The sequence below is a fragment of the Mercurialis annua genome, linkage group LG6 (assembly GCF_937616625.2).
Source record: "Mercurialis annua linkage group LG6, ddMerAnnu1.2, whole genome shotgun sequence".
Taxonomy (NCBI): Eukaryota; Viridiplantae; Streptophyta; class Magnoliopsida; order Malpighiales; family Euphorbiaceae; genus Mercurialis; species Mercurialis annua.
Window position 1 is genome coordinate 46,492,473 of NC_065575.1, and position 61,756 is coordinate 46,554,228.

The window sequence follows — 61,756 nt, forward strand, 5'->3', positions numbered from 1 at the left end:
ACATGACTAACGCTAATTATTTTGTTGCACGAATAATATGGCGTAGCAATTGCATTAAATAATTTTCTTTCCAATAAAATTACATGAGCTCATCTTGTACCAAACAACGTGCATTCTTTTAAATAATATTTTTTTCATATCCATGATTTTAATTTCAGGATTTAAATTTAAAACTAATTGGACTTTGATACTACTTATTGTTACTAGATTGATATGCTCAATAAAAAAACACGTATTAGATATTTTATTTATAAAAACCGGGACGCAAGCTCCCGAAGAGGGAAGTCTAATGAAAGTCAAATGCAAATATCAAATCTTTTATAAGACATATTATAAGACATACTAAATAAATAATGTGAAATGTAATTTGATGATAAATTTTTAGATAAACTCAATCCACTACGTTATCTATTGACTAAACTTATCATATTATGACACGTGATTAAAATAATGGCACTATCGTAATATTATTATTTAAAAGTGTAAAATAACAATAAATAGAATTTCGATAGTGTCACTATTTTAATGACGTGTCATAATATGATAAGTTAGTCCGCGGATGACGTGATATAATGAGTCTATATAAAAATCTCTCATAGTTTGACAATTATATCTACATCCACTGATAAAAAAATCAGAATTATCCACTAATTAAAAATGAACATAATATCGGTAGAGGAACACTCTTAGAAAATATCTTTAGAAAATAAACCGTTCATTCTTTATTTTACTTTCTCAATAACTCAAAATTTGGGAATAATTATTTTGTCTCGCATCTCACGCACTAACTTTAATTTCCACATGGATGAATACTTATAAAAAAACGTATATGTTCCTATAAAATAACAATTTCGTGTGCATGATGACTTGAACCCGGGTTGGGGGATATGCTCCACCAACACCTGAAAGGGTCACACGAAAACACCGTTATAAGGGTGCCGGAAGATGATTCTGGCATACCTCTTCCACTGACAAATTAATATAAGTAAGAGAAAGAAAAAAGAAGTGAAATAGTGTAGGAGTTAAGAAAAAAAAATTAACCCTTATCTATTTTGTGCTTGTATCTTTTATAACTGAGGGTTCGATGTAGCCTATGGTTGGTAGGAGACCGGGTTGACCGATTCTGACATATGTTCTCTTTGTCTTTGTCTTCTACAGTTTTTTCAGCGTCTAGTCTGGGTAATATTGTACTTTCTTGTCAGATTCTGTCTTTTGGCACATTTAAGTCTTATCTCAGTGAGATTCTGCTCGGTCTGTTCTTACGCCTGTAGGCTTATGCGGGGATGACTTGTTCGATTCTCATCTCGACATACTGTCTCTGTGGCTTAGTTGGTCAGGTAGTTATGGTCCTGGTCGGTCATTGACCGAAGAAGGTCTGTTTGGTTAACGGTTGGTAGGCTCTGTCTAGTTTTGGGTTTTTAGTGGACTTATAGTTTAGTTTGCGGTTGTTCCGTATATCTTGTTTCTTGCTACATTCTTGATCCACGACTATTAGAATTTCTCACTTAATTACTTTTTTTACCATTGTTGTGATACTTTTTGTGATGAGAATTCGATCATTTCTTCAAAAAAATTTATATTATAAATCATCAAAAAAAACTATCTACAATTTTAGGCATAACAGCCAACCCTCTAATAATTAATATATATGCTAGATCAAAAATTTATAATTATTAAAACTATTAATTTATTAAATTTATATAAAATATAAAATATATTTTGAAGCATCTGCATTCGTAGACCTAATATTAATATTATGTTATAAAAAATGTCAACTAAATACACTTCACAATCACTCAATTTAAAAAAAAAATACTTTGTATTCAATTAAAAAATATCAACTTAATATTAAATTAAAAAATAATTATCAAGAAGTAGTATTCATGAAATAAAATAATTTTTTAAATCTTTTTAACTATGGATGCCTCACTATCTTTTACTCGCTTATCTAATGATTTCTCTTGAAATTTTTTCAAATGAGCGAGAAAGTCATAATTTGATGATATTTCAGCTTCCACATTACAGATTAAAGTATTGTCTCAAATAAATCATCAATTGTCGTATATTTTTTTTTTAAAAAAATTTCTCTAATAATTAATATTCGTATAAAATATATTTTAAATTTTATTAATTATTAAATAGTAGAATTATTAACAATCCAACATGAAATGAAGTTGGATTTTTCAGTTTTCTATTAATTATTTAAATCATTAATTTATTAAATTTTAACTACTAAAGAGTTTATTGTATATATCAATATAAAACAAAATACTTTAGCTTGGGATTAGTATGGACAATTGATCAAAGTTAGGAGCTTTCTTCACACAGTTTGTGGTTAAAAGAAAAATCATCAGGCGGAAGTTTCTTGGAAATGTTCTATTAGCAAAACTCAAATTTGGATTCACTCTATTAATCTATAGTCAAATATATTTTTTACTCTAAATTTATCACGTAGTCATTATATAATTTCATCTTAAACAAATTGCAGGCTGCATATAATTTCTTGGAGTATGTGTTAATTTATTTTTAATTGAGAAATTTGCAGAAAATACTCCGTTTTTTGAAAAATTATTTGTCTACCTTTTTTTTCGAAAAATTTATTTTTTTACTCCGAAATTTATTTTTTTACTCTGAAAAAATTTATAAAAATACTCCGTTTTTTTTAAACTGTTTGAAACTGTATTATAAACGGTTTCAAAGATGTTAAAGTTTTTTAAAAATACTCTGTTATAAACCATTTGAAACTCTATTAGAAACTGTATTTGAAACCGTTTGACTCTATTTTTATGAAACCGTTGTAAACCGTTTGAAACTCTATTAGAAACTCTATTTGAAACCGTTTAAAACTCTTTTAGAAACTCTATTTGAAACGTTTTTATAAAACAGTTTCAAATTGGGTTTTTTGAAACTGTATTCGAAACCGTTTGAAACTCTATTTTTATGAAACCGTTATAAACCGTTTGAAACTCTATTATAAACTGTATTTGAAACCGTTTAAAACTGCGGAGTAAAAAAATAAATTGCGGAGTAAAAAATTAAATTTTTTTTTTAGGTACGCTTATAAACTTTCAGTTTTTGAGGTAAATTTACAAATATTTTAGTTTTTTAGGTATTCTCCTAATTAGCCCTTTTTAATTCTCAATTTTTCCAAAACCTTTTCAATTGTTTCTTACTTATAAATTGATTCCGACATAACTCAAACTCTTGCTATTATAATTTACACTTATTTTGAATGAGTTATACATAATTGATGCCTTTTGAAGTAAAGATCTAAACTTTTACTTATTTATATACTTCACTTATTTATTGTTGCTTGAGATAGTAAACTAATAGTTTTTTTTGTCAAAAAGTAAAACTTCATTAGATGAAATAGAAACTGTACAGAAAGTATGATTTCTTAATAATAACGAGTGAGTACTCATTTAAAAAAGGCTCAATACATCTGCGTGTCCCTGCACTTTTCTGTTTTTGCATATAAGGTCCCTGCACTAAAATATTCATCATTAAATCCCTACACTTTAACTTTCATCATCCCGTGGTCCCTCTGTTAAGGCGAGTGTTGACGCCGTTAATGCATTTTCAGTTTTCTTAACTTTAGATCCCTGCACTTTTAATTTTTTAATGTTACGTCCCTGCACTTTTAAATATTGAGATTATGTATAAATATGCATTAATTTTTAGTTTAATAAAACTAAATTTAAGTATTAAATATTAAAACTAATATTTTTTAAAGAGTATGAATTTAACATATTTAAATAATAATAATGTCAAAAATTATATCTTTTAGCTATTATTTTATTGAAAATTTTATTCATTCTTACTGAATGTTTAATGTATTATTCATCTATAAATAAAAAAAAATATAATTTATTTATTTATTTTATTACGTTGAAGATAAAAGTGAATTTTATTTTTATTATAACAAATAAACATTAACTTAGAGAAATAAAATGAATTTTAATATTTTTTATTAAATAATTAAAATAATATTCTATACCGATAAATTTTATTTTTTAAATAATATGATAACATTGCATTTAGAGGTGTAAACGGACGTTGATCTTGATATATGTCAATTTCAAAATTGAGTATGTTATATAATCTTACAAGTTCGAGCTGTCTACTTCCATTTTTAAAGTAGACATATCAAGCGAAAGTCTGAATGAATTTCTAATTTCTTAATAATTTTTTATGTTACCTTTAATTTTTTTTAAACTAACTTTGAATATTTCTTGAATAAGGGCCTCATTCACGAAATGTACTCTAATACTTAAATCATATTTATTTTGATAAAATGATCGTTAATATAATTTTAGATAATCTTTAAATTATAAATTACTTAGCTTTAAATAAAAAATAAAATTAATTAATTTTTAATTATATTAAAAAATAAAAGTGAAATAGATTTTTTATTTTTAAAAGTAAATACTAACTAACCTAAATAAAATTAATTTTAATATTTTTTATTAAATTATTAAAATGATATTTTATACCAATGATTTTTTTTTAAATAATACATAACAACATCGCATTTACAGAAGTAAACTGACGTTTTTTGAAGAAAAAAAAAAGTAAACAGATGTCGATCCTCATATATGTCAATTTCAAATTTGAGTATGTTATATAAACTTACAAGACAAAGCTGACTGCTCCATTTCTAATAAAAAACTAAGAAAATAATAACATTTTTATTAATTTAAAAATATCTTTATTGTTAATTTAAACATTATAAAAAGTTAATTAAATTGCACTAACATCTTATATTATTAATTAAAATTATATATTTTTTAAAATATATATATTAAAATAAATTTTTATATGAAAACAATTAAAAGGACTTTGTTTATATAAAATTAAAGTGTAGGGACCTTATTTGTATAAATTAAAAGTGCAGGGATCTTATTTATATATATCAAACTACAAAACTGAATACTAGTCTCATTAACGGTGTGTGTACTGCACGCGCTAACAGAACCTTAACAGAGGGACCTTGGGATGATGGAAGTTAAAGTGTAGGGATTTAATAATGGGGTACTTTAGTGCAGGGATCTTATATGCAAAAACAAAAAAGTGCAGGGATACGCAGATGTATTAAGCCTTTAAAAAAATATGACAATACTACAAAACAGGTATCTATAAGAACTTTTTTATCTACAAAATGAGCCACCCATTTAGAATAATATGAAATCTAATCGCCAAAATTTTAAAACCATCTAAAGGATATCGTCCAAGACTATGAATTTTTTATTTGCATTTATAAAACTCTAGCAATTCTCTTTGAAGGTTAAATATTGATAGTTTGTGAGTTATAATATTTCTATCGATGTTCGAAGTTTTAATGTTTTTACCACAATTGGCTCTATCACTCCGAAATTCATTGAACCCGGCCAAATGATATAAACTGTAAAATCACAGATCACAAAAATCTAACAGCCCAAAAGTCGGACATCAAATATTAGCAACATCAAAAATCATCGTAACACCCTGATTTGGAGAATTTTGGATAAAAACTCTCTTTGTTGTATAAAAGTTAGGCAAACTTTGATTTCGACCGATTCAATAAACTTTACTTGTACGCTAAAAGTGAAATTGATTTTGAAACTTAAGATAATTTTTGAATGACATTCTAAGGGGCCGTTTGGTTCAAGGTTGGGAATGGGAATCAGAATGGGAATCGGAATGAGAAGCAATGGGAATGGGAATGATTGTTTTCATTTTTTGTTTGGTTCAAAATTAGTGTAGGAATGGGAATGGATAAAATTTAATAAAAAAATTATTTATTATTTATTAATTTTTTTTAAAAAAAATTCTTGAATATTTTTTTATCTATAAAAAATAAAATTATTTTAAAAAAAATTAAAAAAATTATTTTGAAAAAATTAAAAAATTATTTAAAAAATATTAGAAATTATTTTCGAAAAAATTAAAAAAATTCTTTTCGAAAAAATTATAAAAAATTATTTTAAAAAAATATTAAAAAAAGTTTTTTTTTATTATTTTAAGTATATTTTTTAAAATAAATATTTTAAAATAGTTTTTTTCAATAATTATATGTTTATTATTTATTATTAAAATATTTTGTAAAATTTTAATTCATATTCTCAAAAGTCCATTCCAATGGGGTAAGGGGGAATGGGTGATTCCCATTGAAGGGTAATCACATTCCCATTTCCTAATACAATATGACAAAACAAACACAAATAATGAGAACTATTCTCATTTCCATTCCCATTCTCCTCTTTTTGTGGCGAACCAAACGGCCCCTAAATTAATAGCCGTATTTTACTTTTTTTTTTACAATATAGCCGTATTTTACTTAATAGCTGTAGTTTAACTATTTTATTTACTGTTAACATAAATTAGCAACATATAATATCAGAGTCTTTATAAAAGAATTTACTATAAGTGCTTGTGCCTAAGATTTCAATTCTTGTTTGCTTGTCTGTCTTGTCCTTTTCAGATATATGCATTTTGATTAATGAAAGGTTGATGAATAAACATGCATGTAAAACAACCAAAAACAAAACATTTTTTTCTTAAAAGGATTCAATAACTAGTCGTAAACCCGCGCATTTGCGCGAAATCAAATTAATATTCAATTTAAATATTGATTTATTAAAAAAAATACGGAAAATGTAAAAAATCATAATTTATAAACTAATAAAATAAATATATAAATACATATTATAATATTCTAGCAATGATTTTTTTATTTGATATATGATATATTTGATATTCATTTTATATTATAAAATATTTGCTCAATAATAAAGGATTGCATATTTATTCTTTTTTTTGTAAGACTCTTTCAGATTATAAAATACTTGCACTAATTATGCGAAAATATATTCAAAAAACTTTATTCACTTCAAAAAACTTTATAACACTTCATCGATTTAGCTTATGAAACATGAAAACTTTAAATAAACTAATAATATATTTATAAAGTCTTTTATTTAACAATTATAACTTAAATATGATAGCTAATTGATTCAAATTTTAACGACTGATTGTTAAGTCTTTTATATGATAACAATAACTTAAAATGTGTTTCCTTACTAAAAATTCGACTTATTTGATTTTTTATTATTAAAAATTAAACTTCTATTAATATTATTTTTTAATATCAATTATAATAAAATTTACTATCATAATTTTTTACGTGCTATGCACGTGAGCGATATCCACATGACCCTTTATATATAAACATTATGATACTTGATAATTTATGAAACTTTTATTGTAATTAACCCATAGTTTAGGTTCTACAGCTCTAATAAACCGATGACTATGGAATTACACACTGTATGGATAATATATGAAGAATCTTTCAGACATTATAATTAGTTGTCTAATTCTAATTGTTATATTTATAATATGACTATATGATAATTTCCGAGATACTATTAGCGTGCAATTTGAGAGTCCAATTCCACTTAATGTTATAGACTTCCAATTCAGGTGTTATACTTGAAAAATATAACCGCTATTTAATTTCTCAAACACTATAAATTTGCAATTAGAGAGTCCAATTCCATTCAATTTAAGTGTTTCAATCCAATCCCACCACTTGATATTTAGATATCTTAATAATTACGATTTATGGCATTCTGTTAGTTATAGATCTATAACATCTTTATATTAAATAAAATAGTTAGTTGTTAATAATTTGTTATATATATATATATATATATATATATATATATATATATATATATATATATATATATATATATATAGTAATAATAATTATATCCAAGATATTCCAGCTTTTCTTGTATATGTATCAGGCAGTATATTTTTAGAGTTAAAAAATTTATGTTGAACTGACAATTCTTTTTTCATAAATTTATAATTTTTTATAAATATTTTTTACATAGCCTGTATTTGACCCGTTAATAAATATAAATTAAAAAAATAATTTTATTTAATAAATTATAAATTTATAGTAATAAGCTAGTAATATTACCCGTTATTGGTTAAAAAAAGATAAATTGAATAAATCTATGAATTAAAAAATTAAAAAATTAATTTATAAAATTTAAATATAAATATTATAAAAATCAACGGAGATCTTTTATAAATTCTTATTTTTTTAAACTATCTATTTTAATATTATTTAAACTACTAATTATATAGAATAACGATTCTACTTCAACTAAAATATCAATAAAACCAACAACTATACAACAAACTTAACCACATTAAAAAGTTAAATAAGTTTACTACTAAAGCATAAATTTCAAAAAATATGACTCGGGCTCTTGAATAATTGAATAGTAAGCAGTTTAAAAATTATTATATCATAATTAACATCTAATTTTCATACAATAAATAACAATTACAAAAATATAATTTAACATGAGCTTATCATAAAAAGGAAAATTCTGCATTTGCCTCGTAGCATTAGAACTTGACCGATCATTCTCAAAAAAAAAAAACAAACTTGAACTTTATGCTTCGGCGTCTTAAAAGCCAAAATCTCTACTATCCTCCCAAATTGCAAGAACACCGCGTACAATGATTTTTTCAATTCTATAACCGAACAATTATCAAATCAAAAGTTAGCTCACATCACAAATTGCAAAAATTAAAAACAAAAAAATAATGGATCAAAATCCTCTCAAGTTGATTAAACATTACCTATCATTTTCAATCAATTTACACCGTTCATTATAAATTGAATGGTGTAGATTAACTTGAAAAATTTTATACTTTTTAATTTATACCATTCATTTTATAATGAATGGCGTAGATGCATTGAACATAATAGATCATGTTCAATCAATTTGAGAGGATCTTAATTCAAAAATGACAATCATATAAAAAATAGAGAGGAATAATGTTTAACACCGTCGATTTTGATTTTCTCGTTGAGATTGTTGGTGTAAATGGTCGCGTTAGTAGAGACTTTATTGCTATTATTCAGATCTGGTGCATTCTTTTGCTCTAGTAATGTCAAAGAATCAAATAATTTAATTTGAATACGGATTAAAAGAATTTGACTTCAATAATATAAATAAAACTTAACAACGTATAGCATCATCATGAATTCCATAACAGCATATGCGCAAGAGGTTTCTCCAAGCGAGATTATTTGATCCGGAGCTTCTTTTTTCTCCAATGAATACCTAATGATGTCTAACTATAAAATATATATACATACTTCTATTAATTTATTATTAATTTTTGTATAACTCAAACTACTCAAACTCATAGTAAATTATTAAATTTTAATGAAATCAAACTGGCAGCAACTGGAGTATTATGGAGAGCTGAATAGAATTTCTACATTTGCTGCAATTTCTAGAAAAAAAATCTATCAAATTTATAAAAGCTGAATTTCAACTCTGCACCAAATTGAGTTAGAAACAGTGAGAGATATTTATTAAAAAAAACAATGAAAAAAGAACTCACTGGAATGTCACGTTATCGAAATACAATGCTAAAATGGCCACAATTCAATCACTCAATCAAAGAATAATATACGTCCCGCTGATGCTTGAATACCAAATGAATAGCTCAATTGGTATTTCATTATGATCGAATAAAAAGAGTTATAAATCTTAACAAAGACTTATTTAAATTAGAAGTGTTAAATTAAAAGAATTAAAAAAATTAATTAAAATAAGCATTTTAACAAAGGTGGGAACTAACAGGAATTCTCTATTTGGTGAGAATGAATGAGAGGGCTCCGTTGGTCCTCTCAATTATATAATATATAGATTCAATTTCTTGGAAGTTGCATGGAAGGCGTCTAAATTATCACATGATTTGATAATAGGGTTAATTCCCATACAATAGCAAACGTTACCTTTCAAAATCGGCTAGTTTAGCCCATTTTGTGACATTTAAATTTTTTCTAGTCATTCATGAATTAAATCAAAAACATTTATCGTTTGCAAATGGACTAAACTAGCCGATTTTAATTGATACTACCAGAATACTAGTGATTGGTGACATAAATTTCCGTCGCTAATCACCTATAATTCGTCGCTAATCCGTGTTAGCGACGGATTAGCAACGGACACGATCCCTCACCACCGAAATGGTCACAAACAGAAATTGCGACGCAAGATCGTCTCCATCGCCGATTTAGCGACGGACTGTATAAAATAAGAGCACAAAGGCGTTGGTGAGTGGCTTCACCACTGATAGTACCCTCTCCTTCTGCAAACCAACACTCTATGAAACACCTAAATCAGCTCTTACACCAACTGAAACAGCCCAAATGAACATCTAAATCTAGCCAATGTGGGCCTAGCTTGAATGGCTAAGGCACCTCTAAGTGCATCAAGAAGTTGTGGGTTCGAACCACGCCTCGGTAACTAACAACTAACAAATGAGACTCGAAAGAGTCGATTCCCACCTTTGATAAAAAAAAAAAACATCTAAATCTAAATTTCTAGTTCAAAATATATTCAAAACAATACGTTCTCACATGTACGTGATTAAACCAAACATGAGATTTCACCATCAGTCACAATTGCTAGCCTACATGAATGTGAGATGTTCGATTTGAAATTAGTCTACGCCCTTGCTATGTTTTGGAATACAATTCTCATTTAATTCAAAAGAAAAAATTGACCAAGTAAAATCATTTCTTTAGGAATTTCAACTTAAAATATTATTGGCTACAATACGGTGCAGGAGATCATGATTAGCACTAAAATTTGGCATTATTTGTTCCCAGAAACATAGGGACCGAAAACTCTGCTGCTAAGTATTGTCGTTTTCACGTTGATTGTCTTTGTAATACGAAGTGGCACCTTGAGACTTTTAAATTCAGATTAATTTTTATTTGAGCTAATTTTTTTTTTTTTGGAAAATAGATTTTAGCTCTAACTCTAATTATTAAACAGCTAAATATATGTATATATAATTGGGTTAATGTCACCATATAACACAATTTGTAGCGTTTTTTTTTATTTAAACCCAACTTTTAAAACGTCTCAACTAATAGCACATCCCATTATGTGTCATATATCAGCATAAATGTTTAAAACGACGTCGTTTTGGTCGTCCGTATGAACAAAAACGACGTCATTTTAACCAAAAACAAATCATAAAATGCATATCGGGCTATAAAATGAAAAGATTGGACTAATCGATGAGACATTTTAAAGGTTGGGCTTAAATTGAAAAAAACGCTAAAGTTGGTACTATTTGATGAGGTTAATCCTATATAATTTGAATCCGCAATCTCATTTAAATGTAAAAAGAGCTACTTATATATTTATATGCGCTTTGAAAACATATATTTGAATATTTTATATAAATGGAGGTATATACTTATTAAATATACCAATATTGTTATATGAGAAATTATTAGGTATAATTAGTCTATCACATTATCCACGCGCTATTAGAAAACAGCGATTTAGCGACGGATTTTTCCGTCGCCAAATGACCAAAATCCGTTGCTAAACACTTTTTTGTACACATATACAATATATATTTTCTATTTAATACGATGATAACATTATGTATTTTCCTGCTGCATATTACACATATGTGCAATAAATTAATAAAATGTGTAAATTTTATAATCTTTTACTTACAAGTATTAGATGCATACGAATAAATTATTAAAATGTGTAAATTTTATAATCTTATACTTAAAATTCTAAATATGTTTAATTATTTGGAGGTTGCTAGAAAGCTGTAGAGAAGGCATTCTCTGCAGCAATTTTCACAGCTTCTGCCCTCACTTTCTGAATAAAGCAAAACGACAAATAGTAATGACGTTTGATTGATTTTGTTGATAATGACTATGCTTATTAGTACAGCTTCCATGTAGGAGACAGCTACACATATCCTCTCATAAAACTAAATAGTATTAAATCCTCATTAATCATTATTATGTTCCATTAATTAACCTGACAAAATGCTAATAATGCAATGCCCTAACTGATAATAATCCTCCACTCCCGTGCCTATCATACCTATTTCTGAACCCCCAACAGTCTCTTCTATTGAAAAACTCCAATCTAATTTCCACTTTTATTATTAAACCTCTCCTTAAACATTATGTTAAACATAGGTAAATAATGAACATCATTAAATTGCATATATAAGTAGAATAATAAATATTTATGTTGGTACTCCATTTGATGTTATAATTAACACCAATTTAATAATTAAGGGTAAACATTAATTAGAAAATTAGATGTAACACTATGTTACTGCTAAAAAGTTTTTTTTTTCAGTGACATAATTACCCACTTGAGAAAAACAGTGAGCTTGATGATGCTGAAGAAGAAGAAATTGTTGCCTGGTGATATGGTCTTTGCTTGAAACAATCCAAAAACATTCGAGGTGGTGATACCGCCATTGTCACGGACGACGGTGAGTTTTGAGTTCCGGAATCCGGTGGAGACCCTAATTAAAATAATATCAATTCAGGCAGCAAGAAAATTACGCATACTCTAAAAAAAGTTAATTCAGTTGAGATGTTTAAGTGTGTTTTTTTGAATTTTATAAATGTACAGTAAACGCGCTAAACCGAAATAATGAATAAAATAAATAACTAAATGAACTCACTTGTGAGATTTTCAGAAGAAGAATTGAGGGCAGTTTCAGGTTGTGACTTGTTAGCTTCTTGGTTATTATTAATCTGGTGAGATTTTCGCCGGCGGCGGTTGTGATCGGCCAACCTCTTCCGGCAACTGCGTTTTCCGTTGTCGAATTCTGAAAGAAGATGGAATCTGGGACACAATTTTTTCAACAAACATATTACATTTTAGGAAATTTTAAACAAATTACATAAAATTTTGGAGGCATCAGAAATTGAACAGAACGTACAAAAATAGAAAGGAAATGATGGATTTATGCGGTACATGTGAAAATCATAATCTATTCCAGTATACGGACGAAAATGCCCTCGGGATTTCCACATGTACGGCATACCAATCATTGCCACCAAAAGCCTAGCTCTCAAGGGTACTATCGGCAGGTTATTTCATTTTCCGACCAATTTCCGGAGTTGAAGGCGGCAAAATCACTGGTTTTGCTTTTACTTTTCGCCGCACAGTGTAAATATTTATGCATGATGTGGGTAGTTTCGTCATTTTTAGCTAAAAAGTTGAGGTAAGTTACTAAACTCAGTTAAAACCTGCACGTACGTAAACGGAAATCTGAGAAGTGAAGTTTACGGACACTAATGCCCTAGGGATTGCTCACTTGTACGGGGGCCAATCATTGAGCTAACAAGGGCAATTCGGCCATTTAGATAATATTCATTCTCAAATTATCCTCAGAATTGCCCTTTTATACAAATAAAAAATAAAAGAAAAACGTGAATATGGGAATGCATGGGGAGGGCGTTAATGTAATTTCAAACAGAAAATAAACAACCTGCTACACTGCTGGCAGAATCGCTGAGTCAACCCGGCTGCAATAACAGTAGAAGCTTTAGAATGAAACTCACAGACCTTATGGCGCCGGTGGTAATGCTTAGCATGAGTTAGATCAGCATTACACCCTTCAGCTTGACACCTTGGTGCATTAGAAGAACCCGGTTCAACCGGCCGGGCCCTGCGATAAAGGCGGTTCACAAAATCATCCTCAGTCGAAGAAAAATAGGTCCGACCGCCCAAATTAAGGCCAATTCTCGCCGTATAATCTTGATGAGGTCTAGAAACTTCTTCAGCTTTAGGGACAAGAAAATACGACGGACCGGGTCCAGTCTGGGTTGGAATTGGGTCTAGGGAAAGAAGGGAGTTATGAGGAGAAGTGTAGGAAGACGCGCCGGCGTAGGCGCGTGGGTCATAGAGTGAGTTTACTTGGTGATGATGTTGAGCGTTTGGCTGGTGGAAAAAGGAAGTAGCTGCCGGCGGTTGTTGAAGGAGGTTATCGTGGAGAGATTGAGCGGTGTAATGGTCGAAAATATGGCGGTTTTGGTTTTGGTTTTGGTCTTGGTCTTGGTCTTGAGTTTGATCTTCGGCTCCGAGCAAAATATTGGATGGATTTCCCCATTCATACTCCAGCATTTCTTTTTTACTTAATAATCTGTAAAAAAATATGTTAGTAAAATGCAAAAATGTCAGCTTCAAATACTTCAGCAAAAAAAAGAGCTAAAAAAGCTTAAAATTTCGGTGTTAGTTGGTGTTGTAGCTGCTTTGAAATGAAATAATTATGGAGAATTTTGCTTTTGGAGACATGTCGGTGTTTTATAAACAATATATATATAGATATAGAGAGAGAGTTAACAAGATAAACATTTCAAAAATAACAAAAGAAAAACTCACCTATTTGCAGTATGTTGAACTGAGTGCGAGTTTGAAAAACCCTAAAAAACTTGCAAAATCTGCAGAGTTTCAACTGTTGCTTTCTCCTCCTCTGTGGTGGCGTGCACATTAAGTTGTTATGACCATAAGGCTTTAATTTCTTGATTTAGCTTCTGGGTCTATGAGTTTATGTTTAAGCTAAGGCTAGTGAGTGAGTGAGTGAGTGAGAAACTGAGTTATGAGGCGGCTTTTGCAGAGAGTGAGTGAATAAATACTAGTGTTGATAGTTACTGGTGCTACATAACTGTTGGTAAAGCTATTTACTGCTGCAATTTCCTATGAGTTTCTGTGTAACTCTTTTTTACTTTCTTTGTTTCCCAAGTTGTTAGGACTTATAAAGAAGGAAGGATTGTTTTGGTTTGGAGTAAATGCTGTAAGCCGTGTTGTTTTTTGGTTTTGAAGGTTGGGTTATATTTTGCCACGCGCTTCTTTTGGGCCCCATTTACTGTTTTTTCATCTAGGATAAGGGTATTGTGAGGAAATTGGATTTTGTTTTAAAAATTCTTTTTTTTACTAGTTTTATTTAAGGCTAATATCTAAAAAAAAAACTTCGATCTTTTAGCTTTTTTTCAATTTCATCATGACGCTATAAAATCACCAAATCTATTCAAATTACATCTTTCACTTTTAATTATATCCATAAATATTAAATTAATATTTTTTCATTAAAAAAAGAATTAAATAAGTCATTCGTTTAGATTTTTTAAATGTAAAAGGGTTCAGATAAGTCATTTATAAAAGTTTTTTTTGAAATTGTTTTTGATGGAAAAGTGTTCAATTTATAAAATTAAGTACAATTAAAATATAAAAGTGTAAATTTAAAAACAATTGACGATTTTAAAACATCAGGATGAAATTAAAAAAAATCTAAAAAATTGAGATTTTTTGTGACATTAAACCTTTATTTTATCGTTTTAAGTGAAATAGGAAAGAGATCAAGCCGTTGATGGGATTTTTTTTCATATATGTTTTTTATTATTGGAGTTTAAAAGAAGAGAGGGTGTGGAAAAAATTAACTCACCCCCTTAACAAAATATTGGCCTACAATTTTACCGACTCATTAGTGATTATATTTTTTATATAGTTGGGTTTTCAAACTAGATTCTTTTTTTTAGTTCAAACTATATAACATATGCGCATTAATTAACCCCAACTTAACCTTCCTCTAGTTATAATTTTATTGTAGATTTTATCTTATTTCTTTTAAATTTTCAACGATAATCCGAATTAGAGTTTATTTCAGACTGTATATGGTCTCACCCCCTGGTTGCTAGATTTTCTTAAAGAGAATAGTTTGAGTAAATTCTAAATTAAGGTAGACATATGAAAGATGTATGAAGAAAATCATTTAAATAATATAAAAAAAATTCTCTTAAATTTATATTTAATTAAATAAAGTTACGGATCCAAACCGTACTCATATATATAACCATTTAAAATTTAGAGTCGGAGTTCGCTTTCTGTAAAAAGCTCACACGGCTCAAGTAAAGATTAGTTTGAACATAAAAATGTAAAGTATTATCTTCCTATAATTGATTTAACACAGCTAATGTACCCTATATCAAAATTAAATCTACTAATCCAGAACATTCGTTGTTGTATGACAATGATAAATATCAGGGGCTATTCACCATTAATCATCTTTTTTTTATAAGCCCATCCGGTTTTCAAGGCTTCGCCCTGACTAATTCGGATCCGACCCGCGTCGCGCACCTGGCATGGTGGGTGAGTCTGCCAGTGAGAATTTTCTACATTCATAAGGACTCGAATCCGAAACCTTGTTTAAGCGATATCAAGCCGCTTATCACTTGGACCAACCTTCATTGGTATTAATCATCTTTAGTATCTGAATATGTGGTGTAGCGATTTTGGTATATAACAAAAAAAAGGTATGTTGATGGAACAATAAATATATATGAATCCATCAAAAGTCCCCATGCATAGTCGCCGACATATTGCCCCATGGATCTTATATTTATTAGGCACAATGCATATATTTAGATTCTTACACTTATTTTGTTTTTGAAATTGAATTTTTATATTTTTATTTATTAATAGGCTTAACCACCAAAAACTCCCCCACCTTTTAGCCCTTTTTCAAATACACCCTGACGTTGCAATTTTGTCAGTTGCACCCTAATTCGCACCTTTGGTTTTCAATTCCACCCTCAAGTATTAAATTGATCTTTTTTTCATCTGAAAAAAATTAAAATAAGTCATCAATTTTTAATTTTTTATGTGGAAAAGAGTTCAAACGAGTACTTTATAAGGGTTTTTACGAATTTTTCTCGAGTGAAAAAAGTCCAATTTGATTTTGAGGGTGTAATTGAAATCTAAAGGTGCGAATTAGGGTGCAACTGACAAAATTGCAACGTCAGGGTGCAACTGAAAAGGGGCTAAAAGGTGAGGATTTATTTGGTGATTAAGCCTTATTAATATTACATTTTTACATTTTTTTATATAGAAAAAATTCAATTCAGACGACAGAATAACATTGGTTTAGAGACTTAATATCAATAATAACACAAATATAAAGATTACATTAATTTCCTTAATTCGTTTTTAGCATAATTCATTTTATAGGATGCCACGTTATATGTAACATTTTTTATGACAATGTTGATTATACATTGTAAGCCGTCAATACAGAACTTCTTTGATCATTATTTGGATCTCATCAACCTTGTTTAATACCAACAAAATTAAATTCCTTAAACGTGATCTTCATTTTTTAAGTGGGACTTCTTTTTATTCCCTAAATGCACTACAATTTCTTTTATCATCATTGTGGCTGAATAATATAATAATTTATTAGGATATGACACATCATTCGTGTAATAAATAAATAAAAATTTTACAGTTTTATGATATTTTATAATAAAAAATAAAATTTAATTTAATGATTATTCTAATATTGCAAAATTGAATTGTTGCAAAAATAATATGGTACAACCATTAAGTAGAATAGTCACACTAAATGATGATCTTTCATCTTCAAATAGATACTCAATCCGTCCCTAATTATTGATAGAGCATTATTTCAAATTTATTTGTTCCAGATTATAGTATTTATTTTGTTAAATAATTCTCAAATATATCCTCATTAATTATAAAAAAATATTTTAAAAAGACAATAAAAATTATAAAAAAGATAAAATTATCATTACATTAAATGAGAGCAAATAAAATCAGACCCAATGCTTTAACTATCTTCCAACGATAATCAAAATTACATATATACCATTAATTAAATAAGTTATCATATTTTGTTTATAAATACTATCTCAATTTCGGACATCAATATCTACCCCTTTTTTCTTTGCTCTCAAGACTTGCTTAGATTAATGTCTTAAGTACATTAAAAGCGGTACAGCTGAAATTCACATCATTCCTGAGATGAACCATGTGGTGGTCCAAATCTCGTTGATAAAATTTAGATGGGGCCAATCTCCTGCCTTCTAATGATGCCAATTTAGTTACCACTTTTTTAAGAAATTAAATATCAATAAAAAGTTCATTTTGCCTTAAAATTTAAGTATAAAATGTCAAATGAAATAAAATTTATGATTTTATTTAAAAAAAATGCTATTTAACCCACCATTTTGTACCTCCTTCATTGTTCCTCCTTACGTGGCAGCATTTAATTCGTCCAATTATCCTCCAAAAGTGTATATCTCAAAAAACATCTTTTAATACATCCACTAGTTTGTTGCCACGTCAGGTGTGTTAAAGAAGGTGGGTTAAAAATGAGGGTTATATAGCACTACTCTTTATTTAAATATACCTTCAAAATGAATATTTTAGCTCGATTACACAATCAGTTGAGGTAGTAAAAAACGATTGAAATATTATTTTTGTCACAAATGAATATTTTAGCTCGATCACACAATCAGTTGAAATGTAGAACAGGCAAAAACATCCATTTGAAATTATTCTTGTCTAAAATTATGAATTTGACTATAATTAACTTTTTGGTGCTAAGTTTAAGGGGTAAAATGAACTTTCATTGAATAAAACTTCGCAAGTAAGAATGTGGTCATTTTGTAAATAACAGGAAAAGCCAAGGGTACATAAGTATAAGAACGAAACGACAGGAGAAGAAACTAGCGTATCTTTAAATGTTCGATGTATTATTCGGTGTAGCGAGTAGTTTTAATAGATCAAAATTACAAGAATAACCCTGAACTGCCAAGTGTCAAAATGAGAAGGCGAGTAGAAAAAGATACGTGAGAAATTTATATCCACAGATAGTCCAAATGAGAGGTAACACTAAACAGGCTGGTGGCAAGGCTGACACGGACGTTGACTCTGCTGTACGGAATGTCTACTCTCTTAGTCAGACACTTATTATTATTTATTTATATTATTTATTGTGATTGCAATTTATGATTTTTCTCTTCTGTTTCTGCTGATCTATTTGTAATGTTATGGCCTGAAAAAAAGATTTTTGTAGATACTGCCTTGTAAAGTATAATAACAATTCTCCAATTGCAATTATTTCTTTCTCTGAGTCTGTAAAATACCCAGAACACAAGTCACTCAAATGAAAAATAGTTTCTAAATTTGGAATTTTTCAATTCACCTTTGATAACTATAAACAACCATTCCTTGAGCTACATTTTAAATTCCCTAAAAATTATGCTCAAGTTAGAAGAATTGAAACTAACTCAATAAAAAAAAATTCAAATTTCTTTGGAAGAGAGTATTTAGATCGACAAAGATTTATTTTGACCCTCCTATTTGAAAAAAAAAAGAAGTTCAAATACATGGCTTTATTAAAAGAAATCCTCAACTTGTCAATTTTGGATCAATTACATCCAAATCTGACATCAATACGACGTAATTCTGTTTTTTTTTAGAAAGAAATATGACGTAATTCTTGAAGGTTAACTAACTCAAAATTGACAAGTTAAGGGAGATTTTTTTCTAAGAACAGACATTTGGACTTTTTTGGTATTTTTTTGCCAAATCGGAGGATCGAAATGAACCTTTGATGGTACTTAAATATTCAGTTGTTTGCTGCTCAAAACGAAACAGTATACCAAATTATCAAACAGTATAGTACAGAGAAATTAATAAAGTGGAGCAGTTTCCTAATTGCTACCACCTAAAAGACGGCAAAACAAATGAAATGGTAAAGAAGAAAAAAGATCAACAATTGGTCCCCTCTTACTCTCTTCATTGTTGCATTAACCTAAAATTATACTGTATTGTACAAGTGCATAACATGAGGCCTTGTCAAAATCAAACATGTTTTGTCAAATGACCAATAAACCAACTTAACAGATGAATAATGACAACAGCGAAAGGGGTAAGGGGTGGAATTGGAGTTTTCAAATTCATTACCATGCTTACTTGAATTACAGTCTTCAGCTGTGGAATCTAAGCTGATTGATCCATCATCTATAAAAAAAGAAAACCAGCAAAATCAATAATGGTTACAATATTTCAAATGGTAGCAGATTTTGTTAATTCCGACCAAACCTTTTAATTTTGCCGATTATAAATTGATTTGAATGAATTTGTTGCAATTACATTCAAGTTTGCTCAATTGAATCAATTACATTTGATTTTATTCACGTGGCAGCCACCGAATGATTGCATTTTCTTGTGTTATTTGCATTCAAGAGGCCAACATTTAATTACCGCCACGTAAGTAAAATCATACTTAATTTATTAATTTGAAAGATTTTGCTACAATTAAAACAAAACTCTTCAAATGTTATTATAATTGACACAATTAAAAGGTTTGATCAGTAATCCGGATCGGCTCCTAGACGTTCATAATACAAAATAGAGACAAAACACACCCTCACAAGGCAATTTCATATACTAATTACTGGTGTAAGTCAGATCCATATTCTATTTCTTGATAAGAAAAAATGAAGGCAATAGAAAGCAAGTGTAGAGTGAAGCAAAAAAGGGGTAAAAAATTGTATATGATTATCTAAACCATGTGGCAACTTTTGGAAAATTGGACCACATGAAAACATGAAGACAATAGTCTTTCATGGTATCTCCAACTGTTTCAGCAGTTCCCACGAAACTTCCACTCTATTTAAGTGAAAGGATAAAACTAAATGTACCCTCAAACTGACATCCTTTTTTAATTTTAATTTTTTGATAATTTACCGAGGAAGACAACCAGGGGGAGAAAAGAAAGAAAACAAGAAGCCATAAGTTGTTATAAGAAAACTGACACATTATATAATAAGGTTATTTACATATAAATTTACAAACTATACACATTTTTGTAATTTAACCACATTATAAAAGCAAGTAAATATGTGCACTAGCTACCGTTTCTTGGCAAATTGGTACACCAATTGAAAATTCGGTGAAAATTAATGACGTGAAAAATGGAGTTGGCCACATCATTCGTACATCAAAATGCCCGATTGAAAATTCGTTGAAAATTAATGACGTGGGAGACGAATTTCAAAACGGTGCATTTTGATGTACGAATGATGTGGCTAACTCCGACTTCCACATCATTGAATTTCACAAGATTTTCAATGGGTGTATTGATTTGTCAAGAAACCGTAGTTGGTGTAAATATTTACCACCTTTTATAAAACATGATTAAATTGCAAAAACATATGATCCTATATAATATGTAAGAGATACATGCAATTCTAAATCAGACCCTTTTTCCCTAACATTTCAAAAGTTGAAGGCAGATGTATAGATATATGTGCAGTCACTGTCATGAATCTGGATTAGCCATTTTAAATAGAACCACAAAATAAAGTAAAATAAACAAATGCATACTAGTCTCTTCTTTTTGTTATATAACAGTATATTCACATGATTCTTTCTACTATTGGTGGCCGTAGAAGATTCAGAAGAAGGCAATTCTACAAGGCATTAAACAATATGCCATACTCTAGCAGTAAAGTGTAAATGATATAGAGGTTGGGAGGGTAAAAACGAAAGGTTTTCTTAACTGCAGGGATGTGGAAAATTCATACATTGTTAAAAAAAAATCATCATTTCATCCAGCATTATTTAAGAGATTTATGTGGTATTTTTCTTCGAATTTTCATGCCACTTATGAGAAAGCACCTCACACTTTTAAAGTCACTTATAGGAGGACATCTCACTATCTTGGTGTATCTATTTCATGCATTTTCCTACTTAATACATTTTATCAATGCTATTCTTAAAGACAGAAAACATAAACAGTTTTTTGGTGAGGCAAAACTTACTTTGTTTTGTCTGTTAAGGCAACCAGAGATCTCAGCACACCAGGACTAATCTTGTCTGCAAGGGCACCTTTTTCTGAAATTAAGAAGGATTTCTCCTTTACATAGCTTTGAAGTTTTTTAGCATCATATTCTAGTCTTTCTTGATCTGCAATAACAGAGGAATTCCTTATTCAGAATCCGTGGATTTCAACAAGTGTAAATTTCGAATAAGTATACAGTAGAATTCATAGATCTAAGTTCATTAATATTCAACAATTAAAAGTCTGCATTCTGCATACAAACAAACACTCAGCAGAAAGTTACGTACTTAACTTTAAAACTATATTTCCAAACAAGATTATAACCACCCTAGGGAAAAAACAGAGAATGGCTTTGCCAAAAGGAAGACTACGGCTTATGCCATACACCCGATATTTTCAGTGTTTTTCTAGTACTTTCCGTGTCTTCATAATATGGCTCATTTGCCTTTTCTCAGACTAATTAAATTAACCTATTTATTTATTGTAAGAAGGCCTATGCACAATATTTTAGATCGAATACTAAGTTATGCCTAAAAAGATTACAAATGACTTCCTCCTGCCAGACGCGGAAACTGTTCCTAACCGAACTGATATAAGGTTTCTGACAACATGTTTCTAGTCAACCAATTATATTTGTTAATTCATCCATAGTCCTCTTGAAGGTAAAAGCTTTAACCTGTCTCCAAGATGGTGTGAGCAGCATGAAATGGGATACTAGCAAAAACATCTGCTCCTGGAAACATCATCCACGTGCGTTCATCTGAGTCATGGTTCCCGCATGTTGCGCAGACCTCCTTCACCAAGGGCCTTGAAGCAGACTTCCCAACATCCTTCATTATTGATTCAAAAGGAGAAGAAACACTAGTTTTTGTTGTCCGAGCTCTCTTTCTCAATGCGGTCAATGCTTCCCTGTTTCCATTCCTTATTTTATCATTCTCAACCAACTGCAATTATAATGCTGAAAAAGTCACCACAAATTGAAAGCAGAACAAAGGAGCAACATAACATACTCTCTATTGCTCAATTAAACAGAATAGTTTCTAAAAACAGATGACAGTTCATTGTTTATGTTCTGACTAATCTGTTTTAACTTGCGTCGAACACGATTAAATTATTGAGAAGTGCATAATCTTTAGTTCAGAAACCATAACCAAATATATCTAATGTAACAATTATTTCCACCTGATGACGGGTTAAAAGGAGTCGCTCGGCTTCAGTTTCAAGCTCAACCAAGTTTTGCTGGAATTGTTTCATACTCTCATCCATCTCCTTTAAAGCCTTTACCTGAAAGCAAATCATTCAAAAATAAAATACTCTAAACAAATACTCATCAGAATAGATTTTCAAGTGTTTAAAATCTGATTGTAACTCTGCACGCAAAAGAATGCATTCTTCAAAAATTACGCAACTTAGGTTTTGCATTATTTACTTTGACTAGACATTTTCACAAACAGCTGGTGTGCATTAGTCATTATCCCCATGATTACTTCATAATACTTACAAAATCTACCAGTGCCGGATTTACAGCACAGATGAAGAAGAACAGACGGGTCAACAGTTGCAAAATTGTGGCGGAAGGCAATTTGATTGTATTATTTGGCTTTTTAATTTTTCTTTTTCTTTGAATTTTAAGGAATTGTCACAAATCGGGTTCGTTTTGATTATCTGGTTCGGACTATAATACCCGCTTTATTTATACAGAGTATAAGAATTTTCAGCTTTGAAAATATTTAATTGTTAATAAACTTATAATTATTTTTTTTGATAATCGGGGAAGGAGAGAGTGCTTACGGGAGAAATTGAATGCACGACTTAACGGAATGATGCCTAACACTTTTATACCATTCATTGGTTAATAGACTTATAATTCATTTATTACATATCATGTAACATTACAACTTTTATTCTTAAATATTATTTTGAGTAACATTTATTAATTTGTGCTAAAGAGAGTAAATCTCTCAATTGAGACAAGAATAAGCTAATGATTTCTCTTCCATCAGTTCTTTGGCAGTTGCATCCATCTTGGCCCTTGAAAATTCATCAATCTTCAGCCCTGCCATTGTTAACACCAATCAGATAACTATGAGTGTTCTACTGAATATAATTTTCTAACCAGTCAGCAAGTAATAATGTAGAAGAAACATGTTTACCCTGAACAATGGACCAGTTTCCTTTCTCACAGGTAACAGGAAAAGAGTAAATCAGACCAGGGGCGATCCCGTAAGATCCATCAGAATACACTCCCATTGAAACCCATGTTCCCTGAATATTACGTCAAATGTAAATCGGAAGTCGAATAGAAGTTCAAAACATAGTTTGCTACAAGTTTCGCAGTATTTGAGAGTTGACCTTAGGTGTGCCAAGAACCCAGTCACGAATATGATCACAAGCTGCACTTGCAGCGGATAATGCGCTTGACAGCTTTCTAGCTTTTATAATCGCTGCACCGCGTTGCTGAACTGTTGTGATGAATTCAGTGTTTAACCTTGCAACATATTTTAACAGGCAAATATTAGTCAAGTAGAATTTAAAGACTAGCTGAATAATGTGCATACTCCTACATTTTAAGGATTTCATTTCTACAATTGTAATCTGTCTGGCTAACTTTACAAGTCGTTTGAGTTGACTTTTCTAATTCTATGAAACTGGACATTATATATATTACAGGAATCAAAACCAAGATTCTGAATCTTACCACTGATCATCAGCGACGAGTTTTCTTACAGGCGTCTCTCCGCTGCCGGATTTGACAGTAGCATGATTGACATCTGGATATTGAGTTGAAGAATGATTTCCCCATATGATGACATTCTTTACTTCACTGACATGAACATCTAGCCTCTCAGAGATTTGGCCTAATGCTCTGTTATGATCAAGTCGCGTTAGACATGATATGTTTTTCTCTGGGATTGAAGGTGCAAATTCTTTCAGGATAAGTGCATTTGTATTTGCTGGATTTGCCACCACTAACACCTGCATAATGCATCAACAACTAGCAACTTAACATTTAATATTACGATAATAGTGCAGCGCGGAATTTATAATTAAAAATTTAAACGATTTCTATTCTATGACCTTGCAATCTGCAGCAGCATGCTTCTCCAAGGCAGAAGCCTGAGCCTTGTAAATCGATACATTTTTAGACATCACGTCCTTCCTCTCCATACCTTCTTTTCGTGGAAACCCACCAACCATAACCGCAATGTTTACGCCCATACAAGCTTCAATAGCATCAGTAGTAGCAATTACTCCTGTCCAATTCAAGGAAACAAAATTTAAGCAACCTCGTATCATAAAATATACCTCGAATTAGAATTACAATCCAAATATCACCAGGATCGAAGAGAATCAACAACCTTTGAGCAGAGGAAAGGCAGCATCAATCAATTCCATTTTCACTCCATTCAAAGCCTCAGCTGCAGGTTCAATATCAAGCAAGTGCAGAATTACAGGTTGATCAGCGCCTAGCATCACCCCCCTAGCAATCATGGGTACAATAGCATACCCAATTTGCCCTGCAGAACAAAACCAACATTATATTCTACAGCTTTTTCGAAGTAAACGATTAATCTAATTAAACAAAAATATGCTATTGAACTTGCCTGCAGCACCAGTTACTAAAACTCTCACAGGTTCCTTTTCTAAAACCAATAAGCTACACATATGTCTAATTAACTTCCAAGACAAAGTGATAACAAACAAAACAACCAAAAGCTTTTGAATCAATACATAATCCAATTCCATCTTTCAAGAGATTAACAGAGCTAATTAGAAAGAAACTATTACTGTTGAATCAATAACATGAATAAACTTACAAGATACATAATATATATCAATGAAAGAAAGAATCTAGTTGAAACACCAAGACAACAAGCCAAACTGAAAAGATGCCAATCTTAACTTGAAACACAAGAAAAGAAAAGAACCCAGTTTCCCACATGAGTTGCCTAATTTCTATGTAGCACAAACACGTACACAGGAAAACGGGAAACTTAGATACGGACACAGGGAAACGGAACATTTGGACACGGACACGGCAAAACTGTGTTATTTCAAGGTTTCCTAGGTAAAAAAATAGAGGAGTACCTGCAGCGCCAGTGACCAAGACTCTGAGTGGATTTTTTGCCATGATCCGGCGAACTGAAAGCTAGTGTGTGTGAGTGTATTTGTGATAATTGATGAACTTGATGAATGGAAAAATGTGAGGATGAAGGGGATTTAAAGAAGAGAAAACGTACGTGATCAGGATTATACCGAGAATCGAGGATATAGAATAGATAACCGTGACGATGATAATGAGATAAGCTGGTTTTTACAGTTGAAAATGGGACGTGTCATCAATGAAATGCCATGAAACCATGTTGGTTTATCATATTTCATCTCCATGCTTCTTTCTCGCTACACTCTTTTTCTTTCGGTTGCAAACATTACCACTGCAACTTCCTTTTAGGTAAACCAACATAGAACAAAAGTTTATTGCGGTCCTTAGATTTGTATTTCTAAATCAATTTAGTCACACTTAATTATTTTAATTAATTAATTAATGACAACTTACTCAAAATCTTAATTTCTTTTTTGATAATTAAGAAGGAAGAGCGCTTGTGCAAGAAATTGAACCGACGACCTAATAATTAATTGTCCAGCGCTTAAACCATTTGAATTATAGCTCAAATAAAAACAATTTATTTAAAATTATTGTTTTAAAATTATATGTCATTAATAAATAATTTCATTAATTTCCAAATTTTTAATAAAAAGTTACTTTATCATGATTATCCTATTAAAAAGATAATTTGTACTTTTAAATAAATCATCTAATTCATTTACTATGTTTCTAGTTTTTTTTTTCCAGATGATGACTGAGATAAAAAAAATTGAGTTGATATTGAAAGTAAAGAATTATTTTTCCATGCAGAAATAACATTGCCACTCATATCATCACCGGCATTACCATAGGTCTCACTTGATTCAAAAGTATATATTTTTGAAAATATATAATTTTTAAATAGTTGATTACTAACGAAATTAGTGCGAAAAAAATTCACGTTTACTTGATTTACTTACGAACTTTTTGAAAAACTGTATTTTATTTTCAGTTATTACGATTTAAATACATTAATTATCTTCAATAACTAATTGGGCTAATTAAATATAGGAATATATTTATAATTTATATTAGTTTAACTATGCAAGTAAAATTTACTTAGGTTTTCTAAGTAAGTTATTTTTCTAGTTAAAGGAAAGTAAATCTCTCAACTTTTCGAAAAGTAAAATGGAAAAAATAAGTCAAATAAAAAACAAATAGTACTATTTTTCAAATAGTTATACTTTATGAGAAAATTTATCGTCAATCAAGTAAAGGCGACATACAAACTTAAAGAGAATGTAGACATAACCTATTCAAAAGTTCTTATATTGTATTATTTTTTACTTCCTTTTTAAGACATTGTTTTTATTTAGTCGTTGTATTTTTATTATTATTTTTTACTTAGTCTTTGAACAGATAGAAGTTAGTAGGTATTGTGCACTTTCCGTTAGTTAACGGTGATCAAATTAGAGGGACAATTTGTCAAGAATCACTGAATTTACCTTTTTTAATCTCTTATGTTAAATTCAGGATGCAAAATGGACCTTATCCAATAAATAACAGACGTCAAACCAAACTTTCTACTGCAATCCGAAAACAGATAAAAGAAGTAAAAGAATATATTTAGCAACGCTATATAATGAAAGAAACACCGCTGCTAAAGAGTATTTCATTCGTCTCGGGCCATTTCACCACTTCAGCATACCAAACCGTAACAAAAATAGACTAAAAAAGTAGGCCAAACGCATATTTGGATCCCTGCACTATACCACTTTTCCAATTTAGATCCCTGCATTCATAAACATTTATAGTAAATCCCTACACTATGCAAAATGATCATTATAAGTCCTTTCGTCTCATTCCGTTAGAGAGTGAGACACACATGCTTGTTTCTGAAACTGGTGGTTGTTTACACTATAAAATTTTGCCAATAAGATCCTTATATTATACATTTTTGCCAATTGAGTCCCTAAAATTAAAAATCTTAAAAATATTACCAAAAAATCCAATATTATATCATTCACATTTTAAAATAATAATTAAAATTCAATTAGTTATATTAATTTTGTAACTCAAATAAAAAAAATTCTAATTCTACACTAGTTATTTTATGTATTGAATCAAATTATAAAAAAACACTAATTAACATTTAATAATGATTAAAGCCAACCTGCTCCCAACTTAATTCTACCCTAATTCTTACTGCTCCACCCGCCGCCCTCAACCCAGGAAGTTCAATTCTCAACCCAACCTAGATAATTGAGTACTAACTAACTAATTACCATAAATAAATTAAACCCAAATTCACCAATGAATTGAAGAAAATGTAAACAAAAACTTAACTCTACTTATAACAACAAACAGAGGTATTAATTAGTGCACCCGATTTCTTAATTTTAATTTTGTTTCATTTTTGCTCTGGCGATGTTCGTGGCTTTCAAGGCCCGGCAGGAGCAGCATCAGCGTGAGGCAGAAGCAGCATCGACTTGAGGTAGGAGCATCAGGCGGTGTACGGTGTTCGGCGTTGAGTAGGCGGCGTCTGGCAGAGCAGAAGACGACGTTTTCTCGTTGATCCGGCGCCATTCGTCGTTCAAAAGGGCAGGCTTCGTTCGTCATTCCGCCGGCGCCGTTCGTCGTTCAAAGGGAGCTGACGACGTTCGACGGAAACAGCAGGCGGAGGGAGGGAAGACGGCAGTAGTGGACTTCCTCCATCCTATATAATTTTATTTTGCTTTCATTCAAAAATTAGTGATTTGTAATATTGATTTGTATATCACTTAACGTCTGTTTGGTGCCTGTTTGCTGTCTGTTAACTCGCCTAGTCAGAAGGATTTATTTTAGCCGTTTTGGATACTGTAGGGACTTATTATGGGTGTTTTTGAGTGTAGGGATCTAAGTTGGAAAAGAGGACAAGTGCAGGGATCCAAATATGTGTTTGGCCAAAAAAGTACTACAGAACCTGATTATACTGTCAGTATAGGCGACGAAGAATCTGTAAGCTGAAACTAAAGAAAATGCAAGGATTAAAGGCAGCGGCATCTTTACTCGTCAGACGCAGTAAAATAAACCGTGCTGGTTTCTTCGCTCATCGTCACTACAGAAACCTCTCCTCTATTCCAAGCAGTGAATCTATTGACGATGATGATCTCGATAATCAAGTTTATTTTCTGTTCCTCTAATTAATTTAGTAGCTAATTACATTTAATTAATTTTTGTTTTGTGTTAAATTAGTTTTAATTAGAACATTGAGTAATGGTATTGTTAAAATTATCAACTGATGCAGGTATTAGTTGAAGGTAAAGCTTACTCAAGAACCGCTGTTCTCAATAGACCTTCTGCACTTAATGCTCTCAATACTAATATGGTGAATTCTCATTTGAATTTGTTTTTTCATTAATTTCTTGCTTAATGTATGGATTGCTTATTTAATTATGAGTTTTTTTGATATAATAATGATTATTTAGGGCGCTAGACTGCTGAAATTGTATAAATTGTGGGAAGATGATCCGGATATCGGTTTTGTGACGATGAAGGTATCTTTCAGCTTTCAGTTAATTGCTTAGTCATTGTTTAAATAATTGAACCTGTGCTCTCTGTAACTTTGTTTTTAAGGGATAGTTATTGTTTATATATGTGAAGGGTAGTGGGAGGTCCTTTTGTGCGGGTGGCGACATTGTTACTCTTTATAACTTGATCAAACAAGGTACACGTATTAAACTTTTGTTTCAGTTCAGCCAATTGCATGTTCGGACACATTAGTTCATTTATGGTCTTAAGTTATTGACATATTGTTGTAAGCTAGCATGCTGTTTGATTTTGTTTACTGCAGGGAGGCTGGATGACTGTAAGGAATTTTTTCGCACGCTATATACTTTCATTTACATTCTAGGTACATATATGAAGCCACATGTGAGTATCGCCAGCTCTCTAATTGTTATCACCTAGCAGATTAGTAGCGCTATAGTATACCATCAAAAAGTGCAGCATTTCATTTTTGCATTATAATTTTCTTGTATGATATTTTTCCAGAATACTGATGATTTGTACAGTGTATTCAACTTGTATGTTGATTGCTTAGGCTCTCTCTAACAGCGCCCTGTACTCTTTTGTGTGCATACTCTGAAATTTGATGTATTCATGCTGATGACATTTGCTCTCCACTTGCAACAGTGTATTTTAGATTTTAACCTTGTGTAACAAAGGGCTCATAAATATTTATTTTACTGATCCTCTTATATACAAAATATTTTCTGTTTTTGTATTTTCAAAAAATTAAGGACAGTAACCTTTATACTTTATAGAATACCTGCATCGGTAAAACGCACAATCAGTTGACAGGAAGTGATACTCGTTAATTCTGAACCAGTTCTCTCATAATATCCATATAGGTGGCTATTTTTGATGTTTTCATAAAATTAACTATTTACCACAATTATTTTTGACTCTTTTTAGGTGGCTATTTTGAATGGCATCACTATGGGTGGTGGTGCTGGAGTTTCAATACCTGGCACATTTCGGGTTGCAACTGATAAAACTGTAAGAAAAATAGGATAACCTACTGTTATCTTTTTTACCCTGAGTAGTTGTTTGCTTTCAAAAAAATGCTTGATGGATCTCTGTGTTATTTTTCCCTCTTGCTTTTAAAAAGCTGCAAAGTTTTATAAGGTTACTCGCATCTATAATTTTACTGCATGAATTTCCATTACTTGTATTAAAATCAGTAAGGGAACATAAAAGGTCACCTGTTCCCCTCTCTAGGGATTATCCAGGGTAAACTATGTTGCATTATTTCTGTTTTGAGTTTCTCTATGATTTCCTTTTGTTGATCTTGATGCGTCTAACCTGACCTTTTCTTTTTAGCTTTTTGCTACCCCTGAGTCTCTTATTGGATTCCATCCTGATGCTGGCGCATCCTTCCACCTCTCCCATTTACCTGGTCATTTAGGTTTGCTTTTCTTTTACTTTTCATTTTTCTTCGCCTCGAAGGACTTAATTTAGCAGAACAAATGTGAATATCCTTTGTAAGAGTTAATATGAAGGGTGTGTTCCGGATAGATCTTAACATTTTAAGGAGCAGGATTTCTCATCAGTTTGCTTTAGTACGATTTTGATAAGTGGAATTTTGTTTGTAGGAGAATACTTGGCTTTAACTGGAGAAACCCTCAATGGAGCAGAAATGATTGCTTGTGGCCTAGCTACACACTATACATATAGTGAAGTTAATATTAATGGACCCTTTGTACATGTTTCTTCTTTATTTTTCTTTCTTATTTATATAACACCTATCTATCTTTTTCTTTTGTTCGCAGAGGCTTCAATTAATTGATCATCATCTTGGGGAACTCATTACCGATGATCCTTCTGTCATTGAAACAACTTTAGAAAAATATGGTTACGTTGTTAATCCAGATAAGATGAGTGCAATTCATAGGTTTGTTTTACTCCAGGAAATAACTATCAATTTGAAATTTATACTTCCAGAACGCAAACAAAAATGCTCTCATTTTTCCTCCTTAAAAAGCTAAGTCAAATATCTTATTATTATCTTTTCTTATCTCTCAGGATTGAAACTATTGATAAATGTTTTAGCCATGACACTGTTGAAGAAATATTTGATGCTTTGGTAAGTGCACATCTTATATCCTAATTCCTATAGCATTTTCGTTATCAAAATTGACAGCAGTAAGAGGGTAACAAAGTGAATATTTTTCCTCCAATGTCATCTACTTCAGGAGATGCCTATTTACAACAATGACTTTCTTTTACCGCATAACTTTGCCATGAGCTGTTTAGATTTTGTCAACTTATCTGACCATTGATTAAATTTCTCTGGGGGCCTTTGAAATGGATTGACAATTTTTAAATATTTTCTACTATCCTGCGTTGTAACTGTTATTTTAGAAGCTTCACCAAATTAGTAATTAAGCTTCTTGCCCTAGCCTCATAAACACGCAGTCCACTGAGATAACAAATTTTCTCAGGAAAGCGAGGCTTCTGGAACTAACGATGCATTTTGCAATTCCACACTAAGAAGACTGAAAGAAGCATCACCACTGAGCTTGAAGGTGTCCTTAAAATCTGTGAGTACCGCCTGCTCATGTTTCTAAATTCTTAGTTTAGCTCATGTCGTCATGATCTAACTCATCACTGTTGACTGTTCTAGATACAAGAAGGTAGATTTCAAACACTTGATCAGTGTTTGGTTCGTGAATACCGAATGTCCTTACAAGGAATATCCAAACAGATCTCTAATGACTTTTGTGAGGTATGGTAGTTTCTAACTATTGAAAGCTAATTATTATCTTTGCTACTTCATTTTGCTTTGTTGATTCCTTCTCAGGGTGTTCGTGCTCGAATGGTGGAAAAAGACTTGGCACCAAAGGTATGAGCTGCCTGAGTTACTTTTTCAATCTTCAAGAAGGGGGATAACATGATATTTTTAGAAGATGGCATTTGATGTCTAGATAAAAGCTTACTTCATTAATATTTAAAGGTAGAATGTAGAAGTAAGGTTTGCATAATAGAGTGTTGACAGTAGTTGCATTGTTATTTGTTCTGAAATATGCAGTGGAACCCTCCAAGCTTGGAACAAGTATCAGAAGACATGGTGGAACAATATTTCTCTCCTCTTAGTGAAACGGAGTCTGATCTAGAGCTTCCGACGAAACAGCGAGAAGCATTCACATAGCTGGCTGTCTTCTTTAGGAATAGGTACATGCAACTGGCAAATGCTAGGAAATTTATTTACCAGGTAAACAGATGTTTAGGCATGTGCAAAGAACTAATAAAAAAAAATAACCATCATTTTTTCTGGAATCATTGTGTTACATGTTTTTGATAGTAATCTCTGTTGATTTTTTAAATTCACTTCTCCAATTAGCCAATTCATAAAAGTTGAAATTGCTGAAGCATGGGCCCCTCTACTGATGAACTTTTTTTTTTTGGTCAAAGAATTGATGACCTTTTTCAGGAATTTTACAATTGTCTAAACCTTTTACCTATGGGTGTTTTAAGAACCAAAACTAGACTGGCCAATTTAGCCGGTTCAACCAGAATTCGGAGGTCAATCCAGTTTGATTCTTTCTAAAAATTAGAAAATTGGTTTAATCTCTTTGAACCAGAATTGATTTTGTAATTTTATTTAAAGTGTGATCAATAAACTAGATTATTCATTAATTTATTAGTTATAACATGTAAATTTGTTGTATAGATATATATTCATTTCTTATTTAAACAGTTGAACTGGTGGTTGAACATTTGGCCACAATATACGTGATCTCCACACTCATGCATTAGTAACAATAAAATATGAATACACTGTTGCAATGCTAAAACAGTAGTTATGTGGCAAAGTGTTCATCGTTCATTGTTGTTAAGAGAACAAAAGAGATTAGCAGCTGATCACACAACAAACCAACTGAAAATGCTGTCATTGTTATTTATAATTGAATCCTGAGTAAGTTGCCCCAGTTCAGAGGCCCACCCGTAGGAAAAAATAATAAAGAAATGAACTCCACTCTTTATAATATCCAATTTCGCAAACCATCGATTATTACAGACTACACACGCTGTATCTCTAAATTGGTGCGTTCACCGTCTCTAGAAGATTGAGCATCCGTCGCGGGCGATGCAGATGAATTCTCGTCAGAGTTCATCTGCTGAACGGGTGGAGGGTTAACAACAGTCATCTGCATAGCAGAATTGTCAGATAGACGGCTCTTCATCTCCCTATGCTCCTGGCACAAGGCACACCAATGCAAACAACAATGCACCAGACATGGATCGCATGGTGAGTCCTGCAATACGCACGGAACACAGAGTTAGCTTCTAGCAACCACCATATATGATCAAACCTTCGGGGTGAATTTGCAGCTTAAATGTCGAGTCCTAATGGCACGCACATCTGGAGCAACAGTGACTAGCGAACAAAAACTGGCTCAAAGTTTTTGATACATAAGATAAAAGAAAACCTGGTTGATTTTGAGAATTGATGCTAAACGCACATATGTGATTACTTAAAGATGGAACAGTTCAGAGAAAAAGCATACCCAGTACTAATTGAGAAAAATAAATTGATAACAGTAAACAAGGTTGCATATGACATGCAAACAATACGCCTAAAATATGAAAAACAAAATCGGCTCTGATTAAGGTTAAACGTGTTTGTGTTCATACTTGTTTCATGACACAGTTTAAAACGTGTTCATATCATGAACAAGTCAATTCATTTATGACATGATGCTTGTCTCATGAACGAGTCAATCCGCAATCCGTTTATGACACAACTTAAGATGTGTTCGTGTCATAAACGAGTCAATTTTACAACACGGCTTAAACTCTGTTTATATTATAACAGAACAATGTCATGGCTTTAAACATGTCGTGAAGCGGGTTTGCACATGAACTTGTTTAGTCCGTTTATGACAACTTAACCTGGTTTGAGCAAGGCATGAAAAGAATAGAGAATTTACCTTGAGATGATATTTCTTCTGCAAGGATTGTCGAAAAAGACCAGTGTAAATCCCGCACATCCACCAAGCAAAAAACAGACCCTCACAAATGAGAAAAGAGGTCTTAGGATCAATACCGTGGAAGAATGCAGTAGCAGCAGCAAGTGCAAGTCCACCTTCAACACACATAGCATGACAAACACAAGCATTCGTCCACGGAATATCTTCTCTCAGCGTCTCAACATTCCGTCCAAACAACATACACGGGCACACTAGTCCAGTTCGACCTTCAAAACAACACACATTCATCATATCGCCCTGGTTCAACAAACAATATATTTACAAAAAAAAAATACTTACAACTATCAATATCATCAAGACACGAACAAATTCCAGTAGTCCATTCTTCATCAGAAGGAGGCTCATACGTTTCAGGTAAAATTTGTCGACATTCAACACACCTATGAACATTTAACTGTTCCAATCCAAACAAAATAAATATATCTTAAACACTTTAAAATCAATAATAATAATAATAAAAAAAAATCTGACTAATTAGACTACAATTTTTTTTTTCGATATTCGAAACAGAAACCTCAGGAACTTGAATAGGCTGATTAAGTTCGCCGGTAACGATGTCTTCCATGGATGATTGATCTTCTCTCGTCAATTTTACGTATCTAGATTGCGCATTTCCATCTGCCATTCTGATTCATTATTCAAATATTAAAAATTAATCGTTAGTTCACAAATTTTGCAATGCAGGCGTTACATAAAAATGATTCACAAACCTTGAAGGAAATGTAATAATGGTGGATTAATTGGAGAAGGAGATTGATCCAGTGATGAATAGTGAAGATTTGTTTTGATCAGGCAAGTAAAAATACGGATCTCAAACTCATAAGCACTCACTTTCTACTTTTATTTTTCCTATTTTCAGATTTTGAACAATTGAAACTCATTTTTTTTATTTTTACTCTTTAATCTGAAACCGCCAATTTTTGAGATAGAGTCGTGGCGTTTGGCGATTATGAGAACGGTCCATTTAATTATTCATTTTATTTAGGCCTAATTACTTAAAAAAACCCCATCTTTTAACATTTTTTCGTTTATACCCTCAGCTAGGAAAAAGTTCATTTGTACCTTTTTTTTGATTTTTTGTTTTCATCTCTACCCTAAAATTAAATTTTTTGACAATTATATTAATTAAAGGATGAAAATATTATAAATGATTAATAATATTAATATTTAATTAGAATATAAGCTAACTATAAAGGACTATTTTGAATATTTTTCTAAATGAAAAGAGCTCAAATTAGCTGTTTAGGTTAGAGACGAAAATGAAAAATCAAAAAAAAAGTACAGATGAACTTTTTCCTAGGTCAGAGTATAAACGAAAAAATGTTATAAGGTGAGGGTTTTTTTAAGTAATTAGGCCTTTTATTTATCTATTTTGTTTGTTAATTTTACAGATATAGTATAACTAACTTATCCATCGTGGCTTGCTGAAAATTGGCATCAAAGGGTCTACTAATGTGATTATCGAGTCGAATGCAAAGGATGCTATTTTGTTTTTTAGAAATGCAACCCGAGTAGAGATGTATGTTCTGATTTGGCGAAACAATTTTTAATTTATTCTTATACAAAAAGCCTAGGTCATTAAAGTGATTTTCGAACTTCCATATTAGGTGATCGGAAGTGATTTTTGAAATTTGCTTCATACCTTAATGATGTAGTTTCTTTATATTCGAGTTATTATATATACTTCATGATATTCAAAAGGCCTAATGTCTTAAAAAAACCCGACCTTTTAGCCCCTTTTCAATCATACCCTGACGTTGAAAATTTGTCAATTTTACCCTATTTTGTATTTTTGTGTTTCAATTGTACCTTGAAAAATTAAATTAAAGTCTTTTGCGTTTGGAAATTTGTTTAAAACATTCTCCATGTCTCGCATATATTAATTGTATATTTTTAAAATTTATTTAAATTTAGTTAAATTAATTAAGAATTTAAATTAGTGTTAATTTGATTATGGTTTTTAGTTAGTTTTTAAAAATAAAGGACTTATTTGTACTTTTTTGAATAGAAAAGAATTTAATTTCATGTTTAGACTTAATTAATTGAATGATTTTATCATTTAAGTAAAAAAATTAACAAAAATTAAAATATTGGGGTACAATTGAAAACGGAAAATTCAAAAGTGGGTAAAATTGACAAATTTTCAACGTCGGGGTGGAATTGAAAAAAAGTTTAAAGGTGAGGGGTTTTTGAGTGATTAGGCCTATTCAAAATAAATATAGAAACTTATACATGGTGACATCTTTAAATAAATCCAATGCGCTATAACTTAAATGGTGGAAAAGGCTTCAATTACTTTGTTTTTAGCATATTTTTTTGTTCATTTTACCATTGAATGAAACGTTAATGAATGCACCAAATAAAGTTTAGTTTATAAAAAATAAAGTAATCCTAAAAAGACCCCTCAGACAGTATGTGTTAGATAACATTTTACTGATATCGTGAGTTACATTTCTTTAACAAGCGTTTTTCCTCTTCAATTATATATAAGAAAATAACAAATATATCTATTACTGATAGCATGTTTAATAATTTGTGGATGATAATAATAATTTAGGTTTTGATCGATCCTTCTGTTATAAATTTCTATTCACAACTGTTTTTAAAGAGGTTTTTTTTTTTTTGCCAAAGATAGCAATATATAAATATATAAGAAGAAAGGTCATCTCTTGAAGATGATGAATCATTCTTAAGCAAAAGAAATAAAAATGGACTTCACGGCTACTATTGAGTCATCCAAATACACATTCGTTTAACAAATTAGAACACCAAAGCGTAAATAATTTGTTAAACGAACGGTAGCAATTTAGAACAATAAAAACTTAAAACTTAAATTACGGGTTTTGGCAATATTAATATCTTCTTTGGCCTTCAAAATTCATTAAGGTTATATGTGAAACGGGGGCTCATATTAGGGTCATTTTTTGCACTTTCTTTCTAATAAAATCAACAATAAATATACAACTCAACGATTTTGCCAAGTCATTTGTGCAACAAACCAGCGAAAAATTTATCAACTTAAATATATTTAATGACAAAAGTATAATAATAATTAAAAAACTTATCACAAATGTTTATGTCTTGTTGTGAAAATGACATGGCACAACCGCTACACGAGCTGAAAGGTTTTTTTCTCCCCAACACAACAAAAAATTAATGTTTTTTTACAGGGACAACGGCGTAAAATCATGCTAAAAGATGTGGACAAGTGCCACATGTGACAAAGCCAATTCAAAAACAACAGATCACAAAAAAGATTTTGATGACATGGCACTTCAAAAAGAGCACAACTTATCGAAGAAGCTCCTTATTCATGAAGGAGCTTCTTCCACGGACATATTCAAGGTATAGATTTGTATAAAATGACAATCAAGTGCATATATATTAAAAAAAATGTCTATTTTAAAAGTAAAAAAATTGTCTATTCTTACCTATATATTATTCTCCTTAACTAATTCTTATAACACTAACAAGAACAACTGAACATTTTTGCAGAGAAGAAAATTCTGAAAAATGGGCGGAAGAGCTACTTATATGGATCTTCCGATGACTCAAATTAAAAATTCATCCGCGGCGGTGCTCCACACTCTGTGTCCTTCTTCTTCATCTTCTACAATTAATTTTCCAGTCTCCATTAATAACAACACATCACCTCTTACTGTTGCACAATCTTCCTGTGAAACTTGCTGCGCTCATGGCAAAGAAGAAGATAAGAGAGCAAGTACTGTTAGGTTTTTGTATAATGATGTTTTTGGTTCTGTTCCATCTCAATTTGAAGTTGAAACTGCCGTAGCTGCTCTTGAAAAGTGAGTTTTTTGATTATTTATTGTTCCATTTTTCTTTATTAATCTCTGGTTCTTGATTTTTAATGGACATAATTCTTGTAAATTGCTGCTTCTAACAGGTTTGTTATGAAGGGATTTTCTTCGTGTGGTGTGTTGCAAGTGTTGGATACATATGTTAGAGTTGAGGATGCTTTTCGTTTGCTGCAAACTGACCCTGTAATTAAGGTGCTTCTTTCAAATTCCTATCAATTGCAGTGAAATTTTTCTTTTTGTTGTGTGTAAATTGTGGATTAGAAAAATGTATGCAGAAGCTGGTGGTCTCACTATCGTCTGATAAAGCTGTATGGAATGCTATTCTCAACAATCAGACGCTGCGGCAGATTCGAGGATCGCTCCTCTGTCTAGGTTTAGTGCCCCAATATTGAGCTCGGGAATTTTCTTTTCATGAAGATTTCGATGGATACAATTAGTCGCACACTTTTTTTTTTGACATCATTCTTGATCTATTTGCAGCTGAAAATTGTAGGATTCAAGGCAGTAATCAAGAAAGGGATGCTGTTACCTGTATATTGGATTGGATTCTGAGCATTACCAACTCTACATTTTCTGAACTTGTACTGAAATTTCAGTCATTGATGAATGAGATTTTCAAATCTCCGGAGAAGAAGAGAACACCTGCAGCAAATAGGAGAAAGGATGTAGATGACAAAATTGGATCATCATTGTTTCTCTCAGTTGTAATACTCATGATTGTGGTTATGGCAAGGCTTCTCAGGATTTGATTTATCACTTTGTCAAAATGTTTTTATGCTCTTATACATTTGTAGGAAGCTAGTATTACATGAGACAAAATTAAATCTTCACAAGCTGATCAATAATTCTCTCTTTTCCATTACTGCTGTTGCACAAGTAGTTCATCAAGGAACTACATCATCCGTATGCACTTTAAATGTGCATCTCTTTCTGTAAGAAGTAATAAAAATAGCTGAAGGGATTTATACGGGCAAAAATTTGCATAGCCAAAATTAAGATAACCAAAATTTTGGACCCATCAGCTCCCGATCTGCTGCAGATCCTTGAGTAGCAAGCTTTTGAATACGTGATGAGAATTCCTCGGCCTAATTAAGAACAACAAGGGATCGGTGAGCTAGGCATGATTGCGAATATCACAGTTCTTATGCAATACCCAAATGACCTTAAAAGTGAGATACTGACCTTTTCGTCAATCCACACCAAAGAACTTAATTGATTGTTTAAGATTCGAACAACCACATCCAATGGAGTCATCCTATCAATTGTATCAAGTTCACCGCCCTGAAAAAATCAAGAGGTAAGCCTCATCTATTATAATAACATCCTCAAAGACCTTGCATTATATACAGAATGAACTATAACCTGGCTAGCATTCAGAGTGTCGATAACTGATTTGATATGTTCGGTCATCTGCTCTAATTCCCTTTCTATAAGTTCAGCCTGTTCATACCTGAAAGCAAAACAAAGGAGAGACGAAGTTCACCAAAAGATGCACAGTAAGAAAAAAGAAACACCTTATTGCAAAATTAGCATTTCTCACAACATAAATTACACAATGAGAGCAAATATGATACTCTTATTAGTTATCACACAGTCATTTCAGCTCCCAAATTTGACATAAAATACACTAATCAAGTCTTATCTAACTGATTCAATCAATAACTACCTAAGTGAGATTAATCAGGCTAGGAGTAGGACTACAACTATCAGGACCGAAAAATGCATGCCTGTGCAAAACAGAAAATGTAAAGGAAAAAACAAGATCTTACATAGCATCTCGTGTTGATGCAGCTTCATCATCAAGAAGCATTACTCGCTCATCCTTGTATATACGTTCAGCTTCCTCTTCCATACTCTGCAAAGCCTTATCAACCTAACACCACAAATAAATTTAAGTAGAACCATCCATAAAAGATCATACAGAGATCAATGTTTGACATGTGTGTTACTTAGATGCTTTAATGGTGGTTGAAAATTTTCAAAACATGGAAGAGATGAGTAGACATGAATAAGATTCTGATGATGCCCAAGCAACAAAAGTTAACTTTTTAAAGCCTTTCTTTGCACACTTGATGATTTGAGTATGTATCTTCACCGTGTATTTACTTCAAGGAGAGGAGAAGATATCATTACAAATGAGGTTTCTGGGACAGATTTACGTCACAACAATACCCTTTTCTAATTTCAGATGATTGAACTGAATGTTTACATTTCTGCCAAGGCCGTGCAGAGACTAGGCTGGCCGTTGACCACAGGGTCTGCAATTTTATGTATAATAAGACCAATTTCATTCAACAAAATTAGACAAAACTTTTAAGTGAAATTTGCAGACTGATCATTGTAGTTATGGGTAAGCTAAAACAGAAGAAATGCATCACAGGAGGGTGCACTTGCCTATCACCAAAGATTTTTATAAACTGACAGTCCTGAGTCATGTACGAAAAATAGTCTAGGGAGTAGCTCCACAACAATACAAATTTCACATCGACAAGAACTGACAAGTCCTACTTCTATCAGCATCGAAAGAAATGCAATAACAACTATCATAATATAACTTAAACAAATGATATAATAAAGATATTTTGAGAATAAAAACATGCAAAGAAGATGATATGCTAAAATACCTCTTGTTGGTGGGTCTCAATTAACTCCAACTGTCGTTCAAAGTTAGCTTGCGTCTCAACTACTTTTGCTACTTCAATCTGAGAAAATTTTAGTAATAGATCATAAAATAAAAGAGGTCACTATAACATGAAAACTTGACTGCTACATTCAACAAGGTGAGCATGGATATACTTATCCATAGCAAAAAAGAACCTTTTCATGATTGTGATGAAATATGCCATAAGACGAGCAAGAAAGGATAAGAACCCCAAGCCGCACGTAAATATACTACATGCTATCATAAGATGTGCAAGGCAAATAACAATACTAAAATTAAATCTTAAATAAAAGAATAGTTACCTCCAGCCTAAGAAGAACATCACGATTGACCAAGATTCTCTTATCCCATTCAGCTATTGCAGCAGCTTGCTTCCTGAATTTCCCAGTACGCTCTTGCAGCTCAGCATTCCATTCTTTGATGATCTTGAAACAGAAGAAACCACATGTAAGTTTAAAATGAATGATCAGAGTGACAGAAGGCAAGAGGAAGAAGGTATAGCTCTTCTAGGGAAGCCGAGTAACCAACACTTGTATCTTCTATATAAGCCAGTTAAAATGTGTGCAAAATTATTGCATTCATAAACCAAAGAAAAGGCACAAAGTATGGGAAAACACAGGAACAAAAAATATAAAAATAATGTGTATATATATATATGGGTAACAGAGACCAAGAGATACCTCCTCAACAGTCTTCCCTGTAATCTCAGATGGTAATTTTGGTGTAGCAGATACAGCAGCACTAACCCCTGAACTTGTCCTATAGGATAAACCAGAAAATTCTCTACCATTAATAAACTACATGGTCAGTCAGTTATTTCACTGAAATTTACATAAAATGCAGCATCACATAGAAGAATCAAAAGCCAACTTGATAAGTAATTAAACTTTTAAAAAGAAAACAAATGAAGAGCATTTATCTAAAAAATTCTGAGAGAAGTGGCGACAAGTGGAAGAAAGAGTATACAAACCCACTACTAGAAGACACAGCAAGAGTTGGACCTGCAGTGGTACTTGATTTGGCAGTTGTAGCAGCTGCAGAAGTTGAAGCAGGGACACCTGCAGATATGGTATTTGTGAGAACTTAAATCTTAAATGCAATATAATCCCAAGAGAAACCAATAAGAAAAATAAATTTACAAATCACATATATGAAGTACTTGAAAAGACAGATGCATATGAAGAAAAAATGGCATTGAGCAGTAAATAATCCAAGACCATGAGCTGTTCCATAAAAATACAAGGGATGAGCTGTCTGCTCGTTTTGTTAGTAATGGAAAGTCACTAGCTAGTAAGAACCAATGTCATCAACCATGTGTCAACTCAATGCATCATCACACTCAAGGTTCAACAATACATGAGTGATGATAAAAGATTCTAATGGTTTTGAAAGCTAAAAAAATCATAATTCTTAAGTTGGCACATGATCAACAAAAAGCTTCTGTGCTCTTTCATCAACAACAACCTAGAAAATTATTTCATCAAATTCCCTCAAGTCTCATCCAAAGGTTAAACATCAATGCAAAAATAATCACCAGTTCTAGTACAATACATACAAAGGTGCAGGAACGGAATATTTCACTTACATATTCCAACATTAACAGGTCAGACATCTAATATAATTTTGATAGTGTAACAAGAATGCATATAACAAGTTAACAACCATCTGATAATAATAGAATACCTAAAGCAGGAGGAAAGCACACTTACTGAATAATGATGTAGCAGTGGTAGGTTGAGCTTGTGATGTTAAAGCAAGTGTGGTCGTCGGTGTTTTTGCTGTTGACAAGGAAAATCCTGTAAAAGAGCTAGAACTCCCAGATGGAGCAGCAGCATTGGCAGTGCCAAATCCGGTAAAGGAACTTGTAGTTCCAGAAGGAGCAGTAGTAGTGGCTGTAGTAGTTGTCGTAGAAGACGAACTAACGCCAAATGCAGGTAAAGTAAAAGTCGAAGATGTAGTAGCGGAAGAAGTTGAAGCAGCTGCCGCAGGAGTACTTGCAGCTTGAGTTAAAGCACTTGTGGTCGTAACGGTAGAAAACAATGGCGACGGAGATGTCGGTTTTGCAGTAGCTGTGGTGGAGGAAGCTGCATTGCTTAAGCTGAATGAAGGTTGAGATCCAAATGAGAAGCTTGAAGTAGTCGCTGAATTCGCAGCAGATAGCGTCCCGAGAGAGAAATTGCTCGAAGTTGTAGTGGATAAAGATTGTGTTAAAGAAGGAGCTGAAGTTGATGTTATAGCTGGAGTGGTTTTTGTTAAGGAAAATCCTGATGATGAGCTTGAAGACGAAAATAAATTAGAGGAGAATGAAGGAGTTGAAGTAGAAGACGGCGCCGTATTTGAAAAGTTAAGCATATTAAATGAACTAGCAGTAGCAGTAGAACCAAACAGCGGCGAAGGAGCGCCAGAGGACGAAGCCGTATTTGAAACAGGGGCAGATGATCCAAACAGGGATGAAACTGAACTAGCAGCAGCAGAAGGACCAAACGGTGACGGAGATGGAGACGAACCTGTTGTTGCTCCAAACAAGGACGGGGCAGAACTCGCTGCGGCTGAAGTCGTTCCAAACAAGGACGGGGTTGAACTCGGTGCGGATAAAGCCGTTCCAAACAAGGATGGGGCAGTACTGCCTACGGCAGCTGAAGTAGAGCCAAAGAGCGACGAAGGAGCGGTGGATGCTGTTCCAAATAGGGGTGAAGAAGCGGTTGTTCCAAATGCCGGTGTGGTAGCCGCCGCTGAAGCAGAGCCAAATAGCGGAGAAGGAGCGCTAGCTGCTGCCGATGAAGGTGTTCCAAATAGGGGTGAAGAAGCGGTTGTTCCAAATGCCGGTATGGTAGCCGCCGCTGAAGCAGAGCCAAACAGCGGCGAAGGAGCGGTAGCTGCTGCCGATGAAGGTGTTCCAAATAAGGGTGAAGAAGCGGTTGTTCCAAATGCCGGTGTGGTAGCCGCCGCTGAAGCAAATAATGGCGATGGAGAACTTGCGGCAGATGAAGACAAATTTCCAAACAAGGAAGGCGTAGGAGTAGGAGTATTATTAGTAGTAGTAGATGATGAAATTGCTCCAAATAAATTTGAGGAGGAGCTAGCAGAGGAAGCAGCCGTCGCGGTGGCTCCCCATGGCGATGAGGCGGCGGAGTTAAAGAGAGATGGAGTAGTAGAAGCGGATGAAGTCGGAGCGGAACCAAAGGAGAAGGCGGATGGGGTAGAAGCGGCGGATGAGGAAACTCCAAAACCAAATGCAGGGGCGGAAGAGCTAGGGTTAGAGGTGGAGGAAGGATTAAAGGAAAATGATGGAGCGGGGGAAGATGATGGGAAGCTAGGGTTTGCAGGGGAGGATCCGAATGAAAAACCGGAACCAGCTGTTGTGGATCCGAATGAAGGAGCTGAGGATCCGAAAGATGAAAAAGGAGATGAGGATGATTGATTGGAAGAAGATGATGCGAAATTGAAGCCTGACATTTTTGAAAATTTTACAGGAGGAGGGATTTTTCTCTGGTTTTTTAAAATTGAGGGTTTTTAGTAGTGAAAAGTGGAAACACTACTTGAACGGCGGGGACAAATAATATACCAAAATGATCACTCTATTTTACCTTTATTGTTAAGTTATACTCTAAAGTTTATTTATTTATAAATAGTAAATTGTTAATTAAATAAAATACAAACTGTATATAATTTATTTAGGCCTAATTACTTAAAAACCACCCACCTTGTAACTTTTTTTCATTTATACCATGACCTAGGAAAATTTTCAATTGTACCCTATTTTTGATTTTTATGTTTCATCTCTACCCTAATGAGTTGAATTGACCTATTTTCTTTTGAAAAAAAGTTTAAATTATTAACCTATACTCTAATAAAACGTTAATGTTAATCATTTATGTATCTTGTTTTTAATATTTTTATCTTTAAATTAATTAAATTATCAAAATTTTTACTTTTGGGGTACAAACGAAACATAAAAATCAAAAATAGGGTACAATCGAAAATTTTCCTAGGTCATGGTATAAATGAAAAAAAGTTACAAGGTGAGTGGTTTTTAAGTAATTAGGCCATTTATTTACTCTAAACATACCATTAATTTATTTATATTTATTCTAACTAACTAAAATAAGATAAATAACCATAATTCTTAATTTCAAGTTTTTCATCAAAAAGACTCACAAAATTTAATCAATTATTAATAAAAATATTATTAAAAGGTAAAAACATCTTTAACTAACTAACTTCATCTTTATCATTGAAAATTGAAACGCCTCAATTTATCTTTGATAGTAAAATCATTTCAAAATACTTAAAATTAAGATAATTTAAATATTCATTATGGTTGTAAAGAAAATAATAAAATAAAATTGGGATCGACTATAAGATTATAACAATGATAATAACAAAATTTTCAAGAAATTTTAGCTTTTACTTACAATGTTATCACACAAATCACTGATAATATAACAAGGGTGTTATGTACGATTATATACAAATTGGAGCATTTTTATTGCAAGTTAAATACTTAGAATCAATTAAGATCTTTATCAGACCAAAAACCATGAAATCCTAATGGAAAATTCAAATGCCTGGGAACTTCTAGTTTTGCTACCACTGCATTGGCTTGCCCAATCTTCCTTGGATCCAAAATAACAAGATAACACCTTTGAATTGCAACTGCATACTGCAAATCACCCAAATAAATCAGTTCAACTTTATCGTAAACGGTTAAGAAATAGCTAGGTAGAACGGACACTTCATTTAATTAACGTGCTCCGTTTCAAAACGTGTCGGACACTTGATATTTTACGACACAAAACTTTATCTTTTACATATAAAGTATTAAAATAATACTGTTTTACCGTGTCCAAATTAATATCCCGAATCTGGTGTCGTGTTCGTGCCCATGCTAGGCTAAGAATGATCAACAGATTAATTAATTTCTCACCTCAACTACAAGAAGGTATCCATCATCTTCTTCACTGCCCTTGGGGATAAATATAGGCTCGCCGATAAATCTCCGAGCATCAACAGACCATGTCAGATTAGAATTCTCCGAAACGTCAAGCTTGACAACAGTATCAAAAGGAAAATGTGGCAATGTCCGGCGAGAACCAGAAGAAGTTGCTGAATAAACATATTTGTTTTTCCGGCCAGAATATTTTGGATTGATAATCGGAAAGTCTGCCGGTTTGCTCCATTGATTCAAAGTCTCTACACTGCAATTTTTAGAGCTTCCATTAGAATCCAAGTTGATAGATACCTGCATGAACAAATAAAATCAATGATTAACATTTTACAAAATGTAAACTTTAAATAAATTAAATAATCAAGAGAAATTAAAATGACCTCGACAAGGTGTGGCAATGATTCGTTTTCTTGGACGTTCATGATAGAAGGGTCTAGCCTACCACTTTGCCAGTCATATCCTATCAATACAAAAAATTCTCATATTAATGAGCAATTTAAAGTTTGATATCTCAAGTAAATAAAATTTAAGTAAAGTTCTTAAACTATAAAAAAAGATGACTATTTTTGATGGACGTAATCTGCCACAAATTCCGGATTAATACTATCGCGACGAATAAATAATTTATTGCGGAATGTGATGGACAAAGCCGTGGCAGTATCTTGTGACAAACATTGTCATTATAAAGTTTGTCACAATTTTATAAAAAAACTAATATCGTCACAAATTTATCATGAATTAGCGACGGACTTTACCTTTATAATATTTTATAACGGCCATTTTCATTACAATATTTTGTAATGGAAAATAACGTTATAAATCCGTCTAAATTGTGATAGCACTAAATCCGTCACAAAATTGTAAAGAAGCTATTGTAGCCGTAAACAAATTAGTGTTATTTTTACTAAAATTAAAACATTATAATATCAAAGTTAAATATAAATATATATAAGAAACTAAAAATGAAATAACTTTTTTATTGTCTATAAAATTTTCAAATTAAACTATGACTTTTTTCGTATTTTTAAAATGCGTTACGAGAACAAAAATACATTTTTTGAGAATGAGAACAAAAATACATTGATAGCATGTTATTACAACAAGCATTAACATGGTTTTTGTTAGTATTTTTCGTGAATTAGAAAGATCAACTGAAAATGTAATTACCAAACATTCTTTGAAAGTTGAACCACTGATAGGAGCAACTGCAAGCATGAATTCGAATCGCCAAATTTCCACTTTCATCTATAGCTTCGAAGGCGTTGCCAACATGAAGTAGCCACATTTGTGCAGGTGCTTGTAGGGGCTCTCTCCAATCCCGTTGAGTAAATGGTTTATCGGGATTTCGAGGAAGCAGATATATCGGAGAAGTCGACTTGCTAGGGTTCACTGTCAATGCCGATATCATCGGAGTTAATCCGCAAACTGCTCCAATCGCTCCTGTGCATATGAAGCTTTTATTTAATTTAGTATTCATCAAATTATAAACTAATAATACAACGTTAAATAAAGTTATGTTTAGTTAATTTACCCATGATATCAAGTTTAATGCGATTGGCGAATAATATATAATGAGTATCTGTAAATGCCCAATCATGTAACATCAAATGATCAGGAATGTTAAATTCTTGTTTTTGCACCAGCTTGAAACTTTCATCGTATTCTGAAAAAATAAAATCAAAATTGTCGATAAATTTAAGATATGGTTGAAAAATAAAACATTATATTATAGTAATCGTTTATTTTTATTACTCTATACTTACCGTAAAATGTAAAATTACTGCGGGGCAGAAGCATGTCCTCAGCGTTACATGACATGGTAAGTAGCCTATTATTTTTAATATCCATCTTATAATGTGACAAAAGTCTCTTCGCTGGCATTTTAAATGTTCCTGCAAAATATTTAATGTTTATAAGTTAGTACTAATATATAGCAAATCTGAATCAGGTGCAGTATATACATTGGCATATACTTTTGTTTTATGAAGAAATATACATCACTAGATACAAAATAATATGTAAATCGTTTGTTTATTTATTTAAATAAAAGGTGGATAATACTCTCACAACACCTTATATAAAAACAAATTATTAAACCCATTATTTTTTAATTAAGTTGACAAATGAATTGTCAGTATGGCAACAATGAATAAATTAATGCTTATGATGCATACATATTTAAGTAATTAATGAAAACTAAATAATTAATTATTCTATAAATGTAGAATTATGATTAGATGTTAGATTGAGAATGAAGTTTAGGCCAACATATTTAAAGAGTTAATCCCACAATTTATCTTAATTTATAAAGAATTAATTGACTTCTTAATTTATTTTTAAAATTTATAAATTAATTAGAGATGCTAAAAAGAAAGAGAGTTATATTACCGTACAAAATCGGTCTCAGTAAACCCGCAGCTAAATCCCAAATATCACGACTATTATTTCCATCACTCACCGTTAAATTTCCTTCACCAATCATATTAAATCTCCCGATCGTATCCAACGTTGCAGATTCAATCTCATAAGGACTCCCGCCTTCCCACAAACACAATAGCCTCCCACCCCATTTAAGCACGCAAGTATTCGCCACATTTTTCATCACCTTAGTATTTCCAACTTTCTTACCCGATTTCAACACAGAAAATGGGCCCCGGTAAGTAAACCGCCACGTGTCAGTATCTGGATCGTGCTCCTCCATTTGAGCCTCAGTTTTCACGTACTTAGCCATGAACTTAACCTCACCAGTAACTCCATCAATATTAAACGACCTGAGATATCCATGACCGTCCAACGGGTGCACTGTGGATCCGTGATCATCGGTAAAAAGACCCGGCCCGGTTAGATAATATGTACCGGAAGGGAAATCTTGAGGAACTGCACCGTCCACGACCCGGAGAGTGATCGGTTCTGTTGTTTCGGAGCGTTGTGACACAAATAAAAACTGATAGTCCCAAAACGCAGCGACTGAATCATCTATAATTTCTTCTATATGGGTGTGGTTTGGAGCTGAAATGGATATAGCTCGGGGCGATTTTGTTCTAGCCGGAGATGGAAAATTCCGGTGGAAAGGTGGTGACTGTATTGAGGACGGGAACTTTGTTGGAATAATGTGAAATGGCTTGGTTTGTATCATTTTACTTAGAGCTGTGAACAAGAATTTTGTTTTGGAGGTGGTAGTACAACTGACGAGAAGTTGGTAAATTTATAGGGTTTTATTTGTGTGATTAATTAGCTTAATTACTAATTTTAATGACATATTTGTCAGTATATTTTAAGTACGTTGTGCAATAAACAGAATCAATTGAACCGTTTCGAATAGAACTACAGTAGTCGGTTCGGTTTATGCATCATAAACTTAAAAAAAAAATCGGTTTAATACTATTGTTATGCGTTTAAATGCTAAAATATACTATGATAGATTACAATTTGATGTAAATTTTTTATTTCAAAATTTGTTTGTATTTATTTTAATTTTAATTTTTTTTTAAAGAATAATTATGTTTTCTATTTCAGTAAAACTGAAATTTTAACTCTAAAATTTCTTTTATTTTCTAAAGACATTATAGATTGATTTTTTTTCCTTTTTATTGATCCGAAAAACCGTTTGTATACCCCTAGTTTTATGAGCAAGTGTTGGTGGAAATGGATCGGTGGATGTATGCTATTGAGAACATTAAGAAATTTAGAGAATAAATGGCAGACATATTGTCTTCTATATTTGCATAAATAAATATGAAAACCCTAATGCCAGTAGATATTTGTTACTTTTCTTTATATATTTTATTATTTTCTCTTCCTATTAAAGGTATGTTCCAAGATTTGAACATGATTAGAAATTGCTTGACGGTAGCATTGTTCCCATTCCATTTGCTTAATCAGCAGCCACGTGGAAAAAGCAATCAAATTATAGACTATACATGTTCTTTTTTAGCGTAATTTGCAAATTTCTCCTGTATCATAAATTTAGTGGGTGGCATTTTTATTCAATAATGGCATTGAGGTAATTTAGACATAATTGGATGTCATGTCAATTAGTAGTAGGGAATGTAAAATATTAAATTAAGATGTAGGAGTATGAATTAAAATGATTATGAGTTTGATACCATAAGAGTGGCTTTGGTATGATTCTGCCTGAAAAAAGACAAAGAAAAGGGACCCATAATCTCTACTTTGGCCGTCTATTGTGGAATCTGATGACATAAAATCCAACTCCAGCTCTTGTTAGACACTTCCTAATGAGGAACACTTGGCATTAAAAAATGTTATTGTTGTCATCATGCATGGGCTTTGTTTCCCTACTTCTCATTCACAGTACTATTTCTAATAGGCTCAATCCATTTAAAGGTCCTTGTACTTTAAACTTTTTTTCCGGAAATTCTTATACATCAATTTTGTATTAATTGGTCCCTCTACTTACCTATTTTTTGATTTTCAGGTCCTTTTATAGTTTTTTCAGGTTCCTATACTTACATTTTTTTTTCCTTCAGTCACACAAAAGGACATAAAAATTGAAAAATAAGTAAGTACAAGGACCAAGTAATACAAAATTAAAGTACAAGAACCTCTCGAAAAAAAAAATTAAAGTACAAGGACCTCTAGATGGGTTTGGCCTTTCTAATATAATTACTCCTTTTCTGGCAACAAAAAAATATCGTATATTATTTATATCGTTATATATGACGTTATTTTTAATGAAATTATATCACAAACGATATCTGTAGTAGTGATTACAGAACTAAACAAGCCGGTCGGTGTAACCGGTTCAATCAAAAATGAAAACCGACTAATTGTCCGGTCTAAAAATGTAAAAAACCGAAAATCTTGTCTAACTGGATCGAATTGAAAAACCGGATTTTGGTGGTTGAACCAGTGATTGACTGTTTAAGACAGCCAATCTAACCAACTAAACCGGACATAAATAACTAGTGACAAACAAATATGTTGTTAAATACTCAAAATCCTTGCTAATTTTTTAGATTTTTATTTTTTTCAAAAAATTTACTTGATCGGTTTCGATTTTTAAAAGAATGGTTTCTAGTTTTTATTCTTTTAATGTAATTTTTGTTAAAATTGAAGTTTAAATCCACATTGTTTTTTGAATTTTGGATTTCATTCTTCATTACTTTACTAAAAAAAGTCAAAGGCTTTCACATTTATAATTCATACCATTTAAATTATTTTTCTTTCTCAACTTGGTATATTTTGTTATTGATTTGATTGTAGTGGTGTGGTTCGCAGTTTTGAATGTTTGGGGTTTTGGGAACAAATCAAGCAACAAATAGGAAACCATTGCATGGGTTAAAAATGTCTCTAGTTGATCTTGTTTTACCTATGTGGAAGGGGACAAACTCATTTCAAGCGCGATTTTATTATCTTGTATATATATATATATATATATATATATTTATATTTTATCAAACAAGGCTATTGTATTAAGATAATGATCTGCTAATTAGGGGTGTGCAAAACCGAACTGTAAATTGCCGGTTCGTTTTTAAAATTAAGATTTTTTTTATACATTTCGGTTCGGTTTGATTTTGAGTTTTTAAAAACCAAAAAACGGAAAAAATGATATTTTAAAATTTATTAATTTTTATAGAAATATTACTATTATTTTAAAAAAATAATATTATTTTCTTTCTTATTTAAGTGTTATTGTGTGTAAAACATTACAATTGACTTAGATTTGAAGTTTAGATTTAATTTTTTTAATTTTTTAATTTTAGTTTTTTTATGAGTAAAATTTAAAAAAAAAAGAATTATTTTTCTATTTTGGTAAAATCGAAAATCGAACCGAACCAAACCGATTTTGTGGTCAAAGTTCCGACCGGTTTTAAAATTCTTAAAAAACCAACCGGTTTTTGATAATTCCACTTCCGAACCGAACCGAAAAACTGAATGCACACCCCTAGTGCTAATACAAACTAAACGACTTAAGAATTCAGCAAAGAAGCATATGAAACCTTACAAGCCTGTGCTAAATTATGAGCCTTAAAATTAAATCTACGCGAAACCAGATTAAACCGTGATATTTGAAATCTTATTTTGAGATGCAAAATATCTTGAGTAATGCCCCATGCCTGAGAAATATTACAGAGTTGATGATTCACAACGTGAGTGACATTAGACGCATCCCCTTCAAATACCACATTATACCAACCTTTAGACAGTGCTCATACCATAGCTGACCTGAGAGCTAAAAACTCCAACACCCCCAGATCCCAAATATGTACGAAAAACAAAGAGAAACGCCCCTGAATATTCCCCAAATAATCAACAATTGCTCCCATTGAGCCAAATTTCAAATGAACATGTAATGATGCATCATAATTAATCTTCAAAACCCCAGAATTAGGTACATAAGCAACACTATGCTGAACATGTGATGGATTCAAAACAAGAATGATTGGATTACCATATTAGGGATTGAAGAGAAAGCTACCCAATCTTGATATATTGATGTCTTGAATAGAAGGAGTAACTTTTTCAAAAATTTGTTTGTTTTGGCTTTCCAGATATGCCATAAAATATAGCAAAACAGATGAACATTACCTTTTGATCTATCCAAAGTTACCAACTGAGTAGTCAAATGCATCCAGATTCGTGCAAAAGATAAAATTGGTAATTCTGAAACTCGAAGAGTTAAAGGACATAGAAACCAAACATGAGTAGCTAAAGGGCATTTGAACAACAGATGAAATAAAGTCTCCTCAGCTCCACAGAAATGACAATAAAATTCATATTGTAAACGATTCTGTAAAGCTAAACCTGTTGGTAATCCATTGTGAATTTTCCTCGAGATAAAAAATTTAATCTTATTTGGAATATGTAAATCCCACAAGAATTTCCAATGAACTCTTGTCAAACCAGAGAAATCATCTTGCATAGATATATCATATACTATTTTTTTGGTCATAAGGTTAATTCTTTTTTTAAAATATATATATAAATAATAGCTATACAAACATGAATAATTTTTAGAAATAAGCTAATCATTAAAAAGTTAATAGTATAAGTATACTATTAACCATGCTTTTATTAGCTTAATAATTTGAAGTAACAAAATTTATAGATTGGAGTATCTAATGGGTTGTTTGAACTTAAAAATTGAATCAAACCGAACAATTAAAACAATAATGAATCCAATTTAATTTGATTAGAAATTACAAAACATATTTGAGTTTTTTTAATTATGTTTAATCTTAAAAATATCAAAACTTCAATTAAAATATTACTACAAACCGAACTGGTAAACCAACCCAAATTGAATTAAAAACATCAAACTTATAGTATTAGTTTAACTCGATTTGATTCTAATTTTCCAAATACAGTTCGATTTCATTTAAATAAATAAATTCAATTTGATTTCAACTTGTAATAGAGGCTCAAATAATTCACATTTAACTATTTTATTGAATTCAAGACAATACTTTTCAGTTTTTGAGTCAATTAAGGAATTTATTATCTATTTTTAGGTCAAGAATAAAATTATATTATCTCAATTTTTAAACTTATTAATATTATACAATTTTATTCTTAATTGATGCAAAAATAAAAGTACTGTCAATAATTGGTAAAAATGACTAAAGTGAGTTATTAAGTTCTGAGTAAAAGTTGAGGGACCGGTTTGACCCTTTGCTCTTATACATATGGATTGGATTAAATGAAGGTTCATTGCTGTATCTGGACCTTCAGGCTGAGTTGGTCTAAGCCCAGCCCACAAAGTTTGATTGTCAGGCCTATTGCCGCCACGTTCAAAAGCGGATGGACCAAATACGCGCCACGTGTAACAATACAAAATGTTTTTTTTAATGGGCGAAAGGATACAAACGTCATTTCATTTTTATATACTGTATAATTCTCCCCCTATTTCCCTCGCTTTCCCTCCAAGCTACTGTTCAATGTCAAAACCGCCATTTCTCCCAATATTCAAACAATCAAAAATTTAAAGAATCATGAATTACGAACAGAGACTCACCGCAGCAGCCACTGATTTACTCGATTCCGACGCACGCGCCGGTGACGTGACCATAAACACATCAGAAATTGGAGTCACAGCTAAACTGAAACCTCACCAAGTGGAAGGTGTCTCCTGGCTTATACGGAGATATATTTCCGGCGTTAATGTCATTCTAGGTAATAATTTATCTTCTATTATTTAATTTTTCATTGATACAAGCTTAACGGAATTCTAACGGATTTATTTAACATTTTTTTTTGCAGGAGATGAGGTAATGATATTCTATTATCTTAAACTAATTGTCATAATGAAATGTTTAATGTTATCAAATAATGAGTTCAATTTTGTGACCATACAGTAATTTACAGTAATTAAGTGGTGTAATGATATTCTATTATCTTAAAATAACTGTCATAATGAAAGGTTTTAGTGTTATTAAATACAGTAATTGAGTGGTGTAATCAGTTTAATTGTGTGATCATACAGTAATTAAGTGGTGTAATGAGTTCAAATTTGTGATCTGATTTAGTAGTTTATTTACAGATGGGGTTGGGGAAAACTCTGCAAGCTGTAGCTTTCTTAAGTTATTTGAAAGCTAAGAAGATGTCACGTGGCCCGTTTTGTGAGTTAACAATAGCTTGATTAATTGTTCTTGAATATTTTGCATTCGTACCGGCGTCGGCATTTTCCTTATTCAATTTCTTATGCAGTGGTATTGTGCCCTCTAAGTGTTACTGATGGTTGGGTCTCAGAGATGACCAAATTTGCTCCGAAATTGAAGGTTCTGAGATATGTAGGCGACAAGGAGCACCGGAGGAATCTACGCAAGGAAATGTATGAGTATGTTAAAGAACATTCCTCGTCGACTGATGTGAGTTTGGAAAATGGAATTTGTTATGCTTATAGCTGTATGGAGTTTGAAATTTAGGCTTTTTCTACATTCTAAGTCGATGTGTTGTTAATTGGTTACAGGGATGGACATTGCCTTTTGATGTGCTGTTGACAACCTATGACATAGCATTGATGGATCAAGATTTTCTTTCTCAAATTCCTTGGCATTATGCGATAATTGATGAAGCTCAACGACTTAAAAATCCTAATAGTGTATGCCTCTCTATGAATATAGTTATCACTGTTGTGACTGTGAATGATGTCTTTGTTGGATTTCTTCAATGAAGTCGCCATGTGCATTTGGAAATCACGAAGTGTAAAATAGATGCTAGGAGGGATTGTGACAGAACTTATGCCAGCCATGTTTTATTCTGAAGTTTGAAATTGGAATCCTGAAAACTTAACTGTATTTGTGGCTTTTGTCAAAATTTCAAGTAAATTATGCTTGCATTTTAGTACCAATTAACATTATTTTGTTGACTTAATTGAGCTAAACCTTATCAGGTTCTCTATAATGTCCTTAAAGACCGCTTCCTCATGCCAAGGCGGCTATTGATGACCGGCACTCCAATCCAGAATAATCTCACAGAGCTCTGGGCTCTGATGCATTTTTGCATGGCTTCTGTTTTTGGGACACTCGGGCAGTTTCTTTCCTCATTTAAAGAAGCTGGAGATTCTACATCAGGTTAGTTTATTATTTGATATGATGTGAGTCCACAGTCTGGAATGCAAAACTTTACACAACTTGGATCATATGGTATTCCAACTAATTGCTGTGACATTTGTGGTTGCAGACCTTAATGTATTGACCTGACCTACTTCTTGGTCTGTCATTTTTATGTTCTTTACATATTAAGATATCTGCTTTCTGTGTTTGAATTCCCATTGCCTGCTTCTTGTTGTGACTTTTGGTGCATGCTGCCTTAAAGATACGAATGCTGATGTACTGCAAACTTCTGCTATTTTCAACAGATCTTGATGGAGCCAAGGTCACGGGACAATTTAAGACTTTAAAATTCATATTGAAAGCTTTCATGCTTCGAAGAACAAAATCCAAGCTTATAAAGTCTGGAAACTTGGTGTTGCCACCACTTACTGAGTTTACTGTGTGAGTTGCTTGCCTTTCTTTATAGATTTATTTTAAACAGGAAATTTTAGTTACTATGTCTTCGGTAAATACTTATTTATGCTCTGCTTGGCTTTGATAGGATGGCTCCAATGGCCAGTCTACAGAAGAGTGTTTATATGTCAATATTGAGGAAGGAGCTTCCAAAACTTCTTGCATTGTCCTCTGCAGTTTCTAATCCCCAGTCTTTACAGAACATTGTAATCTAAATTCGCTAATTCTTACTGTGGGCTTGATTAAATGGCAAACTTCTTTTCCTCCAGTTACTTTAATACGGCAAGAATTTTCCTAACATAATATCCTCTTTTTTTCGACCCATTAATTGCTACTCTTGTATACAGGTTATACAACTAAGAAAAGCATGTAGCCATCCTTATCTGTTTCCTGGTATTGAGACTGAGCCATTTGAAGAGGGTGAACACCTGGTTCAGGTATCCTTTTTCCTCTGTCGCACATAAAGAACGAAAATAGGTGAGATTTTGAACCTAGTTGCATGTTCCTGTTGCTACTATAAACAATGATTTTTAATGGTCTCACAAAAAACAAAAAATTATTTTAGAAGTTGTGGTGTGTTAGTTTTGAAGTATACATGAGGCAGAAGTTCTACCGGTTTCTGATCCAGTACTTTATATGATTATATCTATCTTGTTGCGCTTTCTTGCATACCTGAAAACCTTATTGTCTTGTTTTTATTATTTAACTTCATATTCAGGCTAGTGGGAAGCTTATAATTTTGGACCAATTACTTCAGAAACTTTATGCTTCGGGACATCGTGTCCTTCTCTTTGCTCAGATGACCCATACACTTGACGTCTTACAGGTTATCCTCAATGTTATAGTAAACCCTTAAGCTTATTTAAATAAATAGCGTTCTTCTAACAATTTACTAACAATTGGAGATCTATGCAAACAGGATTTTCTGGAGCTGCGCAAATATTCATATGAGCGTCTTGATGGTTCAATTCGTGCTGAGGAGCGGTTTGCTGCCATAAGAACTTTTAGCAGGCAATCAGGAGCTTTGAAATCTGAAGTTGATGAAAATAATGCCTTTGTTTTCATCATATCTACAAGAGCTGGGGGAGTTGGATTAAATCTTGTTGCGGCAGACACGGTGGGTTCTGTCTAAAATTCTGTAAGACTTGCTCTTTGGTGTATGAACACTGTAAAATGTCAGTCGAGCTCGAACCAATGTTCCACCGTTCTATATCCATTACTATTTAGCTTTGCTGTGCGACAAAAATGTTTTAATGTAGATCTTGTCATTCTTGTGTAACTTAGAGAATGGAGGCATTGAATAAATCAAGGACACTGATTCATTTTGGCTCTAGATGATGTAATTCTCACTTTCAAGCTATTCATAGCATTTGGAAGTGAGAATTCCCCATCAAAATGGACCTTTCTCTCCATAGATGGAGGTTAAGAAATATCTCATGGCAGTAACTTCTTAATGAGAAACGGCATGGATTTTATATGATGGGCCATTTATTTTCGGCTTTTTACATTTTTATGCATAGGTTATATTCTATGAGCAAGATTGGAATCCCCAAGTTGATAAGCAGGCTTTGCAGCGGGCACATCGAATTGGTCAGATGAATCATGTGTTGTCAATAAACCTGGTCACAAGACATACCATAGAAGAGGTGAGTTTTATTACTAATGATTAATTTTTGATTTGCAGCTTATATGTCATTGCTCGTTTTTTCAATTGGGTGGTTATAGGTAATTATGCGAAGGGCACAGAAAAAATTGCAGCTCAGTAATAATGTTGTGGGGGATGATGTTATGGAACAGAAAGGGAGAGTTCCAGTGGGAGTTGAAACAATTGATTTGCGATCTATCATATTTGGGTTACATATGTTTGATCCTTCAGAGATCACTACTGAAAAGCTGGATGAACTAAACATGCCAGAATTAAATGCCATGACAGATAAAATAATTGGAATACGTGATGACCAGAGATTGGGAAAGGTTGATGGTAAATATGAGCTAGATCAAGTTGATCAAACAAAAGGATTCGATGTTGTTACTCAAGAGAACTCTGCTTTTGTTGATTATGATCCTGGTCTTGATGAGGCATCTTATCTTTCCTGGATTGAAAAATTTAAAGAAGCGTCCCGATCAAGTAGCAATGTTGTCTTGGATCTCAGACATAGGAGAAACTTACCTGAGGATAAGCAACTTAAGCTTGAGGCAGCAAAGAAGAAAGCACATGAAAAAAAGTTATCCGAGTGGGAATCCCTTGGATACCATTCATTGTCTGTTAAAGATCCTGACAAAGCTGTGGATGATGATGTATTCTCAGGTTCAGATTCTCTTCATTTTGTTGTTGGAGATTGTACAGAACCAGCAAAAGTCTGCCCATCTGAGCCCTCTATCATATTCAGGTAATTCATTGTGTGAGATTTGCTTCCTCAATGATTACTAGATGGTGCTAAGGAATGTATACTTCTGTTTTCTGATTTCTTCCTCGAGTATGGTCTGTGAAACTTTTCTATGGGTAGCAGTATTACCATATCACCATCAATAAAAGAAAGGTTTTCTTGTACAATACATGCCAATCACTTTTCAGGCATAGTTTTAAACTTCTTTTATACTTTCAAAGTAAGCTTATATCCTATAGTTGAAAGCAAAAAATGTTCAATTGCCAATCACATAGTTATGATTGATTTAACTGTAGATATGCACGCAATTTAGTCCACTTCTGGCACTTAAGATTGCATTTGGAACTCTTATCGATTTGGAAGTAAAAAAAGTTTTCTTAGATATATTGTCATATTGATGAAGGCACAATGTCAAGCGGTAATATGGTACTGTTAGGAATGGACTTAAATGTCAATGCAGCCTTGCTGTTGTTTATGTTTTTTTCGTTATTATTGATAGGAATTTTCTTGTTAAGATCCTATAAATCAATTGAAACCTCAGATTCATATTAGAACCATGATGATTTTATAAAAACATCAAACTATTTGGCAGTTGTGTAGACAACTCTGGAAATTGGGGCCATGGAGGAATGTTTGATGCATTGGCCAAACTGTCTTCAAGCATCCCCAATGCATATGAACAGGCATCTCAGTTCGGGGACCTCCATCTTGGTGATCTCCATCTTATAAGAATTAATGGTCAGTGTTTGTGTTTTCTCTCTCTGCATTTTACTCTTTTCTTATGTTGCACAAGCTGCTATTTAGAATGCTATTACTCTTTCATGATAATCTTTTTTTATTTCTTCTGCAAAGTATTACAATTCATCACTTAGGCATGCAGATGCATCTTTATCCTACAATTTCTTTCTGCCGATAGGTTTTGACATTGACAAATGGATTTACAACAATAGTAAGGGTGCGTTTGGTCTGGGGTTGAGAAAGGGAGGTTAAAAATTAAGAAGGTTATATTTAAAGGGAGATTATTTGAAAGGGTGAAAAAATTGTCAAGGGACAAAATTTATTATATTTGCTTTGTGGTGAAAATAGGGGTGTTAAAAATTAAGTAAAGACAATGGGACCCACAAAAATAATAGTAATTTAATTGAAAAAATAACTAAAAGATATAATTAAATAAGAGGAAGAGGGGCTGCAGTGTCTACTTGGGGGATACCCTTAATGCATTGTCACTACCTCCCTTGGGGGCAATATTTAACCGCCTTTTGGGAGTAAAAATTTTAGCTTTTTAAATTTTCCTTCCAACTGAAAAGGGACTAAAATGTTCAAAACTTTAGGGGGTTAATTTTCAGGGCTTTGCCCCCCAACTAAAAAGACCGAGTTCAGTCATGGTAACTGATAATTGTATTTCTATTTGTGGAGTCTAATCAATTCTTGGTAATGATTAGTATAAAAATGATGCGTATATGATTCTTGATAACTTGTTCTTTCCAAAAAAATTGTGCTACTTCGTTGAACAAACTGCCGTATTTTGATGCTTTGTACCATTCTGGTTTTTCCTTCTTTTTTTAGAGGCCTTTATCATTAGATTATACTTTTTTCACATTATTTCACTCTTTACTCACTTTTGCTTTCCAGAGGACTCTGAGACACAAAGCATGGAAGGCGATTCTCCCCAATGGGTGGCTTTGGCTGTTGTACAATCATATAATCCAAGGCGCAAAGTACCTCGCAGCGATATCTCAATTCCCGACTTGGAGCGTTGCCTATCTAAAGCTTCTTTTACGGCAGCTCAAAATTCTGGTATACTTCATCACATGCACAATTTATGTTTAGTCCAATTTAGTTAGATGGTGGTCATCCCAAGTGCAAGATGCAATTCTAGGTAGTTGATATTATTATATCTTCATCCAACCCTTCAAGCGGGGTATTTTTTGCTTGCATCATTGCATTATTTACTTGATCCAAATAATTAAACATTTGCTAGTTAACGGTAAAGAAGTATTCAAGTCTTTCAGCAGAAAAATGATGAATTTGAGCAATGGGTACTAACAATCGAGTGACAAAATATTTTAGATATGTGATTTTATTTTGGTTTTCCTTGGCCGTAATAGGGAAACTTGAATGTTCTCTATGTATTTGTTAAACATTGAAGATCAAGTTTAGTGCATGCTCCTCAGTGCAAGTGTCTTAAGAATCATGCCATTCCGTTAAGCATGAATATTTGGAAAATCTATTGTGTTTCCTGCTTCTGTATATAAAAAATCAACCTGTGTGCTGTTTTCTTTTCCAATTAAGCCTCAATCCACATGCCTCGGATTGGATATCGAGACGGATCAGATCGGTCAGAGTGGTATGCAGTGGAACGCCTTCTACGAAAATATGCTTCCATTTATGGAATAAAGATCTATGTGTACGTTCTCTTTCTTTTCTCTTTTTTTGTTTTTCCCTCTCTCTCCATATTAAATCATCTTGTATAACCAATTGTGCAGGTATTACTATCGACGATCTTCTTGAAGCTTTACAGTATAAGTAGTAGGCTGTTTAATGGAGTTTCTCATGAGTGGCCTGATAAGAGCTTTACTCAAGCTTGTTCTAAATGAATTGAGCTCGAGTTCTCTTTATTTATTTAAACAAGCCGAGCTTGAGTTTGGTAGTGTTTGACTCGTATATGTTCACGACCATCTTGTATATGAGTTCGAGTAAGAGCCGGTGAACTGGCCCGTGAATGAGTTAAATTATTAGTTATTAGATAATTTTAATGGTGTTTTGAAATATAAATTGTTAGGTATTCTTCTTCTTTTTAATGAGTGTAGCAGATTTGCATTAATTTATATTTAGCTTATATATTTATTATTTAGGTGCCAAACAATCCGAGCTCGAAACAAACTGAGCTAAAAAATAACCAAACTCGAGCTTGGCTAGTTTAGCACCTAAATGAGCTAAAAACGGACCCAGATTGATCTCTATTTGTTTCTTATTCATTTAGATGCCAAACGAGTCTAGTTTGACCTCGATTTATATCTTATTTATTTGAATGATAAATGAGTTGATCTTGAGCTTAACATTCAATTCTTGAATAGAGTTTTGAGTTGAACATGAACATCTTATTGCATTAACGAGCTGAAAATTAACACATCATTGCATTAACGAGCTGAACATTTTAGAGTCTGAGTTGATAGTTTTTGTGTTGTTATTTGAAGTATAAATATAAAATTTATTTTACTTTATTTAAAATAATTTAACTAGATATCTTATTTTATCAAATATTTTTATATATGTGTGCTGTTTTAAAAGTTTGGGTATTTTTTAATTATTAAAAAAGGTTAATCGCAAATTAAATTAAGAATTTTAACTTTATTTGCAATTACAATACGAATTTTGAAATTTAACAATGTTAATTATTAATTTTTATTTTTTGGTGAATTGGAATACTGACTAATCATGTAACAAGAAAAATGTTGACGTGATTGTATATTATATTGTCAATGTCAGTGTGTTTTTAATTTGGTGTTGTGACTTGTCAAAAAATAAAAGTTGATAATTAATATCGCTGAGTTTAAAAGTTCATTTTGTAATTACAGTCGATCCTCTGATAATTAATATACATGGTGGATCAAATTTTTATTAATTATTAGAATTATTAATTTATTAAATTTATATAAAAAATTATAAAAGATATTTTAAAGCATCTACATTAATAGACTTAATATTAATATTATATTATAAAAAAACTAACTAAATACATTTACAATCACTCAATTTAAAATAAATAATTTTATATTCAATTTAACAAATATCAATTGATATTTAAACAGTTGTATTCATAAAGTAAA

The 61,756-nt window shown here is 32.0% G+C and overlaps 9 protein-coding genes across 12 annotated transcripts; 3 read left to right on the plus strand and 6 right to left on the minus strand.

The window, feature by feature from the left end:
• Window positions 1-12,044: 12,044 nt before the first annotated feature.
• LOC126654115 (squamosa promoter-binding-like protein 8) lies at window positions 12,045-14,634 on the minus strand. The gene is made up of 4 exons (XM_050348181.2): window positions 14,250-14,634; window positions 13,357-14,010; window positions 12,544-12,707; window positions 12,045-12,381 (listed from the first exon to the last, which is right to left on the minus strand). Exons 2-4 carry the CDS (start codon window positions 13,989-13,991, stop codon window positions 12,218-12,220), a joined length of 963 nt encoding a protein of 320 aa, XP_050204138.1. The 5' UTR covers window positions 13,992-14,010; window positions 14,250-14,634; the 3' UTR covers window positions 12,045-12,217.
• Window positions 14,635-19,439: 4,805 nt separating this feature from the next.
• On the minus strand, window positions 19,440-23,265 carry LOC126653576 (uncharacterized). Of its 2 annotated transcripts, none has more exons than XM_050347500.2 (5): window positions 22,946-23,265; window positions 22,699-22,800; window positions 22,193-22,460; window positions 21,497-21,641; window positions 19,440-19,691 (listed from the first exon to the last, which is right to left on the minus strand). In XM_050347500.2, the coding sequence occupies exons 2-5, from the start codon at window positions 22,780-22,782 to the stop codon at window positions 19,688-19,690; spliced, it is 501 nt and encodes a 166-aa protein (XP_050203457.1). In that variant the 5' UTR covers window positions 22,783-22,800; window positions 22,946-23,265; the 3' UTR covers window positions 19,440-19,687. The 2 variants fall into 2 exon arrangements, with proteins under 2 accessions (XP_050203457.1, XP_050203456.1); XM_050347499.2 differs by having other exon boundaries at window positions 23,018-23,263.
• Window positions 23,266-23,328: 63 nt separating this feature from the next.
• On the minus strand, window positions 23,329-25,928 carry LOC126653575 (malate dehydrogenase-like). 2 transcript variants are annotated; one of them, XM_050347498.2, is made up of 7 exons: window positions 25,606-25,928; window positions 24,876-25,034; window positions 24,595-24,770; window positions 24,215-24,492; window positions 23,869-24,004; window positions 23,670-23,781; window positions 23,329-23,572 (listed from the first exon to the last, which is right to left on the minus strand). In XM_050347498.2, exons 1-7 carry the CDS (start codon window positions 25,646-25,648, stop codon window positions 23,478-23,480), a joined length of 999 nt encoding a protein of 332 aa, XP_050203455.1. In that variant the 5' UTR covers window positions 25,649-25,928; the 3' UTR covers window positions 23,329-23,477. The 2 variants fall into 2 exon arrangements, with proteins under 2 accessions (XP_050203455.1, XP_050203453.1); XM_050347496.1 differs by lacking the exon at window positions 25,606-25,928 and adding an exon at window positions 25,122-25,303.
• Window positions 25,929-27,815: 1,887 nt separating this feature from the next.
• On the plus strand, window positions 27,816-32,469 carry LOC126653435 (3-hydroxyisobutyryl-CoA hydrolase-like protein 1, mitochondrial). The gene is made up of 15 exons (XM_050347331.2): window positions 27,816-28,300; window positions 28,495-28,764; window positions 28,890-28,970; window positions 29,071-29,139; window positions 29,246-29,309; window positions 29,436-29,515; window positions 30,059-30,142; window positions 30,467-30,551; window positions 30,739-30,824; window positions 30,916-31,037; window positions 31,169-31,229; window positions 31,588-31,686; window positions 31,770-31,871; window positions 31,947-31,988; window positions 32,175-32,469. The coding sequence occupies exons 2-15, from the start codon at window positions 28,621-28,623 to the stop codon at window positions 32,292-32,294; spliced, it is 1,239 nt and encodes a 412-aa protein (XP_050203288.1). The 5' UTR covers window positions 27,816-28,300; window positions 28,495-28,620; the 3' UTR covers window positions 32,295-32,469.
• Window positions 32,470-33,024: 555 nt separating this feature from the next.
• LOC126653436 (cell number regulator 6) lies at window positions 33,025-34,939 on the minus strand. The gene is made up of 5 exons (XM_050347332.2): window positions 34,848-34,939; window positions 34,652-34,763; window positions 34,417-34,531; window positions 34,078-34,343; window positions 33,025-33,402 (listed from the first exon to the last, which is right to left on the minus strand). The coding sequence occupies exons 2-5, from the start codon at window positions 34,760-34,762 to the stop codon at window positions 33,166-33,168; spliced, it is 729 nt and encodes a 242-aa protein (XP_050203289.1). The 5' UTR covers window position 34,763; window positions 34,848-34,939; the 3' UTR covers window positions 33,025-33,165.
• Window positions 34,940-37,550: 2,611 nt separating this feature from the next.
• Window positions 37,551-38,708, plus strand: LOC126686662 (uncharacterized). Its single transcript, XM_050380806.2, has 4 exons — window positions 37,551-37,943; window positions 38,042-38,147; window positions 38,231-38,327; window positions 38,436-38,708. The coding sequence occupies exons 1-4, from the start codon at window positions 37,651-37,653 to the stop codon at window positions 38,702-38,704; spliced, it is 765 nt and encodes a 254-aa protein (XP_050236763.1). The 5' UTR covers window positions 37,551-37,650; the 3' UTR covers window positions 38,705-38,708.
• On the minus strand, window positions 38,673-44,162 carry LOC126686661 (nuclear pore complex protein NUP62). Its single transcript, XM_050380805.2, has 9 exons — window positions 42,327-44,162; window positions 41,588-41,675; window positions 41,298-41,376; window positions 40,920-41,042; window positions 40,580-40,657; window positions 39,725-39,828; window positions 39,318-39,405; window positions 39,138-39,236; window positions 38,673-39,040 (listed from the first exon to the last, which is right to left on the minus strand). The coding sequence occupies exons 1-9, from the start codon at window positions 44,071-44,073 to the stop codon at window positions 38,948-38,950; spliced, it is 2,499 nt and encodes an 832-aa protein (XP_050236762.1). The 5' UTR covers window positions 44,074-44,162; the 3' UTR covers window positions 38,673-38,947.
• Window positions 44,163-44,976: 814 nt separating this feature from the next.
• LOC126686210 (carotenoid cleavage dioxygenase 7, chloroplastic) lies at window positions 44,977-48,785 on the minus strand. Its single transcript, XM_050380255.2, has 7 exons — window positions 47,954-48,785; window positions 47,329-47,457; window positions 47,097-47,228; window positions 46,733-47,005; window positions 45,946-46,025; window positions 45,545-45,859; window positions 44,977-45,280 (listed from the first exon to the last, which is right to left on the minus strand). Exons 1-7 carry the CDS (start codon window positions 48,699-48,701, stop codon window positions 45,128-45,130), a joined length of 1,830 nt encoding a protein of 609 aa, XP_050236212.1. The 5' UTR covers window positions 48,702-48,785; the 3' UTR covers window positions 44,977-45,127.
• Window positions 48,786-53,427: 4,642 nt separating this feature from the next.
• LOC126653781 (probable helicase CHR10) lies at window positions 53,428-60,719 on the plus strand. 2 transcript variants are annotated; one of them, XM_050347717.2, is made up of 17 exons: window positions 53,428-53,704; window positions 53,792-53,799; window positions 54,072-54,150; window positions 54,239-54,399; window positions 54,501-54,632; window positions 54,924-55,104; window positions 55,392-55,527; window positions 55,628-55,745; window positions 55,887-55,976; window positions 56,258-56,365; window positions 56,459-56,656; window positions 57,060-57,185; window positions 57,265-57,929; window positions 58,519-58,664; window positions 59,559-59,723; window positions 60,219-60,333; window positions 60,413-60,719. In XM_050347717.2, the coding sequence occupies exons 1-17, from the start codon at window positions 53,524-53,526 to the stop codon at window positions 60,435-60,437; spliced, it is 2,634 nt and encodes an 877-aa protein (XP_050203674.1). In that variant the 5' UTR covers window positions 53,428-53,523; the 3' UTR covers window positions 60,438-60,719. The 2 variants fall into 2 exon arrangements, with proteins under 2 accessions (XP_050203674.1, XP_050203672.1); XM_050347715.2 differs by lacking the exon at window positions 53,792-53,799 and having other exon boundaries at window positions 53,429-53,704.
• The last annotated feature ends 1,037 nt before the right edge of the window (window positions 60,720-61,756 follow it).

What these genes read in the sequence shown, in the direction of transcription:
- LOC126654115 (XM_050348181.2), bottom strand. Translation starts at nt 13,991, where the DNA reads ATGCTGGAGTATGAATGGGGAAATCCATCCAATATTTTGCTCGGAGCC. An exon ending in TTCTGCCAGCAGTGTAGCAG is followed by an intron (nt 12,708 to 13,356) that starts GTTGTTTATTTT and finishes ATTGTGTCCCAG; the next exon opens with ATTCCATCTTCTTTCAGAAT. An exon ending in TTCTTCTGAAAATCTCACAA is followed by an intron (nt 12,382 to 12,543) that starts GTGAGTTCATTT and finishes TATTTTAATTAG; the next exon opens with GGTCTCCACCGGATTCCGGA.
- LOC126653576 (XM_050347500.2), bottom strand. Translation starts at nt 22,782, where the DNA reads ATGGATGAGAGTATGAAACAATTCCAGCAAAACTTGGTTGAGCTTGAA. An exon ending in TCCTTTTAACCCGTCATCAG is followed by an intron (nt 22,461 to 22,698) that starts GTGGAAATAATT and finishes TTATAATTGCAG; the next exon opens with TTGGTTGAGAATGATAAAAT. An exon ending in TCACACCATCTTGGAGACAG is followed by an intron (nt 21,642 to 22,192) that starts GTTAAAGCTTTT and finishes CTGTTATTGCAG; the next exon opens with ATCAAGAAAGACTAGAATAT.
- LOC126653575 (XM_050347496.1), bottom strand. Translation starts at nt 25,263, where the DNA reads ATGGAATTGGATTATGTATTGATTCAAAAGCTTTTGGTTGTTTTGTTT. An exon ending in ATGCTGCTGCAGATTGCAAG is followed by an intron (nt 24,493 to 24,594) that starts GTCATAGAATAG and finishes TGCATTATGCAG; the next exon opens with GTGTTAGTGGTGGCAAATCC. An exon ending in AAACTGGTCCATTGTTCAGG is followed by an intron (nt 23,573 to 23,669) that starts GTAAACATGTTT and finishes TAACAATGGCAG; the next exon opens with GGCTGAAGATTGATGAATTT.
- LOC126653435 (XM_050347331.2), top strand. Translation starts at nt 28,621, where the DNA reads ATGCAAGGATTAAAGGCAGCGGCATCTTTACTCGTCAGACGCAGTAAA. An exon ending in ATGCTCTCAATACTAATATG is followed by an intron (nt 28,971 to 29,070) that starts GTGAATTCTCAT and finishes ATGATTATTTAG; the next exon opens with GGCGCTAGACTGCTGAAATT. An exon ending in CCATTTACCTGGTCATTTAG is followed by an intron (nt 30,552 to 30,738) that starts GTTTGCTTTTCT and finishes TTTTGTTTGTAG; the next exon opens with GAGAATACTTGGCTTTAACT.
- LOC126653436 (XM_050347332.2), bottom strand. Translation starts at nt 34,762, where the DNA reads ATGGCAGATGGAAATGCGCAATCTAGATACGTAAAATTGACGAGAGAA. An exon ending in AGCCTATTCAAGTTCCTGAG is followed by an intron (nt 34,532 to 34,651) that starts GTTTCTGTTTCG and finishes GGATTGGAACAG; the next exon opens with TTAAATGTTCATAGGTGTGT. An exon ending in AGAAGAAATATCATCTCAAG is followed by an intron (nt 33,403 to 34,077) that starts GTAAATTCTCTA and finishes TGCGTATTGCAG; the next exon opens with GACTCACCATGCGATCCATG.
- LOC126686662 (XM_050380806.2), top strand. Translation starts at nt 37,651, where the DNA reads ATGGGCGGAAGAGCTACTTATATGGATCTTCCGATGACTCAAATTAAA. An exon ending in AAACTGACCCTGTAATTAAG is followed by an intron (nt 38,148 to 38,230) that starts GTGCTTCTTTCA and finishes AAATGTATGCAG; the next exon opens with AAGCTGGTGGTCTCACTATC. An exon ending in AGGATCGCTCCTCTGTCTAG is followed by an intron (nt 38,328 to 38,435) that starts GTTTAGTGCCCC and finishes ATCTATTTGCAG; the next exon opens with CTGAAAATTGTAGGATTCAA.
- LOC126686661 (XM_050380805.2), bottom strand. Translation starts at nt 44,073, where the DNA reads ATGTCAGGCTTCAATTTCGCATCATCTTCTTCCAATCAATCATCCTCA. An exon ending in GCTGTGTCTTCTAGTAGTGG is followed by an intron (nt 41,377 to 41,587) that starts GTTTGTATACTC and finishes TTTATCCTATAG; the next exon opens with GACAAGTTCAGGGGTTAGTG. An exon ending in CAGGGAAGACTGTTGAGGAG is followed by an intron (nt 41,043 to 41,297) that starts GTATCTCTTGGT and finishes TTCTGTTTCAAG; the next exon opens with ATCATCAAAGAATGGAATGC.
- LOC126686210 (XM_050380255.2), bottom strand. Translation starts at nt 48,701, where the DNA reads ATGATACAAACCAAGCCATTTCACATTATTCCAACAAAGTTCCCGTCC. An exon ending in ACTGAGACCGATTTTGTACG is followed by an intron (nt 47,458 to 47,953) that starts GTAATATAACTC and finishes AATATTTTGCAG; the next exon opens with GAACATTTAAAATGCCAGCG. An exon ending in CATTGCCACACCTTGTCGAG is followed by an intron (nt 45,860 to 45,945) that starts GTCATTTTAATT and finishes TTGTTCATGCAG; the next exon opens with GTATCTATCAACTTGGATTC.
- LOC126653781 (XM_050347717.2), top strand. Translation starts at nt 53,524, where the DNA reads ATGAATTACGAACAGAGACTCACCGCAGCAGCCACTGATTTACTCGAT. An exon ending in AACATTCCTCGTCGACTGAT is followed by an intron (nt 54,400 to 54,500) that starts GTGAGTTTGGAA and finishes AATTGGTTACAG; the next exon opens with GGATGGACATTGCCTTTTGA. An exon ending in ATCTTGTTGCGGCAGACACG is followed by an intron (nt 56,657 to 57,059) that starts GTGGGTTCTGTC and finishes TTTTATGCATAG; the next exon opens with GTTATATTCTATGAGCAAGA.